The sequence below is a fragment of the Natrix helvetica genome (assembly GCF_964273705.1).
Source record: "Natrix helvetica genome assembly, chromosome: 1".
Lineage (NCBI taxonomy): Eukaryota > Metazoa > Chordata > Lepidosauria > Squamata > Natricidae > Natrix > Natrix helvetica.
Window position 1 is genome coordinate 98017609 of NC_138548.1, and position 71641 is coordinate 98089249.

General features: G+C 44.8%; 1 protein-coding gene across 8 annotated transcripts; it reads right to left on the minus strand.

Annotated features, from left to right (window-relative positions):
• Positions 1-4644: 4644 nt before the first annotated feature.
• Positions 4645-48536, minus strand: PAX6 (paired box 6). Of its 8 annotated transcripts, none has more exons than XM_081938398.1 (14): positions 48416-48536; positions 37881-38028; positions 33592-33668; positions 33202-33256; positions 27556-27686; positions 26653-26694; positions 26343-26558; positions 25114-25279; positions 14985-15143; positions 14056-14138; positions 13284-13434; positions 12928-13025; positions 7401-7551; positions 4645-5834 (listed from the first exon to the last, which is right to left on the minus strand). In XM_081938398.1, exons 4-14 carry the CDS (start codon positions 33209-33211, stop codon positions 5749-5751), a joined length of 1293 nt encoding a protein of 430 aa, XP_081794524.1. In that variant the 5' UTR covers positions 33212-33256; positions 33592-33668; positions 37881-38028; positions 48416-48536; the 3' UTR covers positions 4645-5748. The 8 variants fall into 8 exon arrangements, 7 of the variants coding, with proteins under 7 accessions (XP_081794524.1, XP_081794521.1, XP_081794522.1 ...); XM_081938395.1 differs by having other exon boundaries at positions 12928-13043; XM_081938396.1 differs by lacking the exon at positions 48416-48536 and adding an exon at positions 38159-38297 and having other exon boundaries at positions 12928-13043.
• Positions 48537-71641: the final 23105 nt, after the last annotated feature.

Consider the following 71641-nt stretch of genomic DNA (forward strand, 5'->3'; position numbering starts at 1 on the left):
AGCATAACATTTCATGAACAGACTCATCTGCAAGAAATGTGGGGAGGTCCGGGAGCAGAGACACTGTTTTTGAGGTCCCTTTTTCACTGCCACACTTAGAGGCACTTCCCCCATTGCTTTTCAGAGCTCTCCTATCCAAGGAAGCCAATCTGGAGGTCATAACAGACTGTGACAGAAGGGAGGTCCAGGGCAAATGATCACTATATCTGTTCCATTGTGTGAAAAAGAGTCCTTCCATTCAGAGACATTTTCTGAATCCAGCCTCTTGAACGTATTGAAATAATAAGGTCATTAGATGGATTTCCCTTCAATTATATTGCAAAAAAAAAAGTTTATGCAAAAATGTACACAAAATTGCCTGGTCAAGAATATGAGTAGGTCAAGGGTCATTGACTTGGAACTAGCCTATGCAAAGCAGAACTGCAACTATGATTTGAATTTGAGAAAAATCAAGCAAATAGTGATGGAAATAGTGAAGAACTTACAACTCTATGCATATAAAAATTAATAAATATTATGGTAAGGCTTGCTGGGATTATCAAGAATTGATCATTCATAATAAAGATTTTTTTGGATGAACAAAAAACTGCTGCTAATGTACCTAAAGCATAATGTATTTGGAATTATTTAGTTTTTTTATCAAAATCATCATTAGGTTAAGAACACATAAACTGGAAATGCACATTGCTATTTTCCAGAACTACAACAGCAAAGCTTTAATTGGATGGGGGAAATGCTTTGCAAATATTTGTTTTAAAATAGTCTTTTAAAGTGTAGCTGCCTGTCATACTCATAATACAACTCTCTTTTTAGCAACCATGTATTAGAATATGAAACTTGGTAAGTAAATCGTACCAGATCCAGCAATGCACTTCATCCCACCTGGATTTTAAGCTACTGGAGCTTGCTCAGTACACATGATGTGCTTTTTTATTTTATAATCTAGCATGACCTTGAAAAAGTAAACAGTAAAATAATTGGAATGGAAATTCACGCTATTTATTATCTTAAATTCTTTCTCTCTACCATTCATCTCAGTTAAAGATCTTTGTCTTGTCTTGTCTAGACAAATTCTTCCAGCACAAAGCTGTGCACAACTGATTCTCTAACGCAGTGTTTCTCAACCTTGGTGACTTTATGATGTGTGGACTTCAATGCTCAGAATTCCCCAGCCAGTTGATGTCCGCACAACATAAAGTCTCTTTTGCTCTTCACCAATCCTAGAGCCAGTCTTTCACATGACAGTTTTGGACTGCTTTTGAAATGAGGCCTCTGGCAAAAGAACCAAGAACTACTCAAAGATCAATGAAACTGTTGTGGCATTTGATTCACCCTGGAACAATAAGTGATTCAGGTGTAGCAGCTGTCTAATCAAACATAAAGAAACTGAAAGACAGAAAAAGACAAGGAGAAGTACAAGCTCTTTAGATATTTTTCATGACCCTTTCAATGAAAAACAATATTGAGTAGACTGCTAAGCACAGTCAAGATGCTGTTCCACAGGAGCTGTCTAAAATTATCTGTAAAATAACTCTGCAGGTACATCCTTAAGATCGCTTAACACATTTTACCCTTTAACACATTGTAATAACCTATAATCAAGATGGTTAAAAACCATTTTTTACATATTCATTGCCTGTTCAGATATAGCATGCTGATTATTATAATTCTGTTTTAGGTGATACAAAAGACAGAAGCAGAGGAGGGCAGTAAAATTAATTAATCCAGAATAAAACTGTGTGATCTTGTGATATGCCCTAGGACAGGATTTTACTCCATATTTATACTACCAAAAAGAAGACAATTATTTCTTCTTCTTCTTCTTCTTCTTCTTCTTCTTCTTCTTCTTCTTCTTCTTCTTCTTCTTCTTCTTCTTCTTCTTCTTCTTCTTCTTCTTCTTCTTCTTCTTCTTCTTCCTCCTCCTCCTCCTCCTCCTCATCTTCATCTTCGTCTTTTGATAATTTGGGGAAAAAACCCTTCTTGATTAGCGAAAATATTCAAGAGGCCCTGTTTGTTTCTATGTACCATAAAATGGTGTTAATGATAGAATATGTCCATTCTCATTCATTGACCCAAGAATATTTCCTTCGGGATGGTTTTTGGACATTTAAAAAAGTTAATATTACTTTCTTGAAGACTAGCAATACATCTATACTCATTCTCACAGAATTAAATCCAACTGAGTTCCAGAAGAGAATTCCCAGATATATACAGTGACGTGCGGTGAGGTTTATGACTGGTGAGGCACTGACACAGTGCTGAGTTTCAAATATTTTTAGACTTGTGGACTTCAACTCCCAGAATTCCACAACCAGGCATGCTCAGTTCCAATTTAAAGTGACAGCATTTGTTTTTCTCCTTTGCTCCTTCTTTCTTTTTCTTTTTCTTTTTCTTCTCCTTCCCCTCCTTCCTCCCCCTCCCTCAAACACACACACACACACACACACACACACAGACAGAAGTTGGATTGGATTATCTCTCCTACCCCTTCCCTCTCTCACTCACTCTCAAACAAACCCCCCCACACACAAAAGTTGGATTGGATATCTTTTCCAGTGGCTTGAAAGCAGCTCCTCTGCCATCCCCCCCCCATTCCCCTGCTGCCTTTCCCAAACACCTCCACCATTGCAAATGCAGCCTGCTGTCTGGGTGGGAAATGCCTGGAACACAATAAAGCCCACCCACCACCTCCTGCTGGCAGGCTGGGGTGAGAGGAGAGGCAGAGAAGCCGGAGGGGAGCCGAGCCGAGCCTTCCAAAAGAAAGAGGCTGGGGGGAAGTGTGTGTACGTCCCATGGCTCTTTGCCTGGCTTCCTGCCTCCTCCTGTGGTCTCCTCGGTGCTCGCTTGTGCTCTCCCTCCCCAAGTGTAGTTTGATTGCAGGTGGAGCCACGTTGCCTTTTCAAACTTGTAATCAGTGAAGCTGGGCTAGATTTTTATATAGTTTTATCCAGCTGTGTGTGTGAGAGAGAGAAATGAATGGGGGCCTGGGGAGGAAGTCACTACACTTGGGGAGGGAGAGCACCAGTGAGGTTAAGCAGAGTCATCCACGGTGAGGCAGCAACTAGCTCAGCTTTTTCCTTTTACTTTTTTTTTCATGATGAGAGTGGTGAGACTGTGCCTCACTTGCCTCACCTGACTGCACGTCACTGGATATATATATATATAAATACACAGAAGCACAGCTTAAGACAGACTTCTCTTCAAATTTGTTGGCATTACTTTGAATTGCTATGTTTTGCTCAGTATTGGCTGACTAATCGCCATCAATATTATTCTGTACATGAAATATCCTCTTGGCATAAATAGCATTAAAATAACTTGTCAGGAAAAAAAGTGTTTTGAGTAGTAATCAGAGTACACCTTTTTTTAACTCTGATCCAATGCTGTGTTTTTCAGAGGTTTTATATATATATATATATATATATATATATATATATATATATATATATATATATATATATATATATATATATATATATATATATATATATATATATATATATATATATATATATATATATATATATATATATATATATATATATATATATATATATATATATATATATATATATATATATATATATATATATATATATATATATATATATATATATATATATATTAAAATAAACCATCCTCATTTCAGTGCATGTGGAGAGAGTGTGCTGTATTTAAACCTGTGCTATATCCTCTTGCATTTACCCTGAAAACAGTTTGTCCCTTTGGATGCTTTCATAGAACCAGTAAACTACAGTAAAATCTGTTTTAAGGTAACTACTTTTTTCTCCCTAAATTATAGAAAAATCACTGAATCAGACATTGTATTATGGAGGAGAAAGAGAGAATGAATCTCCCCTATCTTTTAAAAGGATTGCTTGAGATGTTTCCCTTAAGTTGCAGGCTTCCTGAGCATAATTTTTTACACATCATCAGATCTCTTCTTTCATGCAGTGTTGGATGAACAGCTGGATCACAATGAACTACCTTCATAGATGTAAGAATGTTTATATTCAAACTGCCAAAGACTAAAAGCTTTTCACTTTCACTTACCAGTCACAATCTACATTGTTGTCGTATCCTTATTTCTTTTCTCTGATTGTTCCTTGATAATGCACCTTTTCACCCTTCTGCATACATGTGCAAAGGCCACTAAAATATTAGCCAGATTATAAATTCATGGGGAAATTATGTTAAGAAAGTGAATATTTTGAATATATGTAGAAATTGAATTCCTTACAGTATTTTACTTTTGTAATAAACATACCCATTCAATAATTTAAAAAACAAAAGCCTAAAAAAGTTATCTTACAACCAGATATTCCAGTTTAATTCCATTAGCTTTAAACTAGATTTATGTGAAAATAAGTATTTTCAGTGTTGCAACTTAACTGAAATAACTAGAAAATTTTTGTATTTTCTCTAAATTCAAATTTATCCAACATAATTTAAAATGTAACTCTTATTTAAAAGTTATCTGTTTTCCTTATTAAATATTTCTTTATATAATATTTCATTGCAACTGAAAAAAAATTATTATTATTTTAAAAGCTTTCATAAATAAATCTGATGTTCTAGCAAACTCTTAACTTTTCAACTGAGATTCCAAAATAAGTTATAAAATCTATAAAAATTACTTTTGAATACTCATTTTCAACTGGTAAATGTTATTGACAAGGACTTATTTGTGTGTGTGTGTGTGTGTGTGTGTGTGTTTGTGTGTAAAAAATACTTAAACCCTAACAAGGAACAAAATTTGCCACACCACACTATTAGGTTAAAAATAAAATAGTATAATAAAGGAAATACAAAGGCTTTGGCATGGTTTTTACAATCAACAATGGTTAATTTTGATATGTCGTTGTGAACAACTTCAAAACACTTAAGTTTAAAACTCTTGCAAGCACTTTTAATTGATTAGGAATGAATTCTAGATGCACAAAATGATTGGACTGTGAACAGTAGTACAACTATAGCTAAGAACAATTAACTTTTGCTTACCAAAAAAGAAATGTTTGATGCATGAAAATGTGTGTAAAACATCTATAGAATATTCTTGTTGAATATAAATGAAATTAACTTTATTATAGAAATCATTCTGGGAGATTTCTAGGGAAGACAAATACTTACATTTTGACATAAAACAAATTGGATTATATCAGAGACACAATCTACCCTTTTCCTATCAAACTTTTCTTCTTTGAAGTTAACACTATGTTTGCAAATAAGCATCATCTGTTTATAACCTTTGGAAATTTCAACAGATATTTTCCTTACAGAAATATACTCTGAATTGTTCCCGGTTGAATTATATGCAGTGAAATAATATAGACTTGGAGCATAGTCTGGAATCTATGAACAAATGGTAGAAGTATTCGATACAATTTGATAAAACTCTTAATTCATGGCAAAGGTTGTTGATCATGGCTTCCTTTAAAAAAAAACTTCATGACCAACACAAAAGCAAACATCCATTCAGTCTACATTGTTCTTTCATTATAACATATAAATGCCCATTTACAAATAATACACCAAAATGAATAAAAGTTTGGATACCAAAATGAAGATTTGTTCCAACTGATATAATTCCTTCAGTATACAAAGGTCCATGTTAAAGTCTTTCCTCATGTGTTACATCATAGGATGCAGTTGTAGTACAGAAATATGTGGAAAGCCATTCTTCTTTTAGAAATACAGATCAACCTCCAACTGATGTCCATATAGCCATTTGCAAAATCAGCCCATGGTTTACTGTAACCTTGGCCAGTACTGAGACATATCAGGTTCACTGCCAGGAACTTGAACAGGAACTGACACTCCAGGAGAAATTAAACCTTGAAGAAGGGGAAAAATGTGTTTGGATGCATGTTTACAGATCAATTGCTGGATAACTGATAAGATGGTAGGTAGGTAGGTAGGTAGGTAGGTAGGTAGGTAGGTAGGTAGGTAGATAGATAGATAGATAGATAGATAGATAGATAGATAGATAGATAGATAGATAGATAGATAAATGGATAGATGGATAGATGGATAGATAGATGGATGATAGGTAGATAGATGATAGGTAGATATGAGAGAAATAGGTAGGTAGATAGGTAGAGAGAGAGACAGAGACAGACAGACAGACAGACAGACAGACTTGTCCCTATGACAAAGGGCACTTTGGGAAACCAATGAATAAGAACTGCAACTTAAAGTGTTAAAGCACTGAGCATTCTCATATGCTCAGTGTGATCACTTCAAGAACTTCTATGCATGCACAGATATCTTTGTGAAATAACAAGAGATTTTATTTTGGCATTGAATCCTGGCAGAGGTTCTATCTGTGTATTTATATCAGTGCCCAGATCATATACATTTCTCTCACTTCCCAACCATCTGTTCCAATAGTTTATATAATAATTATTATAATAATATAATTATGTCCATCTAATGTACATAGATGTACTTCTGAATGTATCCAGAAGTACAACAGATATGCAAGGATTGGGAGAAGTAAGATAATGTAACATTGGATTCAGTGCAATTTACTTCTGTAATAGATAAATATCTGCAAATTACATTTTTTCTTTATATTATTCCTTTAAAAAGAGGCTAACAATTGAATAAATAAAAGAGAGAAGCATCATACAAGAAGGAATTTGAATCATCATAATCCACATAATGATATGCTAATATATAACATATAAATTGTTTATTGTTTATTTGGGATACAACACAAGGACAACTTAGGAGCTTAGTATATAATAATTAAGTTATAAGTCTTTGAAACTTTAACTATTTAGATAGTCAAAATGTATTTGATTATTTGTCAGAATAATAAAAGGATTGGTCTACAAAATTCCATTACAATGACCTTTTGGCTAAGATCAAATATACAGTAGCATCTGTTCCTCAACTGAACTGAGCTTTATCTTCCTAAATTTCTTAATATTTATCTTCTCCACTATGGAGACAAAAGGGAATTAAATCTTGCCACATGTTTATCTGAGCAATTTATGATTATTGTACCATTATATTATATGATTGGGTTTGCACCTGTGTGCATCTTTTCATATTGAGATACCTTCCTTTCACCAAATTAGTAGAGAAACACAAAACCTATCAATTATTCTACATGGTTAAAGAAGTGTTGAACTACAGTATTTGCATTAATGTATAAATGATTTACATTAACAGTGAATTTCTAACAAAATAAGACTTTCTTTTTCGTTAGGCTATTTTATTCATAATCTCCAATGATATCTAATTAGACCCTTAAACACATATGTTACTTCCTCTCCTTTTCTTTAAGAGTTGATAACAAGTCGTCAAGTTTTGGCCAAAGGAATCAAAATGCCGATTCATGGGTAAGCACTTATCATAAAATATCTCTGATGAAGATACCAATGGCAGCTTACCTGTTGAAGTGGTTCCAGAGGTGCCCATCGGCTGGCTGTTCATATGTGTCTGCATATGAGGAGGGGTGTATGTATCATAGCTCCTCCCATTTACTGATGGACTTGTGGGCAACATGCAAGAATAAGAGGAAGTCTGGCTGGGTACTGGGGGCTGCAGTGGGGGGAAAAGACCAATATCATCTTCATTACTTCTAACATCATTTTATGTTTCCTTCTTTCTTTTTTTAAACAGATGGCGCAAATGTAATTTCCACAAACTCATGCAATGTTCATATTTACTGATTTGTTCCACTATGTTGGATGAGCTTTATGTTGCAACAGGGAAGATTGGTGCCCAGCTGCATTTTCTAGCATACAGAGGTTGGCTCTGTTTGCCAACACAACTGACTCAACTTCTCCCCAGGGCAATAAACTCTCCCTGATGTGCCAGCAGACACTGACATGCATCAATAAGGCAGCCACGTAAAGGCCATTTTTAAGTCCTCCCACTCACCATAAAGCAGGCTTAGAATTCGTTTTCCCCCCATTAGAAAAAAAAATAATGGGAGGTGGAAACATTGATGGCCTAATTAGGTTCAGTGCCACTGTGGATGGAGTCAGAGGGAGGGCTTTCCCAAGCTGACCCCTTTTTTCCATTCACCGCCAACCCTACCCCATTTGTGATGGTCTCAGAGGGTGAAAAGTAGAAAGGAAACAGTGACACAATGCCTAGAAAAGCTGCATTTCTGCAAGTCCCTTCTGAAGCTTTGTGTCTGTTTCAAAGACAAAGGGTTACTTCTCTGTTAACCCTTTCAAACCATGTTTTCATGGAATTATTGACCGGGAGAGAGGAGATTAGTTCATCCTAAATCTTTCTAGGTTAAGTTTCCAGGTTAGTTGACAAGCTTATGATGATGGCACAGCCCAGCCTCTGCCCAATTAAACACATCATGGAAACAGACCCGTGGCATCCTTTCATTTAAATTGTAGACACTGCTTTCCTACGTACAGATAAAGTCTCCACCACCTCTATTTTCATAAACAGAATGATACAAGTGAAAGCTTTCAGAACATTCTCAAGCTAAGGAACTAACAGTGAAGCATGTCCAATCAGAACTGTCACTGAATTAGAATTTAGGAGAAAATCTGGATTTTTCATGATTGTTCTAAGTGCCCATCCAAAGCATCTACTCTATATTAATAATAGGCCCTCTATATTTCCAGTTTGCAAGTCTTGTATTCCTTCATCCCAAAAGGAAGGAATGTATTTCTCACCCCATTTAGATTACATTCTGGAGCATGTAGAAACCTGGGGAGAAGGTGACAAAAGAAGAGAAATGCCCAAAGAGCTAAGAGGAGTCCATTTGTGTAATTTTCATTTCATTCAAAAGCGCAAAAGATTTTTCATCCAAATCTCGCATGCCTCAGCCTTCCATTTGAAAGATACTATGTAGAATATCAGTCATCTGGATAGGCATGAAAGCTGAATCGGTAACACTGGCATCACTTTTCAATTGGTGCCTTTTCTTCCCTATATGCTACATTTCACTTCCTGTAACTTCTGTCAGCATGAAGCTGGGATTTATGAAAACTGAAACTCTGATATATTTTGCTGCACCTGATTACAAAAAGAACTTTAAGTGCAAAGAATTTCATTTTGTGACATAATTCTATGCATATTGCTCCTAAAGCAAAGTTTAGTATTAAGTACATTTAAATTGATCTGTGAATATGTATGTATACAATATATATTCAGTGTATGTGTGTGTATATGTGTATATAATATTGTGTGAGAGTGTGTGTGTTGGTTATTGGTTATTACAGAGGCATATATAGCATGATAAATTTTCCAAGTATAATCATATATAATTCCAAGTATTATCATATATACTTCCAATAATTTGTCCCACTAACTTTTCCTCATTGATAGAGCTATCTTCAACAGTTGAAGATGGAAGCTGCGTGAAATATTTAAAAGATCTCAAAGTATTTAATCCCTAAATAGGTTTTTTGTATTCACAGACATAGGTTCTAACTTCTGAGGTTTGCAAATGTAGGGATTTTTTAATGCTAAACTTTTTAAGGCATTCTATAAGACGGTTTTAAGGCATTCAAGATCATCCATTGAATATCCATAACTTGCTATCTTCCTAAGAGTGCAACAATGATTCAGGGCCTAGAAATGTGTTCTTTTCTTGAGTAGTAATCTGCATGCTTACAAGCATGAGGGCTAGCAGCAACATTCACTTCATCACAGCTATTTAGAACTGCAGGTGCTGTTCACATCCTCTGCTTCCCCTTGGGTATTTCTAGGGTGCCAATAGCCATGGTGTCTCATCAGCAAGGTGTAAGTCTGCTAGCATGCTAATAAGCTCTTTCTCCACAGCAGCTCTATACTAATGAGTTTTTCTAGTTAGATACATTTTTAAACGGATATCTTTTTCCTTTTACCCAGTTGAAATTTTTTGCCTTTTGTATTCAGAGTCTCTGGATGGTTTAATCAAATCCTTTTGTCCATTTCCCAGGCTACTCTATTTGGGGTAAGAGTTGGGAAACTCTTCTCAGGATCTGCCTACTTCCTTCTATAATATACTGGGTGCACACTTGAGTGGCTGAATGTAATGACAAACTAAAAATTAGAATAGAAGTTGGGCTGGACCAGAAACCAATTTGGAGAAGGAGAATTCTTAAGAAGTAAAATAGTGTTTCAACCCTCTGCTATGTTTAGGACATCCTTAGTTTACTGTTTAAAAAAATCCCCCAAATAAAACAAAAAATTGAGTACGCTTTACACTTCTCTTTCAATGATTGCTGAAATTTTTGTGCTACTTTGATTACTTCTACAATTTTATAATCAGTTTGATATTTTAAAGAAATGTGGTTGAATGGATAGGGTAGGTACCATTCAAGCATTTCCAGGAATCTAAATGCAGTCCCAAATCAATGCTAGCAAAACAACCGTGAGCCTGAATTTACTGTCCTCACTAGAGAAAAATGGGATTACATTGAACTATTACCAAAACTGATCAGGCAATTTGTAGCAAGCCATTGCATTACAACAGGCATTCCATTACACCATACTATATAGGTTCAATGAAAGAATCAAATATTCAGACAACCCATCAGCATCACTCAAACAACCATTCCAAATGTTATCAATTCCAAATGTTCCAATTCCAAATATTATCAAGGTATCTTTAATGGCCGTTGATTTACATTCAGTGGAAATTTCTTTTCTTTGGATCAGTATTACTAATCACAGTTCAATAAAGACAAAACACAGGTATCAGTCTATACTGGACTGCATGTTTTGGACATGAGTCATGTCTACTAATTTTCTAGTAAAAGATTCTTGCCACGGAGGCTTGAGAAAAATTATTATGGATTCTTGAAAGTCAACAAAGCACTCTTTAATTTCATGTTCCTGTTGCTTAAGTGAGGTTGCATGTTTGAGATCAGAGCCTAGAAAATTTATCTTTCAAGGGTCTCCTAGCCTATAGAATTGGGATTATAAGAATATGATTTCAAACTTCATTGATATTAATCTTGATTTTTTTTTCAGATTAAATTAATTTGGATTAATAACTGCCCATGTTGTCTACTGTGCAACACCATCATACAAGCACTAAAATTCTATGTACATATTTAAAAGAAGGAACATTTTAATGCTTGGAAGAAATACATTCCCAAAGTATATATGTAATCTCAGCCAGTGTGGTGTCATGGTTAAAGTGTTGGACTAGGACCTCAAAGACCCAAGTTCAAGTCCATTCTCAATTATGGGAACGCAGTGGGTGACTCTGGGCTTTGCACAATCTCATATCCTAAACTACTTCACAAGTTTCTTCCTGTAGGGAATAACTAAGTAAGCTGCTTCAAGACAAATTGGCAGATAAATCTAATTAATGAATAAATAATCAAGAAGTGTCAACTCTGCTGCCCAAAAAGCAGTACAATAATACTGTGGTTCCCACAGGAACATAAAGCCCATTTCAGGATGATTTGGAATGGTGAACTCACTGCAATCCAGAGAAATTGAAAGCAGCTAGCCATTGGCAACTTGTTCAACTTATTTCACTTAAAGCAAATCTGGAAATCCTATACTGCAGTACAACCTGGCCATAGCTATGGTACAAAAGAGTAGCAAAGGGAGGTGCACTTTTGTTCTTGGTCGTTATTTACAGAGGTGGGTTTCTACTGGTTTGGACTGGTTTGGCTGAGTAGGAATTAACTCAGCCTGCCATGCCACAGAACCGGTTCTATCAGCGGTGGCACCATCTTGATGTTCATTGCAGAAATGTAATTTCCCCCCCCCCTTTTCTAACGTTGTACACATGCACAAACATTTTTGCACAGCAAACCAGAAGTAATGCCGGCAACAACCCACCCCTGGTTATTTACCAGTTCACACTTACACTTTGCTGTTCTTATTTCATTTATTTCCACAAAATACTGAGCAATAAACCTGAACCACATTGTATCAACACTAGTTCGGCCAATGTTTTGTCTCAGATAATGTAGATAAATCAACCAGAAAGAAGTAATTTACATCTTTGCTTGAAAGTTTTAGATGTTTGCCTTCTAGGTTGCAAATCAGAGTCACTGTAGGAACTCTGAGGGCCCGCAGAAGTTGCTGAATTTCACCTTTCCTAGGGAAATTTCTATCATCTTACACACATCTTACAATCATCTTGACTTTAAAATACTTTGCTGAAAGAAAGGCAAGATTCCCGAAACAAGCAACGTATGGCCTGCTGCCGCGGTCCATATGGGACTTATGAGATAGGCCGACTTTGAACATGTGAATGATACAGTGTTTCTATCACCAATGAATCAGATAAAAATAGTAGGAAGGACAGTATCAAAACATTTGATCCATTTGGAATTAAGTAGCAGGCTGCCTTTTTGCTTTTATACTAAAAGAGAATATTCTCTCTTCCTTAAATGAAAGCATGACTCCTTGTTTTCTTCATCTGGGCAAACCAATTTAAGTTCTAGAATCTTTTATCGTTACCATACTTAAACTATAAAATCTACCAGAAGATCCCAATTTACTTTCTGCCCACATGCTTAAGAATATTTTGCCCAGATGAGTGATCCATTAACAATTGGTAGCTTTAGGCATCTGTCATAACCAAGATATTTAACAACACAACAAAAAGATGTTTCAATATATTGGTAGATAAAGTAGAGATTGTGATCAGCATGATGATTGGTAGCATCAAAGCATCAACCCCACTCCTTCTCTCTTTATTGTATGTGTGTGTGTGTGTGTGTGTGTGTGTGTGTGTGTTTCTATTTGTGAGGGGGGGAAACCTAAGTAGTCATCCAGGCTTTCCCATTTTGTTAAATCAGACTGATAATATGCATAAGATCCCACAAATATTGGATAGATTGCACACTTGGTGATAGCAGCATGATATGGAAAATCCTCTTAACCCTGTAGAAATCTCCCTTATAGTTACTAGAATTGTTACTAACTTCAAAGGACAGAGATTCTGCCCAGTGATTACTCAGCTCAGAGAGCATATTAGTGGATTATACTTACTTGCATAGGCAGGTTGTTAGCCATTGTGAAACTAGGCATGGGTGGCAAAGCACTGTATGTGTTTGTTAGCGCGGTGTCTGTTCTGCCCAGCATTGAACCTGATGTGAAAGAGGAAACTATAATAGAATAGATAGATAGAGAGGATGGATGTATTAGTTACACTTTGATCAGATGACTGCATTACTTTTGGCAGCATTCCCCAACTTGGTGGCTCCCAGATGTGACAGACTATCTCTCATAATTCTCAGCCAGAGCATTTGGAAGACTCCATGTTGGGTAAGGTTGCAGGACAGCGTTCCATGGAATTGCCCAGAAAGGGTGAGTAATTGCATGATATACTTCTGAAAGCATATTACCCGGTGTTGTGGGTTGTGGGATCGGTTGGTAGACACTTGTGCTAAAACTACTGCTGATGGGGATGTGACTGGGGGTGTTGCTCGCTTGTCTTCTCTGGTTTCTTAGTTTCTCTTCTCGTCTCCACTTTGCCCTCCTGTTGGAAAACCATACCTGCCAATACAATATATTTAACATTAGTTCAGGGAGGAGAAAAACAAATGCATCATACAAAGAAAAAAGCCCAGTAATGGGTGTAGGACTAAGAGAAAACATTTGTGAAAATAAGACCATCTTCATGAAGTACTCGCTTCCACATTTTTCATCCATTACCACATTCATTGGGGCAAAACAGTTTAGCAAAGGCCATGAAAGATTATCCATGTGTAGTGGACTTTCCAAACAGGAAATGTAGGCACATATTTAGTACATCTAAATTAGAACATCTGTCTAGATGAGTTCTAGATGAAAGTGAGCCTGCACACTATTGCTTTAAGAAGGATGCAGGTAACTTAACTGGAATTTGCATTTATTTTGTTGATTATGTATTATTGATGGATGTACATCTCATTTTCAGATTATTTCAATACTATAGGTGGATTGCAACAAAAGAAAACACAGAGTACCAAACTAAACAACCCTTAATGGAATTAAGATCAGATTTAAAACAATTTATTAAATTATTAACAATGAAAGTCTATGCAACCTGCTTGAACATGAATACACAGAGAAGAAAAAGGGAAAGGATATAGTCAGGTAACAAGAGTTGAAAAAGACTGCATAGTCTTTGAATACCTGTATTCTTGCTTCAGGCAGGTCTATTTTGGCAGCTAGTCTCTCTCTGGCAAACACATCAGGATAATGGGTTCTCTCAAATTCTGATAGAAAAGAAACCCATAGAATTTCCATTAAGATTGTTTGTTTTTCCTTTTAACTTTCTGAATATTCTGAGTGCACTTGGCACTCTAAATCTTTTATGAGGGAAATCACCAGAGGATGAACGCTTTGAACAAGATCATATAATGCAGGTTTGATTTAAAGTATGAGATATTATTGAATGATTCCTTCCCAATCAAGTGATTCATTTTAAAATGATTTATATAATTATAGATTGTTTTTCAGATAGGAACCAATAATAGGTGCATTTTAAGCAGTTAATAGATAACCCCTAGATAACCCCTAGAGCAGAGGTGTCAGACTCTTGGCCCAGATGTGTCAATGGCTGGACACACCCACACCTGGTTTAGCGAAGGGGAAAAAGTTGCAATATGTCACATGATGACCCCATGACAACACGAGTTTGACACCCCTGCCTAGTAACTTTCTCATGCTAACTTTCAAGACAATTTAAAGGATAATTCAGACCTGAAGTCAGTTGAGTTCCAAATCAACTACATTGGGAGCAAGAGAACTGAAGGATGGTGGATTGAGTTTTGTGTATGTTTTATTATCCAAAAAAAGTGGGGTGCGAGATTGCTTCTGAAAGTCTCATGACAAAGACAATGTAGCTTTGGGATATTTTTGAAGTTCCAGTTCCAAATGCTTGACCTGCTGCTTGTATAAGCATCTCTAAGCCATCATAAAAATCACATTCCTAGATTTTATCAATGGATACCTGTTCCCTGCCTGTCCCAGATTGATAATACCATGCCAGGAGATAAAAGGCAGGATGGTACATTATGTGTCCTTTGTTCTGACTTTTAGTCATGAAAAATGAGTCTCACCTTTCTCAAGTGCTTCGATTTGTTCTTGGGTAAAGGACGTCCGATTTCTCTGCAACTTTCTTTTCAACTGGAGTCTCATCTGGGCCTCATCTGAATCTTCTCCATTTGAACTGATGGAATTGGTATTTTCGCCCCCTCCTTCTTGTTGTGGGCAGCCATCTGCAAAAGAAAGAGGAAAGCATTCTAAGAAGGTTTGTACTGAACTCACACCATAGCAAACAAAGCCAATGGACCAATGTCTCAGGACCTCTCTGTTTCATTATCCCAAAGTGACAATTCAGTAAACCAATTGCTCATTCTGGAGAGGTATTACCTATGCTGAATAATAATACTTTTGTGGCTCAATCCATATTTAAACTTTTTTTTCCTTCTCTTTAACTCTATCTGATTCTTGGAAATTGACTGGACAAAGTCCTTGCAATTTTCTTGGCAAACTTTTTCAGAAATAGTTTTCCATTGTCTTCTTCCTAGGACTGAAGGAAAGTGACTGGCCCAAGGTTATCCAGCTGTCTTCACATCCAAAACACCTCTAGAACTTACAGTCTCCTGGTTTCTAGCCTAGTGCCTTAATCACTACATCAAACTGGCTCTCATATTTCACATTTGGATTTAAATTTGTATGTGCACTAAATCTAAAATATATTGTATGCTACTTTTGAAGCCTATGACTTACTGAAAATATGTCTTGCAAATTTGTACATGGTCATTTTGATCCAGTTTGAATGCAGGAGCTGAAAGTATTGTACCCAACACCTGAAAGTTTTCATGAGATTGAACCCTAAACTAAAATGCAGAAAAAGCTTGTAGATGTCAGGACCTTCTCTGCTCATTGTATCATGTATGGTAGTCAGAAGATGGTTAGGACTGGAGAGACTATGGTATCTATTGCAATTATATGTCTACTCTGAAGAATACAGAGAATTCCAGGATGGGAAATTTTATAAGGGAAATTCAGTAACTTCTAGGCAAAAATCAATCTGGGTTAATGGAATAGTGGCAGAAACAAGGTAGAGCTTATTTCTTTCTATAATTCAGTGATGTTCAAAGTAGCTGGCAATAAAACATTAATCAGTATATATAACAATGGAAAACCAAACATGTCCATGATAGAAATATCCAGTTCCAAAATATCTAAACAACACTTTAAAAATATAGCTGAATAAATCTGCCCCATCTCCCAAGAAGTCAAAGAAACTGTTCAAATGAGCAAAGTACACGTTTTCCAACATGCCTTCTTAAAATGTTATTTCTAGTAAATGTATTTACCTATTGGTACAATTAGAAAAAGGATGCTCACTTTTTCAGATTATCTATAATCAGTAATTCCTATCTAATCAATTAGATGCTGATAGGTTTGCAGAAAATGCTATTAAGAAGTCAAACCAAGCTTGTAATCTTAAAAAAAAAAATATTTATCTAGTTTTGATTTTAATTCTGCACAGTCAATTTCATTTTAAAGGTTGTGAATTTAGAAGTGCCTGCATTGTTCTGCAGTTTTATTCAACTATTGTATGAGTGTGCATTGCCTTGACACCTATTACAGAGCACAGCTGTAATTATATCATCACCAAGAACAGGCTATAATTGCTGAAAATGGAATTTTATATTTAGATAAAAGGACTGTCCATTCTTTGTAATGTGTTGCACCAGAGAAAAGTAAGATTTCTTTTAAAATTTTAACATGTAATTTTAACAAGAAATAGTAGCGAGTTCGCTAAGTAGCTAAATATGCTATTCTGCAGCTGAGTGCCTGGCATATCATTTGTGGTACATTTTTAATTAGGGCATTTCCACCACTTTTAATGTAATTTCTATCATTAAACAAGAGAAAGTTTTATTGTTTTCACATAGCTGCTGGAGGTAAAGATATGCTCCTGGTTTAGCTGTCTTTCAAAGTGTCTGCAGACCCTGAGGAAAATGGAGGGAGGGGTGTGCATGGAGAGAAAGGTTTCTTCCTCTCTTTTTCTCGGCTTCATCCTCCCCCCCCCCCTTTTTTTTTTTACAAAAGAAATGGACATTCCTGCAGAAGGGGAGCAGTTGTCAGTAAATTAACTCTCCCTTTCCTTTCAGAGCATAATTTGGAGTGGTTTTGAAGTTGCTAAATGAAAAATAGAACAAGGGTTTCTTTTGATACATGTCCTGAAGAAGGAAAACAAGAGGGAGAAAGTTATGTGAAAAAGAAACGAGCAGCCCTTCTCTCTCTCCCTCTCTCTCTCTCTCTCTCTCTCTCTCTCTCTCCCTCCCTCCCTCCCTCCCTCCCTCTCTCTCTCTCTCTCTCTCTCCTCTAGCCTAGAAAACAGATTTTTGTGGGAAATCAACTTTAGAGCAATATATCGGTTATAATCAGACAACAATGGAGTCTAACCTTCAAAGCCCTAAAGAGAATTGTGACAGGATCTGGTAGAGATCTTTTCAAACACTTTGAAATGTTTTAAAACCCCAACTTTCTCCCCCATTTAAACAGTTGGATTCATCTCCAGTGGTCACCATATGGATGTTTGGAGATCTATTGAGATGACCACCACCACTTGAATAGCGAAGGGGGGCTGCTTTTCACCAGGACACAATGTCAGCAGAGTAAAGGAAACTATTAAACTCTTGGGGCAAGGAGGAGGGTTGGCAAACTTTCGTGGGCAGAATTTTGAGGACACAATCAGGCTGGCCCAACAAAAGGATTCTCTTGAGGCGTGCAGTGGCCCACATTGTATCACAAGGATCCCAGTCAACAGACTTTTCAGTGAAGTATGTTAACCTTTAGGCACTACTATCATTAATCACTGTCCCCTAGGCTGGGCTACTCAATGCTCTTTAGGGTTTTTCCCCCCTTCTATAGGAGCCGGAGAAGAAAGAAAGAACACCCCTAAACTGGTGAATAGACCAGCTCCACACATTCAGCCTGTTTACTCAACAAGGGAGGGGAGGAGGACGGTGGGGGAGGAGAGAGAGAACTACTTAGCTTAGATTAAGTAGGCTTCAACTGGCAGAGAAGGGTCTAAATTAAGAGCCCCTGCTTCTACACATTAACCAAAGGTGATCGCAGCCTTTTAAAGCACTTTAGAGTAAGGACTTCTAGATTGATATTTTTGTGAAAAGAAGCAGACACTTTGTTGCCCTACAGTCTCTTGGCTTAGAGTCTAAACCAAGCTGCTGGGATTCTAGCCTGGCCTTTACCAAATGTTTGCCCCCCCCCTTTAGCTTCCCACACCAGAGAACCTCTGGAGCCTGGATAAAGGGCCCCACTGTGTTTCCGAGGTGCTTGGGGCACAGCGCCATCAAAGGTTATGATGCTGGTAGGTAATGGGAGGCCTCCCTCCTTTCTCCCGCATGAGGCACATGGGTACCCAAGCAACTCAGCAGGTGGGAGGGCTGGGAGGGAACTGGGTGATAGCCTTAGATGAGTCTCCAGGCCTGTCTTAAACCCACCAGCAGTTGCCTTGTGGCAAAGACTCAGTGGGAGAGGTGGCATGTGCCCCACGGTTGAAAAAGCTTCAGGCATAGGAGAGGAGTCTCCAGATGCCCTCCTCGTTTGGAAGGCCTTCAGCTGCTTTCCCAAACAAGGGAGAAACCAAAGATTGGGGTGGGGAAACAGTCTATAGGCTTGTTCTGGATTAAGCTTCCAAAGAGGCCCCAAAGAGAGGTCCTGGGGGCTCTCTGAGCTTGGCTGTTTTCTTGCAGACATTTCACTGTCCAAACTTGGTACCACCATCCATGATACATGGGTGATGATGTGACCTAGTTAGGGTAATGAAACGTCTACAAGAAAACAACCAAGCTCAGAGAGCACCAAGGACCCCTCATCTCAACCCTGAGCTACGAATATTCTCCTTTATTGAGACCTCAAAGAACTCCCAGCTCATCTACAGTATCAGGAGCTTCCATTTGGCCCAAGGAGGGAGAGGTTGGGGCGCTTTGATGGTTCTTTTGTCACCCAACCCAAACAAAGGAAGGCCAAGCGGGGAAAGGGGAATGGAAAGGAACCGAAATTCAGCTGTGGATCCAGCGCCCTGCTGAACCTTCCGAGGCCCTTCAGACCCCATCAGGTCGACCTCCCTATTGCTGGGCTATGCCAGGAAAGGCCAAATCTTCCCTCTGGGGAGTTTTTGGCTAGCTCTGCAATTCTCCCTTTGGCCAGATGGGGATCCAAGCGCCAGGGGTGTCGCAGAGTCTGTTTGTCAGCTGGCCAAAGGGGGACAGGTTAGGCAGCTGGTTTACAGCTGAAGAGTAAGAAGTAAAACACCCTCAAACCTAGGTGTGTGTGAGAGAGGGGGGGAAGGGAGAGGGAGAGAGGGAGGGAAGGACACACACACGGACACACACAAATTGTACGTTTGTGTGTGTTGGGAGTAACAAGAAAAATTGGCGGCTTTTCAGCTCAAAGGTTAGAGAAGCTTGAAAAGAAATCAACTCCAGAAAGAAGGCTGTTTTCGCTCAACCGGCATTAAAGACCGCAAAGGTTAGGATCCAACCCCATTAACATCAATGGAACCTTCTCCATTGACTTCAAAATACGATGTAGATTCGCCCTAAATAAATTTTTTTTCTTCCAGTAACAGTTATGACGAGTTTTTTTCCGTTCGCTTTCATCTCTTTTCTTCCCTCCCGCTCTTCTCCTCCTCAAACCCCCCCCCCCATGCCTAACTCCAGAGTTTTGATCGGATAAGACAGATAGATATGTTTTAAAAAGAGGGGGGGAAAGAAAGAAACGCCAGACAATTAAGATATCTTGCTTTCTTTTTAAAGAGAGACTTTTAAGAGAAAAAGCAGCTTTATAAAGAACTCAATAGTCCCGTTCCACCTTCTCTGGACCTAATCCGTAAGAAAGCGAGTGAATATGTTGCCCCTATTATCTAAAAGCTAGACCATCTGACGCTGGGTTATAAGGATTTGTTTCCAGGAAAAGAAGAAGAAAAAGTGGGGGGGGGGGAGTTTGTGGATAAAAAGACGCTGGGAAATAAAATCATTCCTTGGTTTCTTAGTGTCTTAATCAGTGAGGCGGAAAACTAGCAGAGAGAAGGGAAAAAAACCCCAAGCAAAGCAAGCAAGATAGCAAACCGATCGCGGCACCTTTCAGCTGCGGAGCCGGGATCAAAAACATTGTAGCATCTGTTGAAAGAGAAAGTGTCTAAATCCTATAGAAGAGCTTTAGACTTATAAGGAGGGGAGGGAGGGAGGGAGTTGGGGTGGGGGGACGGGTGGAGGGGGGGGACGATAAGAAACGGTGTCTCGGGGATGCCTAAAACCACTCAATCACTAGAGAATTTCTCCCGGGTAGAGAGAGAGGGAGATGTCTCTTTTTGTTCTGTCAAGCCCTCGTGTATCCATTATTTTATTTGCTGCTGCCTGGCGTTTATCAGATTGAGACCGTATTTGTCCCCCTCTGAGACCTAACCTTGCCTTATGCTTTGGGAGTAATGGGCTCTTAAAATCCAGGCACACAGAGGCAGCCCTGCAAGGGGAAAAAAGAACATCAGAGATTGGCATGACTGTTCCAGGGCAAAAAAAGAAAAGAAAAAAACCACTTGGAATCCTTTTAAAGCTCGGGAAACAAGGCGTTGAAGTCTACTTCTCTGCGCCCTTCCCCCCCCCCCGCCTTCCGAAGCTCCCGCTCCCCCCCTTTCTTTATACCCTCCGCATTTTATGCGGTGAGTCGAGGCCAATAAATAAGCCCCCGTCCAGCTTTTTTTTTAATTTCACCCCCCCCCCCAAACCAAGCTTTGGTTTGAACTGGGACCGATGATTAAGGGCAGCGGGGGTGGAGGTTGGGGGGTGAACGGGGGTGGGAGAGAGAAACATTGGGAAGCCGGGCGTCCCCATCCCAAACAGGCTTGCTTCAAAAGATTTCAGAACGAATTAGGCTCAATTTGTAGACGGTGGGCTTCACCAGCTGTGGGAGGGTGGGGGGGGGGGAATAGAGCCCAGGGCGAGTGTTTTTTTTAAGGTTGGAATTTCAAACATTTTATTCCTAGGCTAGGCAAGGAAGCCCCACACACACACTGTACAAAACAGAGAGCTCCCTGCCTGGGGGCTTCTAGTGAGCGAACAGCTGGTATCCTTTTTGGGGGGTAGAGAAACTGGCATGGGCTGCCTTCCTCCGTGATCATCCTGGGGGATGCCTGACTCCTGCCCCATCTTCTTCCTGAAGCGACTCCCGGCAGTTCAGGTCCGGCTAGAAGCCAGCCCAGTTCTCCACCTCACTCCTGCCTGACAAAGCCCAACGACCCCGCGAGCATCACCAAAAGGCGGGCAGCGCCGGCTTCCCAAGAACCGCCTCGGTTTGCCCCCAGAGGCCTGCGCGCACTTTTCAGACTTTGGAGGGCGAGGTTGCCCTTTCGGGACCGCCTGAGCCCATCCAGCGCCCTGGGAGGGAAAGATGGTCTGCCGAAGCCCCCGCCGTTGCTCTTCTCCCTCGAACTTCTCCAACGAGGAGAAAGGAGGAAACACTAACTCCTCTCCGACTAGCAGAATTGCACCTGCTATTAGGAATCTTGGGTTAAAGGCAATTTAAAAACAAAAACAAAAAAAACCATCGATGAATCCTGTCGAAGCGACCGTCCTCGCAAGGCTACGACTGACTGTAAAGATGAGCATCCTTGAAGGGGGGCAGGCAGAGAGGACCCTATTCATCGCAACTGGGAGGCTGATTGCCATGGACCGAAAGAGAGGCTCGGATCTTCGCCACCCTCATCCACAGCCCCTCCTGGAATCTTTTTCCCACACTTGGGCGAACTATCCCGAGTCTCGCTCCCGTTGAGTCGCCAGAACTAGCCCAGCGCAGCGACTCCGGTCCAATTCTCTTCTCTCTCTCTCTCCCTCCCCCCTCTCTCTCCCTCTCTCTCTCCCTCCCTCCCTCCCTCTCTCTCTCGGAAGACCTTTGCTAAGCCCTCTTGGGGCGCCCCCCAGCTCCCCGCTTCTCTACGCTCTCAGACTCCAACAGTGCAACCGAGGGTGAAGCAGGGGTCTCCGGCCAACCCCTCCCCCCAGAGTTCCCTTGCTCTGACTGAGGATATCCCTTCCCGATCCTCAAAGCCTGGGAAGGAAGGCTACAACCGACGTGCACTTTAGGAGAAGGGAAAGAACCTGCTTAATGCTGGCAATCTTAAAGCGACGTCTGTGAAAAGAGGAAGTCCGCCCAATACAAAGATAATTTTCTTACCTCCAGCTTACTTATTATGCCAACCTGAGCATGGATGAGCAGAGGCCAGCCTCACTAAATCCCACCCCACCTTACTTCCGACTAAGAATGGATAGAATTTAGTCCGAAATTAAATTAGGCCTTTTTCTTGGCATTCCTTGGTTTAGGATCGGGCCCACGATGCATTTAGAATAGGAAGGGGCCAGCTACAGGGTTAAGGGGAAAGAGTTAAACCACAGACGTCGGTAGGATATAACAGCAAAATCTTCCCCTGAGCAGAGAGCGCTGCTTCCGCCGCTCTATTAATTAAAGTCTAAAGTCAGTGGTGCCCGATTCAAATGGGCTCAGACTGCTTGGTCTCACAGTCCAAGAGGCTATGAGGGAGTGTGTGGGATTCGGTCCCAGCAAATCCTTTTCCTCTTCACCTGAGCGACCAGAATGCTTCTGACTTTCAGGGTTGAGTTGAACTGGCTGAACTCGGATTTGAAAAAACTCTGAAAATCTCCCATCTAGAGCCTCCCTGGCATCTTCCTGGCATTCTCCAGCTGGCGTCGTCCTGATGAACTAAAGGACAACCCATCAGCCAGAACTGGTTAGGGTACAGCTAAACCCTAAGGAAGGGTTTGCCAACACAGCTGGCGTTAGGTATGATGAAGAGGGTCCTTCTTGTTTTTATATTCACCCAACTCCCCCTGGTCCACACATTGCTCCCTCCTCTTCCCATCTGAATGCCCTGCTGGTGGCAATTCCAAGTTTTGACCACACCTTCCCCGACTTTCCCACCTTTAAACCGACAGACAGGTAGCAACTCCAGAGTCCAGAGGGTCTTGCAAATAATAAACCCCGTAGGCTCCTTTGACGGGCCAACACCCCACCCCCCATCCTTCCTCTGGGATTTGGTTTGGCTGTCCCAGGCTGCCTGATTGCAGCCCTGAGAGAACAGCAGTGCCCAATGCCTCGAAGCTTTAATGCCGATGCTTTGCAAGACATCGCAAGACAGTGGAAGCCTTGGGAAAAGCGATGGAAAACCTGGAGCTGGTCGTTCTTTCAAGGCAGGTTTATTGCAGCGAGACATTTTACAGGAATGAGCTTGCTCTGGCTCATGAAAGAAGGGAAGTGGGAATAGCTGTAGATCTGTATTGAAAGAGCCCCCTAGCTTGAAGGTGTGACAAGAGCCCGTCTTGCTTTTGCTGCAGCACTTATTTCATTTCCTGGATCCAACCTGTTCCCACCATCCCTGCCACAACGTCTACACACAATGCATCCAGCTGATAGATAGATATTTTGCTTCCTCCCAAAGGGAATTCAAAGTGTTGAGGTCCAAGGGAGTAGTGGGATGGAGGGGGAAACCTCCCCCCCCCAAAAAAATCGGTATTGGACTCAGTCCTCCACTAGTTTCAGCCACCAATGCAAACACGCCCCCCTCCGAGATGAGGCTTGGGGCCTGGTCTTCCGAGGGTCCCTCCTAGAAAGCTCCCTTCTCTTAAAACTGACATGTCTAATTGGCAAACGGTGCCATATCGTGTCCAGAGGTCTCCTGTGGAACATTTCTACAGCTGTCTCCTTCAACTAGACGCTTATTCATGTCGCCTTAATGAGAAACAAAACGATCTCTAATGAGCAATTACATAGCGACAGAATTGTTCCCATAACAAATTCTTGTGTGTGACAGAAACATCCTTTGTACCAGATATTCTGCATATTGTTACTGATTTTCTTTCTTTCTTTCCTCCTCCTCCTCCTCTCTCTCTAGCGCGCTCGCTCGCTTTCTCGGTCTCTCTTCTGGCTTTCTCTCTTCATTCTCCTTTCCCAGACAGCACAAAGTAGGGTGTTGGCTACTGGACGCTGGAAAAGCTGACCAGAGCCACCCCAAGAGAGGACACACAAAACAAGCAAAGAAGCCCCGATCCTCAAGGGAGTGAACTCAAGCCAAGGGGATATGAAAACATGCCTCTTCCCCAACCACAAGCAAGCTGGGAATGCCCAGGCATAGCTGGCACCAGAACCTGCCAGCAGAGATCAACCCTGAATTTGGAGTCCCTGAAAAAAAAATCCAAATATACTCCAGCCTGGGTTTCAAAATGCCAAAGCCTTATCTTCTAAAAGGAACAAGTACAAGCAACCCATAACAGCAGGAGTTCTGCTGCTGGGGTTGCCTCTTTGTTCTCTTCCCTTCGATACTTATTTTCAATACTCCAATTCTCATTTTTCTGGCAAAGAAAGGCAAGATTCTACAAGAGGCATGGATGGCAATTCTTCTGTCGACTAATCATATCCTGAAAGACGGAAGAACTGCGGGTTTTTTTTTTAGCCTGTCCACCATTGGGGATACTTCTTCCCACTCTGGGCTCCATCATTTGTTAATTACGCTTCCAAAGCGAGCGGATACAGTGAGGATTTGCTCATAGTCTATCAGCGAGTTAGCATGGGATGCCTTTTAATTGGGAGAAAGGGACGGCGGTTGTTTAGGGACTTGATTTAAAAACAACCCGAAACTCTGCTTCTGGCGGCTTGCGCAGTTTTCTTAGTAAATGTAGGTCATCAGTGGTGCTCTCTCTTCCATTTTGTCCTTACAACAACCCTGAGGAGGAGATTGGACTGAGAGAAATGCCTGGCTCAAAGTCACCCAGGGCGTTTCTGTGGCTGGAGATCAATTCGGGTCCGGTCCCTCCATTGTTAAACCCTTCATCCACTGGTTCTCCTTCTCCATGGTTTTTTTTTTTTAAAAAAAACCTACCTAGTCTATCCTTTATCCTAGATAAAGGGTGGGATTCAGGCAAGTGGATTGAAAAATCGCCGCTTTTATCAAACGTCAAGTGGGCATTCCCAGGGAGGCAGAGTTGACAGTGAGAAGGAAGTTGGAAATAGAGTCAGGTAGACCTCTGTCGAGTTGCCCCTTTAGGCTCTGGATCGTTTGAGAAATCAGATTGATCTGGGAGGGGAAGGGACGGGAGGAGAAGGGAAGGAGCAGTTGACTGAGCTCTCTTCCCGGCCTACCTTGCGTTGGTTGTCCTGGGACAGACGTCCCCGGGTACCACCCAGGCCTGGTGCCCCACGTCCCTGTCTGCCCATTCAGCATTCTTAGCTTGTCATACATTCCATCTGCTCCCATCTGTTGCTTTTCACTAGCCAGGTTGCGTAGGACTCGGTTGATCGAAGAGACCTGGAAGGGAAATTGCATTCCACCAAATGGCAGCCACAGTGGTACAGAACCTCACCCCCTCCCCTCCCCTTCCCATCCCCCTCTCCTTTTCCATCCCAGCAACAGATCGACTCTGTCCACCCAGAGAAGAAAGCCAGAAGTGAAGCAAAACTCACTCGGCTTCCCGGGATCGTGCCCACCATTCATTTCACCGGGTTCCTTGGCAAGCGGCCCCTTAAGATCTTCCCTGGCCCTCTTGCTCCGTTCATTGCAAGTTCCCGGCTTTCAGTAGGGCCACTCTGATCAATGGGGCCCCCCAAAGGATGCAGCGCTAGGCTGCCATTACAGGACTGTGGGGTGGGGGGGAATGGGAGATGCATTCAGGAGGCAAGGCATATGGTACGGGAGCCTGAGCAAAAAGCTGGTGAAAAGCAAGTGGCACGAGAGACCTCTGGGTTCAGCTGTGCCTTCAAATACATTTGGCACCAAGGCAGCCAAATTTAGATCCCTTTTGGCAGGGCCCCGGGCGGGTTAGCTGGAGTACTTTCCTTTCACAGGACAATCACTTCTTTTGGGCAGTGAATAGCCTGGGGCAAAAATGCCTCATCCTCTTCAAATTAGAAAGAAATGCCCAGATGAAACAGTTCAACTTGTACCTATCCCCCTGTGCCGGTGCCATTCCTAATTCACACAAAAAGATTTTCCCCACTCCCCCCACCCTTATTTATACATACATACATACATACATACATACATACACACACACACACACGTATGTATGTATGTATGTATGTACACAGACACAGACACAGACACAGACACACACAGACACACACAGACACACAGACACACACACACACACGGGATATTCAAAAGCAGCATATTTCTATTCTTTAAATCCCCAAGAACTTAAAAGCCAAGAGTGAGTCCCGAGTTATCCCCCCCCCCCTTTGCAGGTTTTGCCCCTATGGAAGGAACAGTGGGGCAGAGAAGGGAGGAGTACGGAGCTAAAAGAGAGGGTGGGAATGGTTATCTAAAGCTTTGTTCTAGGTCAGACAGAAAGGAGATTTCTCGAGGAACTTACGCTGGGTATATTATCGTTGGTACAGACCCCCTCCGATAGTAATCTGTCTCGGATCTCCCAAGCAAAGATCGAGGGGCACTCCCGCTTATACTGCGCTATTTTGCTTACAACTTCTGGAGTCGCTACTCTCGGCTTGCTACCTCCGATTGCCCGCGGTCGAATGGAGCCAGTTTCGTAATACCTGCCCAGAATTTTACTCACACAGCCATTCGACACCTGCATCAGGGAAGTGGACAGAAAATCACATTATTAATAATTTCAAGACAAAAATAAAATTGTTTAAGTATGCATTAAACAATGACAAGCTTACGTTTTGATTGTCCAGCACTTGGACTTTTGCATCTGCATGGGTCTATAACACAAAAATATACCTTCAATGGTATGAGAACTTACTTAGAGAGGTTTCTTTTTTTCTTTTCTTTTCTTTTCTTTCTTTTTTTTTAAAAAAAGATTACATTCCGGGCCCTACACGCTACAAAGGTGAAATGTTGGTTTCTAAAAAAAAAACCTTCTGACACAGGGGAAGGGAGAGAAAAACTGAAGAAAGGTGGCAAATGTGGACAAGACGTTTAGTAGATAAGCTACGACAATGGCATCTTCAGACCAGTTTTCAAAATAGATACATTCCTGGGGGAAGGGATTTTGGGGCTATAGAACTGACCTATCAGAGACGAATTCGACTGCATTCCTAAAGCCAAATACTGGCCAAAACTTCTCGGAGGGGGGGGGGGGTCAGGATTGCCGAAGCAAAGGCGATTCTTTGAGTATTGCTGGTTGTTCAGCCTTTGCGTAATACATGCATGCAGAAAACAGAAGCTACTACATCCGAGCGGAGAGAACACCTTAGCTTCCCCCCCCCCCCGCTCCGTCCCCAATGCAATGGGGAAATTTCCCAGAAGGGCATTGGGGATATATGGCTATCTCTTATCCTCGCCCAGTTCGTTCCCAGAGCCAACTAAGGCACCGCTCGAAACCCTAGGTGACCACATACAAATAAGGCATAGACAGACTGGTCAAGCAATATATATATATATATATTATATTTCCATGATTTGGAGACACCGCTGGACTGAGCAGAATTCATTATTCTTTCCCCCCAGAAAGCTGGACGGGGGAAGTTTGCGGCCGTGGCAAGCCCTCCTCCTCCCTGGTTTTTCAGAAGGCAAGAAGCCCCAGGCTTGACTCCAACTGGGGAGGCGACTGGCGTTTTCACCTGCAGGATTCGGGAGATGTCGCACGGCCGAGCCCCGCTGTGGGCCAGTTCCACGATTTTTTGCCGGGTTGAATCTGGCAGCGGCCGCCCGTTGACAAACACACCGCCCAGCTGATTCACGCCGCTGTGACCTGCGAAGTGGGCGAAGGAAAAGAAGGACAATGGAAGTCTCGGTCACCTGAGGAGCCCTGAAAGAGCTGGCAGCTCCCTCCTGGGTCATGAAAAAGACAAGGGCGGCGGCGGGGGTGGTGGTGGTAGAGGGACACGGGGAAGGGACAGGAGGTGTGGGGGGGGGGAGCCTATCGAACGCAAGCAGCTCTGTCCCACGAGGTGGGCCTGGAAGAAGCGGGGGGGGGGGGATACTTCAAGGAAATAAGCGTTTCAAGAAAGCCTCCAGTCTTGCAGCCGCCACAGTCGCAGCCGTCTAGGTTATAGGCACAGAAAGGGGATTCGTCTTCTCTCGGTTCAAAATCGACACAAAGGTCTCTAAATCGACACCACCATTTCCTTGAGAAAAGCCCAGCTCCACAACCCTGTTAGGGGTAGAGGGACGGGACGGACAGGAGGGTCACTCCGCTATCGGCTCTCCTGTCCCACCGCCCCGGCTTGCTTCTCCCACCCCCCGCCCCCAATTCTAGGCGACATGCCGAGGGTCTGTCCAGAAGAGCAACATTTGGTCACACCTTTCCACTCAGCCGTCATCCTTTCGGCAGATTGGGCAACGGCCGAGCAAAAAGCAGTGACGGTGGGGGGAGGGGGGGTGGCAGCAAAAAAAAGAAAAGAAAAGCCCCCGTCTCTCGGATTGAGCGTGGGGTGGAAGCCGGGCGCTTGGTTTCGGGAGCACCGGGTAGCTCCGACCCGGCAAGGGTGCCCTGCCCTCCCTCCCTCCCTCTTCTCCCCCCACCCATACAATGCCCCGCAAAGCAGGAGAAGCAGCCCAGGCTGCCTGGTTCTCCCCATCGCCCAAATTGTGCCACCCCCCCAGAAAGTCGCCTCTCCCCCCACGCGTTGGCGGTAAAAGAGGGGGCAGGAGAAGGGACACTGGGGTTAGGAAGGAAAAGCCACCGGTCTGCATCCCCTCCGCACAGCTCTTCCACCCACCCGCACCCGGCCAAAGGCAAGACTCCCAAAAGGGGTTGGAAAAGGATCCCCAACCTGCAGCTTTAAGCTTTGGAGGAAAAAGGTTCCCTGGAGAAGATCTGGCCTCTCTCTCTTTCTCTCTCTCTCTTTCTCTTTCTCTCTCTGCTTCTGTTCTGCTCGCCTTCTCTCTTTGGAGCCTTCTGCTAAATTGACTCCAGGAGCCTCGGCTTCTTAGCAATAAATAAGCTCCAAATATAGAAGAGCAGGAAAATATGATGAGTCTCTCTGACATTTGTCTTTAAAATAAAACTAGCTGCACGTCAAGTTTGAGCTTAATTTCTGGAAATAGGCGGAAGTCGCCCCGGATCATGCATGGAAGGCTAATTGAAAAGATCAGTTGGAGCACTTGTAGCAGACCTGTCACTTTGTGACAGTGCTCCGCTCTTGGATATTGCATCTCCACGACAAACGGGAGCAGGATAAAAACGACCCTTTCTGTCCGGATTTGGGTATCACTCCGACGAGAGTGAACTCGCCTAGCTATCCCTTCGAGGAGAAGCGACTTTTTAAGGTAGCCACAGGGTCAATCCGGACACCACCGAAGGGGCGCGCTGCCTCCGCGATAAATCCGAAGTGACAAGAGTTGGAGAGAGCAGTGGGGAGAGGAGAGGAGGAGGGGGGGCGCGGGCTGGGAGGAGGGGAAAGGGAGGCTTGGCGTAAAGGCCACTGGAGAACTGCCCAGCCATGGCTGCAGAAACCTCTAAAGGGGGAACAGCGGCCCTCTTGGCTTCTATAGATGGAGTAGCTGACCGGGAAGGAGCTCAAGAAAGCTTGGGGAGGGGGCGGGATCCGAGGCCCACTTTTCTCCCCCTCTCGTCTTCCCTCCACCAAGTGCTTGTTTCCTGGAGAGCCTTTATGCTCAACGCTGGCACCCAGATCCTCCCTTTCTCCTATCCTCTCCTTCCCCCCCACCCCCACACATTGGCCTGGACTGCAGAGAAATCTTGGTCGTCACCCCCTTCCTGCCTGAGGCCATAAGTCCGTAGCTGAGTCCCGAGCAGCAGCAGGTGCCCCCTTCTGCTCCCCATAAAGCGGCGAGGGGGTGGTGGTTTTCCACCGCTACTGTGTGCTCGGAGATCTAGGGCCTGCGAGGTGCACCGAGGAGCGCTATACTTCCTAAGCCTCCACATCCCCCTCCTCCACCCCAGGAGCCGATGGAGGCCATTCGCTCCCCTACCGGAGAGGCGGGGACGCCTTTCCTCCGCCGCGCCTCAAGGAAGGCAGCCCAACTCCCAAATCCCGCGCAAAAAAGGTTAAGCCTTAATCAATGCCTTAATTTCCCAGGAGAACGCAGGCAGTTGGAGCCCAGGGGCAATGATTATGCGCCTCGGCTTCTCGGCGAGCCATCTAAGAGGAAAACATATGGTCCCAATTTGGACGTGCAGACACGCAGGAGTTCTCCACACAAAGCCGGGAAAACTGGCCGCGACCTCCACCCAAATCACCCCGCGGGCTTCTTTCCCCTCCCCTGGGGGTAGGATGGAGGAATTGGGGGTGGGGGTGGAGGGGCAGGAGGGAATCGAGTGCAAAGGCATTTGCCATTCCCAGGAAAGACGCTCGTGTGGTGTAGGGGAGGCCTGGCCACATAAGGGACGCCGCTCTCTCAAGGCGTCCTTATCAGAAATATCTCCAGGGACGAGTCAAAACCTCGAGCAGGACCTCTTCACCAACGCTACCCCAACCCAGCCACGGAAGCACTTCTGAAAGTAGCTCGCAGATAAAACTCAAGCGCCCAGGACCTCGGCAACTCAGCTCCCCAAACAGGCCTCCGGGTGCATTGGCACAGAAAGAGACCCCGCGGTTGCGGGGGGGGGGGAGGTGCTTACCCCCCAGTCGGGGAAACTACACATCCAAGCGAGTCTTGGGCTCAGACAAAAGGGTGCAAAATCCCCGGGATCCAGGGAAGCAGAGGCCGCGAGCCGAAACGCGGATTTTATCAGGAGGGGGGCCGGATTGGAGCCGCTTAAGGGCCGGCGTGGCCTGGCCGGGGCCTCTGCTGGGCTCCTTAGAGAAGAAAGCCCCGCTGTGCTCAATGGGGCTGACTTCCAAGCCCTCTTCCGAAAGCCAAGGGGATGGAAAGAGACCCGGGGGTTACGTGCAAGAGCAAGCGAATCCAGAGAAGAAGAGGGAAGCAAAACCTATTGAAGAGCCGATTCCGCGACCGGAGTCTCGCCTGCCCTTCTCTCCAAGGAAATCCAGACGGAGTTTGCATACTAACGAGGAATCTTTAGGATTTAAAAAGCTCAACCGAAGAACAACCACCGGCCAGGGAGGGGGGGCTGGGTCGGTGCTTTACAGTAGGCTTAAAAGAAATCCCCATGCTTCAACATGGGAATCGCTTGCAAAGACCTCCGCGTTGTTTTCACCGGCAGAACTTTTGGGGAAATTTAGGGCACCGTCCAATCTCAACGGATCAAGCCTACCTCGATCTCAGGAGGAACCCGCGAGCTTAACTCGCCTTCCCTGCACGCTGCACAACGGGAGCAATTTTTTGTCCAAGTCCATGGACAATCCGGAAAAGCAACTTTCCCACTAAGAGAATAAGGCTGGAGGACTCTCCAAGCTCTCCGCTCCGGCCATGTCTACCTCCAAATAAAGAAGTCGCGTTAGGCTTCTTAGCACGACTTGCTGCCCCCAAGGCCGACTTTCTTATTGAAGGCGAAGCGAGTTTATCGGCAAATGAACAGCGCGGTCGATCGTAAAGAGCGTCCAACCATCTGGGGCTTAGTCCTCTCGCCAAGGTGCGGAGCTGCGCGCGAAACCACGGCCCTGCGGAAACCCGGAGCGGGTTTTTAGAAATAGCGGGGAGGGGGGGGGGTTGGTTGTTTATTCATTCTTCTGCTGAAAGCACCTATGCTCCACCCAATTCCCCAGGAAACGAGGCGGCTGGGAGTAAATTGTGGCCAGATTTGGCAGAAGCAAATATCCTGGCACCTCTTTCCCATAATTCGGCTCCCCCCTTCCTGTCAATGTCACTCGGGATTCCCTCCAGCCTGCGGAAAGGCCTGGCGGGGGTAGAGGCAGAGACGATGCTCTTCCTCTTGGAAGGGCATCCCGCTCAGATCAAAGAGGGGCCCTTCTTTTCCGAGCTCCGGAAGGAAGGCACTAAGTAAGCCCTTTCAGCCGGCCACTGGGAACGGCCCTCTCGAGATCGGGGACGCCGCCGCCTCCTCCGTCCCACCGCACTTGGAAGGTTATCTCCAGGCTTCCAACCCCGTGCCTAAAATACACTGAACAAATCAAGCATTCCAAACCAGTATCACGTCTTGCGGTGGAAATCGCCCACCCTGCCCAGCTCTTCAGTCTGGCAGCGTCCTAAGGTCCCCTTGCTATTTGTATTACGCCTCTCTGCCTCGGCGCCAAAGAGGATAGCTGACGTTTTTGTTTTAAATGCATGATTAGGGAATGCCTAATGCCAGGGAGAACTCGCTGGGATTTCGAAATAAAACTCATTGCTAAGGCATTAGTAAAGAACAGTTTTCTGGATTCTAGTGGAGGGATTCTAGTTTACCTTACTTTTTGGAGAGTGCTGGGGCCTTACTATGACAATATCCCAAAAACGGAGAGGTTACGGAGGGTCTCTTCCAACCTTTTGCTTTTACTCTCCAGACTGATCAAACGATCGGCCTGGATCTAGCAACTCCCATCGCCCTAGCACCACGCCTTCTTGAACAAATACCTTGCATGCTAAGGGAATTTCCTTCCAGGTTAATAAAAGTTGCAACAACAGATTGAGGATTTCAACTAGCTCACCTTTTTTTTTACCCACACCACAACAAACAGCGAACCATGCCATAATGCAATGAATCGGCCTCCCTCCCTCCCTCCCTCCCTCCCTAGTTTTAAGATGTGCAAAAGTTACACAGGCCTCCGTGCTCCACTATTTCTTGCACAAGCTGCTGTCATGCCCATCACTGGAGAATGCTGGGGGGAAAGGGATGGTGTGAAGTGGACAGGAATCCATAACATGGAGAGCCAAGGAAAAGAACCAGACTTCTAGAAACCTGCTTGTGTGGAGATATTGTCTCCCACTCCTCATGTAGAGCATTATTCTCACAATGCCCCTCCACAACAGTCAGAAAGAACCTGCATATTTGAAGGAAGGAATCCAGGAGCTGACGAATTTTACTGTGGGTCTCTCTACAACCGGTGGCTCGTCAGTCCACAAAAAATATATTCTTTCGCCCATCTCCATTAGGTGCAACTACAAGGAAAAGGCTTCTTCTGAGATGAGTGGATTTCCATCCCTCCAAAATGTTCTTAAGGACAAAGAATGGAATTTTCCACACACTGCCCCCCCCCCAAGTTCAAAAGCCTTATCTCTTGGTTGAAGAGTCCAAAGAACTTCATTCATCCAAGCTCTTTCAGCTTTCTCTTCCACTAGGGAGGACATTTTCAAAATGAGTAATATTCTCTCTTCCCAGCCACCTGACCCCCCAAGCCAAACTGCTTTTTCAACTAGACATGCTCAAGCTGACATCCCAAAAGACAGGAAGAGCCACTTACTGTTCTGCATTGTGGACCGTTGAAGCAAGATCCCACGTGGCTCGGGAAGAGGGCACTGTTAGTGATAAAATCAATATTAACCAAGGTAATGAAGCAGGTTGGCAGTTCCAGTATTACGATGGCTAAGAAAGGCCCCCAATTTTTTTTAATTTATTATTTGTTTGTTCTCTCCCAACCCTGATCATCTTTAATAACAAATCACTGAATCTTTCATGCAACCATGCAAGATAAATCACATTCTGAGGAACTCTTCAGCTCTCTCTGCACATCAGCTACCATGTGAGAAGAGAGGCTGGTCAGTCACTTTTAACCCCTAATATGGACTCATTCACATTATTGTACTATAGGGGAACACAGGAGGAGGAGGAGGGGGAGGGGCTTGAAACTTGCCTGATTTATGAGTGGACTCTCCTCTCCTGCAACTTAAGGAATCACACATCTGTGTAGTGCTGATTAAAGTTTTCCCACTAGGATAAAGAAGAAAAGTGCATGAAAAAATAAAATTAAGGACTGTTTAGTTTACATCCTTCCCTCCCTCCACCTGCCCCACCCCCATTCAAGAATGGGGCTATTCTTGAGAGTTTAGAAGTGAAGAAAATGTGGACATGCCAGTCTTCTGAACTGTTTTTCTTCCTGAGCACGGATTGGGTTAAGAAAGAAAACAGTTCAAAAGACTCATGTGTCCAGCTTTTCTTCACTTTGAAACTCTTGGGAATACCCCCATTCCCTAATAATATTGGAGTGCTTCTTGCAAGAATGCAAAATTTTGTCCCGTGGTATGTCTGCCGTTTTAAAACAAACAAACAAACCCTCCAACAACTTGACTTTGAGTTGATTTTTATGGAAGCGAGTATAACACATTCTTTCTCTGGTCTGACAGAACTTTATAGGTCAAAGAAGGCTTGCTACCACATATCATTATAAGAACAACCACAATAATACTAAAGCAGGAGAAGAAAGATATTTCTCGGTTTTGCGCAAATATCTCACCTGAGGCATTTTAAATTAGTTGGATATTACTTTTGGTGAGAAAACCAAAAGTATCCCTCCCCCCCCAAGAGGCACTAACAATCCCTAACAATTTTTCAAGAGCCACTAACAATCCCACCCCCACCCCTTTTTCCTCCCCGAGAGGGAAGAGAGCAGTGAGAAGGGAAGGGAACGAAGAGAGAAATCCACTCGTTCTGGTTAACTTCTTTCTGGTCTTTAGATCTTCCCCCCTTTCACTGCACTGTGACACACGCTGTCTACCTCGCCTCACTGCTTTAAAAAGTAAGATCAGGAGGGGGTGAGAACTGCGAGCACAAAGCTCATGGGAGGCAGACAATGGCTTCCATTTTATTCCCCTCCCCAAACTACAGCGCTAGAGCCATCTAGCCTTCTCCTGCTCGGGCAAGGCAGCTTCCAGCTTAAGGTACCAACAGCCCTTCCATGTATAAAGGACAAGGAAATGTCCTTTCCTCCCAGCCTTAGGCCCAGGACCTGGGCAGCCCCAATGTCTGACTTAGGTGGGTGTTCCTTCCTACAGCCCTTCCTTCCTTCCTTCCTTCCTTCCTTCCTTCCTTCCTTCCTTCCTTCCTTCCTTCCTTCCTTCCTTCCTTCCTTCCTTCCTTCCTTCCTTCCTTCCTTCAACAAAAACATTTTTTTTAAAAAAAAGTTCTGTAGTTCCTGACGTGTCTGCATTTTATCCCAGCTCTTTCTTTTAGGTTCCCAGCCTCGCAGTAGGAAAATAGAGAAGTAATTTCTCGTTATAAATATCTGGAGGTAATTATGTTACTGGTGCGAGTTGTTAAGGGTTGTAAAAAGATACAACAGCGCAGCGGGGTGCTCAATTGGGGTGAGACAATTACAATAAAGAAGCTATTCAAGAGGGGTTTTCTTTTTTAAAAAAAGCGGAGGGGTGAGGGGGGGGAGAGAAAACCGAGAGAGGTAAAGGAGATAAAATAATGAAACGGTGCTCGCTTTCAATTCCTTCGTCTCCTCCCACGTTCTCTTTACTTATTTATTTAGAAAGCTTTTCCCATCCCTGATTTTGTTTTAAAGAAAGCCTTTCTCTCCCCCCCCCCGCCCCAATTCCTGGTTTGTTCACAGAGACCCATTGTACTCTTTCTCCGGGGAAGAAAAAGAGGCCAAGGCGGACGGACGGAGTCCAAACTGGGCCCGGCTTGGACGGCTCTCCCGAAACCATTAAAAAACAAGAAAGACAACCGGCGATGCCTTTCCCGCAGCATGAAGGACCTTCCAGGGGTAACATATTGACTCCGCTGCCGAGGGGCACCTGATTAGCGGCCTGGCCCGGCTAGAGACGAAGCTGGAGCTGAAGCCCCGTCCTCTGCACCTCAGGCTTCCCCAACCACTCGGGCCGGACACCCTGCTAAGCCCGCTGTCGACCGCGGTTGTGGTGGAAGAGGGGGGGGCGACAAGCTTTGCTAGTTTGGTAGCCGCCGCCTTTCTCCACGCGGAAACTTTGGCTTCTCGGAGCTCTAGCGAAGCCGGCCTTGGCTCTTCGGCCGCCCTCCTCAGGACCGGGAAAAATGAGGCGGCGTCCATGAGAAAAAACATCACACACACACACACACACACACACACACACACACACACACACCATCGGGCAGCAGTTCCCACTTTGCCACGAAGCAGCCAATTTCTCACGTTGCGTTTTGTGGTGAGACACCGCGGCGGCCGGTGTGCCACCCATCCCTCAACCGGTCCAGGTGTCCTGCTCTCGCTTTCCATTTTTTTTCCAATTTTATGCTTAGATTTGGTTTCTCTTCCAGCCGGTGAAGGCCTAATTTGGACCGCCTTTCTTGAAAACCGCCCCCAAATCTGGACCTCATCGGTTCGCTTTAGGATGCCGGGGTCTCCCTTCCGTGGCGAGCACAGTCCGCTCTGGAGATGATCAACGTTTACAATCCCGTGACAAATCGGAAAAAAAGATAAAAACGCTAATCCAATGGCGCGGAGACGGTTGCAAAGGTCGCCGGCTATGAAAAGAAAAAATACGGCCAAAGAGTCCAATTAGGATTTTTTTTAAAGGCCTACAATGGCCCACGGCCCGCAGCCGCCACTTTAAAAAGCTTCGCTGTTTTTCAAGGTCTCGAACCAGCCGGAAAACTTTGTCCGCTTCTGCTCTCGGGGGGGTAGTTGTTGCTGGTTGGTCCCTTGTTGCTGTTGCCGTGGTTGTTGTTTGGAAGCCGCGGGTCTGACTCTGAAGGAGTTTTAGCAAAGGTCAGTGGATTTTTCGTTCCCTTGAGAGACCTTAAAGAAATCGCAGAGAGAAATTGCTTCTTCCTTCACTCTTGTTTAAGCGACTCGGTAGGCAGCATTTCCGCGTGTGCAGGTTGGCTCAACAGTGAGCGCCATTTACTTCAATGGGATGTGGTGTGGGCATGAAGCTATAGCCTTAAAGTACTGCGGAGGGAAGTGGCAGAAAACTTTTCTAGGATCCTATCAATTTTCACTGGGGCTGGGAGAACAATTTAAAAAAAAAAAGGGGGGGGAGGCATCCAGGCATACAAGGAGGAAATATTCATTTGAGGGGGGAAATCCAATGCACGAAATGGAAGCAGGACCTCTGTTTCATTTCGAAACTTAATCGTAAAGTTCTGTGGAGCGCAAAATTTATATTTCCGATTTCACACAACCGGTAGTGAAAGGGGTGCAGAAAGGGGGACTCGATTCTTTCCTGCTTTTTGGGGGGTGGGTGGGTGTCCAGAGTCCTTTTTCTTCCCCTTTGTTTTTGTTTAAACAGTTGGAACTTCTAGCCGGGCGATGGTCAAGTTAGAAAGTTCGTTTGGTTCCTTTTCTTCTGCGGGCGGATAAGTTTGGGGAGATCTCGGGGCTGCTTGATTGAGAGTGACAGTCCTTTAGGCTCGCTCAGACCATCCCGGACACAGCAACTACTCAGAGCTGACTCGGCCTAGAACGTGACGCTACAACCACCAACACCCCCCCCTCTCTTTTTTTTCTCTATTTGCTTATCACCAGGCACATGAATAAAAGATCCATAAATAAAGCCCCCAGGATTCCCCCAAACGGGACTCCTTCCTCACCCAAATAACACACAGGCGCCTGCCTCTTTGGAATACAAAGCAAGAAAAGTAAGGGTGGGGGCCCCGAGATACATCCACACTCGGATCGATCCAGTCACCTCACAGAAAGCAATCTATGAATGAGCGCCAGGCGGGCGCAGTAGAACAACAGCAAAAAACCTGGTGGCACCCAGTCACATCCACCACGCGCGTTCTGGGAGTCCCTGCAAGCCTCGAGCGAGCTTGTCGCCCTTAGTCAGAAGAGACCAGTCTTTGGGAGGAGGGTTCTGTCCAGCCAAAGGCAGCCAGTGAGTCTGGCGGCCCTGCTGCAGCCATTGCTTCGTCAGGCAAGATTGTTTTCGGGGTGGGGGAGGGTGCATGAAAGAAGAGGAGGAAGTAAGCTAGCTTTGAGACTGGTGCCTCTGCCAGGATCATCTCCGGAATATAAAAGTGGAGATAAGAAAGGGGGGAATGTGTGTGTGTGTGTGTGTGTGTGAGTGAGTGAGTGAGAGAGAGAGAGAGAGAGAGAGAGAGAGAGAGAGAGAGAGAGAGAGAGAGAGAGAGAGAGAGAGAATGGGCGAAAGAGAAAGGACAGATAGGAGGTGGGAGGCAGCGTGCAGCCTAAGGAAAAGAAGCAAGTAGACTCACCTTTTTGAGGCATCCTGTCTTGTTGTCAAAGCTCTTGTCAACAGTTTTTTAAAAAGCGCCCGTGATTTGAAACGATGGTGTCTTTAAAAGGGTTGCCAGTAAAAGAGTTTTTCTCCAGTGATGCTGCTGGTTGTGTGATCTTGAGTTCCTGGGAAGGCGACAGAGATTGACAATAAAATGGGCTGACACTGACTGGAGAGGGAAGAAGAAAGAGGATGTGAGAGGAGGGAGGGGGGCGGAGAGAGTGGGGGGGGAAGAGGGAGAGAGCCAGAGCACACCTAGGCTGATTGGTGATGGTTCAAGGGTATGGATGTGCGTGTGCGCCTAGTCTCTGCCTCGCCTCCATCGGCCCATTAGCAAAAGCTGACCTCTGTCACCATCTTCCAGCAAAACACTTCCTCCCCGCGCCTTAACCAGAGCGGGAAATGAGGCTGAGCCAGGGTTCGCTTTTCAAACCCACTAATCACTCCACGCATGCAAATGCTCGGCTCGCTCCCACACAAAATATTGCTTTATGCAAAGCAACGCCATTGCCTCCCAGCTGCCGATTGGATGTTCACTCACACTGCCTAGTTCAATTGGCCCATTTGTTTGAATATGAATGCAGCGGCTTCTCTCTCTCTCTCTCTCTCTCTCTCTCTCTCTCTCTCTCTCTCTCTCTCTCTCTCTCTCTCTCTCTCTCTCTCTCTCTCTCTCTCTCTCTCTCTCTCTCTCTCTCTCCCCCTCCCCCTCCCCCTCCCCCTCCCCCTCTCCCTCTCCCTCTCCCCCTCCCCTCCCCTCCCCCTCCCCTCCCCCTCCCCTCCCCTTCCCGCTCCTCCTCACTTGGATTCCCCTCCCCAACATTTTCCATGGGTTCCTCTTCTATCTTTTCCTAGCTCAAATCCGAAACTTTGGGGGGACAAGAAGAATGAGTGGGCGGGCAATTGTCAAGCTTCGCCGTTTTGGCTTTGGAGAGGTGTTTTTTTGGTTTGTTCTCAAGTTATCCAAAATAATGCCACCGGGGCCTTCCTGAAGTTTCTCTCCCTCTCTTTCCCCCCTCCCTTTTCCCTTGCTTCCTTTCCTCCTCTTTCCTTGCCCCCCACCCCCGCTTTCATTTACCAGAGCCAAAGTGCCTCTTTGCCTGCAACTAAAATATCAACTCTGCTCACACCCGCCCCCTCGCCTCTGAGATAGGGCCCGGAGTAAATAAATAATGTCGCTTGAAAAACGAGTGCCCTTTTCTTTCCAAAGCGACCGCGGTTGGTGCGGGCGGGGGACGGGGAGAGGGAGGGAGAGACGACCCATTTGCATTTAAACAGTTAGCTTCCACCAGACAATGGAGATAAGGGGGAAAAAAATAACATTCAGATGGTAACGACATAAATATTTGGGAGACAGGCGCTTTGTCAAGAGGGAATTGCCTGGAGGTAGCCAAGTCTACAGTTGGGTACGTGGGTATTCATTCCCCCGTTTTCTCCAAATGTGATGGAGAAAGGAATTTCTCTCCTCTCTCTCTCCCTCCCTTCTGCCTGGAAAGTGCAGTGCAAATACACAATTTACTTTGTGTATTGAGGGCTCTCGTGAAAAGGGCCTGAAGAGTCCTTGCTTAAACTTCTTCCACGTGCCGTTTGTTGACTAAGAGCTGTAAGGTTCCCTCGACCTGCCCCCCCCCTCCGCCGCAGACATTACAAAAAAAAAAAAAAAAAAAGACAAGGCGAATTGAGGAGGGGGAGTAATAACCCCCCCCCCCAATGGGTGAATATGTGTGTGATGTCTTTTGCTTCCACCAGCTTTGGCCCAATCTTGCATCTCATCTCCGGCCCGTTTCTTCTGTCTGCACCCAGGCAGAAAAACCGAGGGCCGAAGGCAGGCAAACTTCTGGCCACACACTACCACAAGTTCATTTGTTGAATGGCGGAGTATTAGGACACACCTCAGTACACTCCAAAGCAACCCCTCCGCGCCTGCATTTAAGGTGACACTGGCAGCACCAGTTCGAGCTCAGGGTGTTCCGATCGTTGATGGCGAGCGGTCGGGGGTGAGGGCGCGGTGGGGGGGGGGGGGGAAGCACTTCCTCTTGCATAAAGGGAGAGGGAGGGGCGGGGGAGCGCAGGGAGGAAGAGAGAGAGGAGGAAGGCGCGTCCTCCCCCCCCCCTTTTCAAAATTCCAGGAGGTTGAAAAGGCTCGGGGTGAGGGGGTGGGGGTGGGGGGCACACGAACGCGCCAAGCATAAAATGAAGTCGTAGCCCCGCATACACTTGACTTCTCTTGACATGTGAAAAGTGCTAAAAGTCAGAGCTCATCAATAAAGTAGCTGGCGATTGAATGAGGGCCCTGACAAGCATCGCATTCTTCCAGAAAGTACAATGAGGAGACAAACGACTCTGCCAAGGAGTTAGCATGGGAGTGAAAAGACGCCTCAATGGGAGCTGGATAATGGGCTGCCAGGCCGTCATGCACTGACTGTCATCTGCAGCCCGGCCGAGAAACTGCGGCGGCCCCTAAGAGCACAAAACTGGCTGGAAAGACCAACGGGCAATTTCTTCCGAGGGTGGGCCCCCGCCTACGGCCGGCCGGCCGGTCAGCCAGCCAGCCAGCCAACCGGCCAACCGGCCCTCCCCTCCTTCTCCTTTTCTCCTTCCAGCCTCCTTCCTTTCCTCCTGCCTATGTGCCTTGAAGCGGAGGGCCACTAAACTGTGGGGCTCTGGTTCTCTTGGGGCTGTTTCCCCCTCTCCCATCGCCTGGGTGGTGGGGAAGAGATTGAACAGAAAGAAGGGAAAGGGAGAAATTGAAGAGGCTGGAATTGAAATTCAGGATTTTCTCTCCGTGACAAACTTTTGGTGCTGGCTGGTTTTTGCCGGCTGGGGCTGCCTGTCCTTGTGCAACTAAGGTGGGTGGAATGAGGTGGGGGAAACCTGGAAACCTTTAAAAAAGGGTTGAGGAATAGGAATCTGGCTCTTTTCCTTTCCTTTTATTTGCAGATCTTGATTCCCCCCCCTTTAAGCTCCCCCTCCAGTTTTTTTTTTTTTTTTGCATGTGTGGGGGTGCTCAATCAGCTCTTCCTGGGTGTCACCCGTCCCTTCAGTTGCTGAAGAAAAGAGAGGACCGGGCAGGCTGGAGCAATGGTTGTCCTTTAAGCCATCGTAGTTAGGCCTAAGGCAATCTGTATTTTCCCCATTGAACTGGAAAGTGAGGACTAAGTTTGCAATCGGAACCGAATATAATGGTGGAAAGGGGTGGGGGAGGAACCGGGGAAGGGTCGAACAGGACTTCCGTAAACGTAAGTAGGAACTTGAGAATTTCCTGGGCTGAGTTGCTGGCGTGTGCTGAAAGAAGGCTGTTCGGGTTGCTAATTTAGTTCTATTTAAAAATGAACCTGTCCACCCCCCCCTCTTCCCCGTTGGTACTCCCCACTCTTATTATTGAGTCAGCCCCAGTAAATTTGAATTCTTTTAATGTGAGGGTGATAACCCCCTCCAGTCAATTTAATATTCCTTGTTAAATTATTCATCTTTTTTGTTTCAATCCAGCTTCAGGAAAACTTTAGAATGAGCTTCTCAACAAGGATCTTGGTAGAAAGGTGGAAAAGGGGGGAAAAAAACCTAGATTAAGAAAACCTGTACTTTTTTTTCTTTCCAAAACTTAACTTATTAAGTCAGCAAATGGTTTGAAAGGACATCAGTCCTTCTAGATAGTGTTGTAATAAAATAATACAATATAAAGTGGGAGTTACCATGCCGAGTTTATCGAGTGTGCGATTTGTTTAGCCTATTCTAATGTTATGAAAAAGAATTAAACTTCCGTTATTTTTCTTTTTTAAGTTTAAAAACATTGTTAACTCTTTTGATAAATATTATAACAACCACAGCAATAACAAAGGAGGGAGGGTTAAAAAAATGAAAGTGAGAGGGGGAGAAGCCACAAGCTCCCTACCCAGATCTTCAGGCAAATATCATTTTTACAACCATTCAATTAGCCATTCTTTGGATTAGCACCTACTTATATGCTTCATCTCCAAAAGAAAGAAGCAGTAATCTTGTTGCTATTTTCCCCTAGGGCACAGTAGGCCTTGTGTGCCTCCCTTTCTTAGTTCCTGATTTTTTTAAAAAAAAACCCACTAGAACAAAAAAATAATGAGAGGAAAATAGTGAATAATCTGACGTCATTGCAGAAAAGAGACTAGAAGAACTGAGGAAGCAAGTCTGAGTAAAAAAGAAAAAAAGAAAGAGAGAGAGAGAAGGGCCACAAAAGATCGATAAAAAGAGTGGGCGCCTGGGATGGCTGCAGATTTATCAGGACTTGGAGGACAAGAGGCCGAGGAAAGGCGGAGGAGCCTCTGAAACTAAGAAAGCAAAAGTTGAAAGAGAAGGATGGGGGGGGGGGGAGGAGAAGGAGGAGGAGAGGAAAGAACAAGAGCGAAGAAGGGCCTGTATTAAAATGTGCATGTGTGGAAAGAGAATGGGAAAGGAAGAGCACCGGGCGTGTAGAATGTGGGCGTGAGAAAGCAAAGCAGGATTTATGTGAAAAGAAGGGAGCGAGGCGAGAAAAAGAGGACAGACAGAGCAGCCTAGGGTCTGTGGGCCCGGATGCCTTACAAGAAGGGCTCAAGAAAGGAGAGACCAGTTCATGGTTGGGGGGGGGGGGAGAATGGGCGTGAGAAGAGAACTTGGTTGATGGGGCTGTGGCTATAGGCTGCCCTCCCAGATGCTCCCTTTCTCCTAAGGAACTTTCCCCCGGAACTCGGCGGGGCTGCCTTCGGAATAGACGCGCGTCGACGTCCTCGGGAGCGAGCTTAAGCCCCAAACCCGGCAATTTGGTTGATCGGAGGGCGAGGAGTCTCTGGGATCCGTGATTGCGCGTGAGTGAAGGGGGCCAAGGGAGGCCGTGGGAGGCCGCGGGGACTGAGGGCTGGAGGTGGGGGCAGGTGGGATCTGGGGCGGTTCTCTACTAGGCCTGGGCTGGAAGGGCTGCCCCATCGGGGAGAGGGGGGAACGAGCAACTCCCCAGGCCGGCGGCTGGGCTGCCAGGGGCAACCCAGGAAGGTGGGAGACGCTACCTGCCACCGGAGGCAAAGGAGAGGGAGGCCGTGACCGGGGACGCCATTTTAAGTCAGGGTTACTCCGATTTCTGGGGGGGTGGCATTAAAAAAAAAACAACCAAAAGAAGAAAAAAAAGGGGGGAAATCAGGACAGGGCACAAGTGGGGGGAGGGGGTACCAAAAGCGAGAGCCCCGCTTGACTCAGTCAGGCCGAGTGGATCTGGGCAGGTGAGCGCCTGGGCTGAGCCGGAACACGAGGCTCGTCGAAATGGCAGCCTTCCTCCGGGCGCTCCTTCCCAGGCGGCCCTCCTGCCAGGGACAAATAGGAACCGACGGAGCGAGGAGCGGGTAGGCGGACGGGCTTCGAAGGGAGGGGAGGGGGATTGATTGATTATTACCGACCGGTTCGTCTCGGAAACGAAGAAGAGCAAAGACGCGCTTCTTCAGAGACCCCGTTGGATCAATAAGTGGGGAGGAAAGGCTTTTAACGGCGAAGACCGCTTGGATAGCAACTGCATGCCCGATCCACCAGGCGGGCAGTCCGATCCCCGGGATGTGGTAGGCTCTGCCTCCGAGGAACAAGCTCTCCAAAGACGGCGGGTTTCTCCCTAGAGTCGCTCGGACGTTGGAAGCAGAGACGGTGCCAGGAATCCAGAAGGGTTTCTTGTTCCCAGAAAGAAAGAAGAAGCCCGCCTAGGATCGCAGCTTGGCCCTTGCCTATCTCACCCGGCTAACTAACAATCGGGTCCTGCAGGGAGGCGTTGCTTATTGGAGCCTGGAGCGGCAGAGCCTCCGAGGCTGCCCGGTTTCCTGGAAGTTCAGCTTCTCAGTGGGCCAGGCTCGGCTTTCGACGGGGAGCATTCGGGGCAATGGGTGGGTGGGGGTTGAGGCCAAGGCTCTTTGCGCCCGAGAAAGACAGCTGAGACGCCTCCGAAGCCCGCGAGTGGCTGTCTGCTTGTTCAGCAAAATAATAACGATGCAAAAAATAATAATAATGAATGGTAGGTTTGCTGTCAACGATAGCCGCGTCTGGATGTGACGGTCAGTGCCAGGTGAATCCCAAGCTGGTCGGTCAGAAAGGGCTGCAGGTTTGGGACATTACAGGTGTGGGAGCTCATCCGAGGAATCTGCGAGTCGGGGATAGAGGAAGATCCCCGGCCTTATCGAGGGAAGCAGCAAGTGGTAGGTGGATCGATCGTTTTGACCTTTTGCAGCGCCACGTCTGTTACGCGAAGGGGACCAAATGCGCTCAGTTACCATATTTTGTGTTTTTGTTTCCCTCCTTTTTAAAGCTCGCCCACACAAAGCAAGCAGGGGGAACGGGAGAATTGCTGCTAAACATGCGAATCGCTCAGAGCAGTTTTGGCAACTCTCTGAAGAGGGGAGACCAGCATCTTTGTTTATCTCCCGAATGCTAAATAAAGACAGAAGTGTGAATAACTGATGCAGATTGTTTCCGTACTGTCATTTGATGCCAGGAAGTGCAATCTATTTATGAAAGGAATATAAGGGGGCGCCCCCTAAGAAGGAATCACTGAATTAACTGCTCTTGGATCGTCTCCTTGCATTAAGATCTGCCTTGTGAAGCACTATTTTATAAATACCCCGAAAAGGGCTTAAAGTCCTCTTGTCCACTTCAGTCTCAGACTGAAGAGATTCACCCACACTGACGGGTCCGTTCCACAACGCCTCAGCCTTCAGGACACCGGCTGCCGACTTCGATTGAGGGGGGGAAGCCCTTGAAACCTCTTAATGCGCCGGACACCGAGTTAAACGGAGCTTTGGCGAGTTTAGCAACAATCTGCAAAAAAAAAAAAAGTTTGGAATCGATTTAACCTCTTTTTTTTTTTTTGCATTAGGCGTTTTGCAGGAAGGCACTTTTGTGTGCAAGGATTAGAGAAAAATGGAGGGCGGGGGTGGTGGTGGATGGAGAAAGGACTCGGGAAAAGAGGCGGCAGCCACTGCCCTGTTTGTGTGTTTTTTTCCTTCCCACCATAAGAAAGTTTAATATTTTATACTGCAGGGAAGAAAAGTCTACCCATAGCCACCCCGGAAAATTCTTCCAAAAAGTGAAAACGGAGCGAGAGAGAGGCGCGAGAAATCACATCAGCAAAGCGCATCCTGACGGGCTTTCTAAACGCCATTGATTGGAACAAGCTGTTCAGCGCCCCCCCTCCCCGAAGCACTTAATCTGCCTGTTAATCAAGGCACTAAGGAGCTCAATGCGACTTTTATTAGCGACTGGAGAACACAGCGGCAGAAAGGATCAAAAGACTCGCCCCCTTGATATTTGTCAAGCCAGCCTCCCCACAAAAAAAATATTTTCAATTACAGAGCAATTCTTAGCTTATCATCGCCGCGTAACAAGAAACACGCAGATGGTTTCCCCAAACGCTGCCAGGAGAGAGAAGAGCCGGCTCAAAAAAAGGCGGAGGGAGACTTCGCCAAGAGCTGCAGCCACTGCCGATTCTCAGGCTTTCCTCCAAAGCGGAGCGCTGCAGGAGGAAAAAAAAGGAACATTCCGCCGGAGCAAAGATAGATATTCTCGTCCTCCTCCTCCTCTTCTTCTCTTCCACCTCCTTTCTAGGAATCGTTTGGGTGGTTCGGAGAAAAGCATCAGAGGGACAGCCCTACATTTATCAATCCTAAAGACCGTCTGAGTGTTTTTGCCCCTTTCTCTGCGTGGATTTGGAAACGGACAGCTTCCCGTGGGTTGGCATTTGCATCCTATGGAGTAGATTGGGGAGCACTAGAAGTTCTGACTATATTCCACCCACAAACTATTTTTTTAAAAAAATAAAACATTCACCGAGGTATCCCAGTGGATGTAGGCGCGAGCAGGGGTGGATAGGTGGGATTTTTTTTGGTGCGGGTGAGTGGGAACTGAGTCGGGCCGTTCCTCCAGTTAGTTTCAATTAAGGTAAAGGTGGAGAAAACTTTCCATCTGTGAAGATCAACATTTTGATCTTGTCGTTTTTAATGCGATCGGATGGCGCTGGATGTCAACGAGATATGCATATAAAAGACTATGTGGTCAGAGGTAATTATGTCACAGCTTTTTCTCGTCGTGACAGCTGGATAAACACAATCTCCAATAAACATCTCTAATTAGGGAGGAGGACCTGCGAGGCTGGGTGTTTGATTTATTACCCATCCAGAATGTCCATTTACTGGAGAAGATTAAAGTGGACTTCCCCCCTCCTTTTTAATTTTTTTGTTTGTTCCAAAGCACCTTAAGAGATGGTAAGAACTGAAAAGCTGCAGACTTCACCCAAGAGGAGTGAATGAAAGAAAAATGGGGGAAGGGGGAGGAGGAGGGGGAAAAAGCCATTATCCCACTAATCCTTTTTCCCCTAATTAAGTACCCCCACCCAATCATCTAGATTTCGAAACACAGCTCACCTGCCTTGGGCTGCAATCCTAAACAAACGAGTTGAAGCCTTGCTGGGATTTAGTCTCAGGGATGGGCAGCTGTGCTCGGCTTAAACCAAACCCCGTTCAGAAGGTAGCCCTCCTGTACTAATCAAACTGCTTTTCAGATAAGTGGTCTTAAGGTAGCAACTCAGCAGAGTTTCCCAAGAAACGGTTCCCCCTTTTCCTCATATACTTCTTTGGTTCCCACTCTTATTCTTTCCCTTTGCAGCTGCCGCCTCCAGCAAAACAGAAAAGCAAAATCAAAACCAAACACGCCCTTCCGCTCATCTCTGGCCTACCTGTGTACATTTTCCATTGTACATTTTCCAGTGCTCTCAGTCTACCTGACTTCAGTCTACTTTTTGGGAACAAATTCCTCCGCCGGCTTTTTTTTTTAACTACCCGTTCACTTCGGGGATTCCACGGGCCTATTCATCGGACCCGAGCAAGCTTAATCCGGATGGCAACAGTTGAAAAGTGAAATCAGAGCCGCTATCTAGGCTGCCCCCTTTTCTCCAACCAGAACGCACCACCTGCGTTTTCTGCAAGCCGGGATAATTAAGTCGGGGGTGAGGCGACATCACAGGAAACAAGGCAGAGCGGTAGAATTTGCAATACAAGATTGGAAGGTCTTTCAGGGTGAGGCCTGAAGGAATTCTCCCGGAGAAAGTTCTACAGGTCAACGCTATGCGTTCCCCTCTGCCGGTTATAACTTCGTCAGAAAGCAGGTGGCCTTCGAGGTGTGGATTTTGGCGAAATTAACTTGTAGACCAGGGTCTAAAGAAGCTTTACCCCTGACGCCTGGCATTTTACTCTTCCCCTCCTTCCTCAGTCTTTTAATATAGCTGGTAGTGGAAAGCAGCAGTAGCGGAAGGCTTGCAAAACACGGCGGGAAGCTTGCACCTAGGACTTTACCTTGCTTGAAACTTTCGGGCTCCCCGAATGAATTGGTTGGCTTGCTCTGGAGCAGCAACGGAACCAAACGGAACCAAACAGAATGAAGAGAAAATGTACCGTCACCTCAAACCAAAGGGAGAGCGGACACGTGGGTGAACTGAGGCGGGTGGCTTGGCGAACGGCCGGAAGAAAAAGAACGAACGAGGCTCCAGTTGGGATTGATTCCAAACAAGCAACCCAAAAACTTCCCCGCCAGGCGAGGTTCCTCTTGGCGGCCCCGAAATGAGCGGCAAACTCCTCCAGCGGCCCCGACGGCAGAGCCCTTTAAGCCGCCCGAAGCCCAAGGCGAGCAGGGAGTGGAGCCGGAGTCCCTGTGTAACCCGAAGCGCTTTTTCTTTCTACCTCAGTGAGAATCGTTAATTATTAGGTTTTCCCAAGGAAAGCTCAAATCACTCGGACTGAGGATAGAAAATGCTACCCAACAATGCGCGCTGCATTCTTTCGTGCCTGCCTGAACTTCAGAGCTCGGAGGCGAGGACTCTCGCTCAAATCTCCAACCTTCCGTTTCCCTCTTTACAAAGCAACGCTACTTTCCCCCTGCTTGCCACCCCTCCCCAACAACACCCGGGGTGCTTCGGCGGGCGAAAGAGTCCCACTTTGGCCTCGGTTCTCCACCTCAAAGGAAGGTCCAGGCCATTTCCCTGGCTCTTCCTAGCCGCTTCCCACTAATTGCACTGCTCGGGCTACACCTGTCCAGTCAACGATACGGTGCTTCACAGAGGGGGAAAACTGACACTCTGCTTCACTAGCCATTGGCAAGCATGCAGCTCTCCTGCTCCAGAAGCTGAATAGCCGACGACGCCCAGCTCAGCCCAGACGTCAAACAAGGGTCGCAGCAACGGCACCCCCCCTTCCCGCCATAAAGATTTAACAGAGCTTTTGAGATCAGCAACCGGGCAGAAGAGGAGAGGCAAATAAATCTTCGTGCAAACACTCGCGCACGTGAATACGTGTGCGTGTGAGAAAGAGAGAGAGAGAAAGGGAGAAAGCTTTCAGACGCCAAAGAAAAAGTAAACATCCACGACGGGCAGAAAATTCGGGGAGGGAAAAAACCCCCCACCAAACACCAATTGCGGGCGTCTATCACTTTAGAAGCCTCTCTGCACATTCTCGAAAGCGACGGAATAAAGGAGCAACAAATGTTTACCTGTTAGCGGGAGGGCTGGCGGAGGCGCATGTTCCGCGGATTCCCAATTCCGCCTCTGCGAGTCGGTCACTGGCAAGTCAGATCGCCAATTTTCTACATAAGAATCTGCCACACAGTTTAAATGTCAATGACAATATATAAAAAAGAGAGAAGAAGAAGCAGCCAGGGCGCTTAGCTTTGCACTAACTTTCCCTTAATATCAGCGCCAGCGCTTCCCTCATTGGCTGGGCTGCCCCCGTGACGTCACGGCGGAGAGCAGTTAGAGCGGCTCAGCTAATAAGCCATTTCAGCCCCCCCCTTCCCTCCCCCGAGAAGGCAGGAGCTCCCAGCGCCGGGCTCGCTCACCTTCCCGCGGCCATTGCTGAAACTTCGAGGCCAGGCGAGGCGCACGTGGAGGCGTTCGGGTCTGAGTCTCCAGCCTCTTTGGGCTCGATCCGTCTTGCACGAACGGCTCTTTGCTCCGCTTCGCCGCGGACAAGTTTGTCAGAGATCGGGGCGGGGTGGTGGTTGAGGAGTGCCCCCCTCTTCCTCTTCAAAAGTACCCCGAATCTTCTTTTGAGCCTGACTTTTCTTTTGGGGTTCCTTTTTTTCCCGGTCACTCCTTTGCCCTTCCCGTTTCCGCCCCTCAGTTTTTACTCCGCTCTCTTCTTCTGGTTTTCTTTTCTTCTGTGTTACTGGACAGGAAAGTCAGCTGTGTTCCCACGGTTTAGTACCTTCGGCCAAGGAGTGTCGAAAAAGTGCCCTGGACAGGTTAACCTAGGCTGCAGATCAACTGCAGCCAAGGAGTCTGGAAGAGACGTGGCTTTTCTTCCCGGAGTCTCTAAGGCGCAAAAGACACAGACACACAAAGTCTATACACCTCTCTCCGCCCACGACTCAGCCGTCAGGGGCGGGAAAGGCCCTTGGTTCCTAGGTTTCTGCTTCTGGAACAGTCCAGCTCTAACTTCTGGAACAGTTCAAATCTAACTCGGGCTTATGGTTGGCGACCTCGGTTACAGCAAGTGGGGAGGAGGGGAGAGGAGGGCTGACAACGATTGACCGCGTTTCGCTTGCAGTGATGTCAGTGGGGATGAACGGTGTGTGTTATGTATAAAATTGGCCGGCTAAAAAAAAAAACTGGTACGCGCAGGGAGAGAGCAATTTCGAATAGAGATAACTGGACAAATTCTCATATTTCTTCGACTTTGCCCCCCCCCCCCCCCTTCCCCAGGTCTCAAAATAATTTAAAAGAGAACAAATAAGACCGATAATAATCTCTTTTAAACATCAGGAGGCTGATCCTGGGAAAGTAACACGCTGTTTCAGGGATACACCTCCCCCCCCAACCCACTTTTCTTGATATTTCAAACATCCCTAGGGTGGGCTCATGCCTTTTCACTGCAGTGTCCTCCTGGTGTAAGTTTTTCTGAGGGACATTTCCTGGGAGAGAAGATAGGTGGAAGGAAGAGAACTGGAGCTACAGAATTATTTGTAACAGTTTGATTGCTCACCATTTTTTTTAAAAAAGCAAGAACTTTATTGCTTTCTTTTAGTGATATTGGTGAGACAGTCCATTTGGAGAAGCCAGACGTGGAGCGTTGTACAAAAGGGCCGTGTATCCTGGGTAATTAATAATAATCAGGCAAATTTCCTGAAATCACCAGCTTCTATTCAAAACGCACGTCTTTTGCACGGAATCTGGTTAGTGACTGGGTTTTTTTTGTGTGTGTTGGTGGTGGAGAGATAAATTTAAATACATTGTATTGGATCCCGCTAGCTTAAAAACATGCTTGTTCTTTTATTTTTTGAACTAGAAGGGATTTTTTATTTTCGGGGAAACAATGATAATCATTTTCCTATTAAGTCATTATTCAGAGATAAAGCCTCCTGTACATTGTCCACTAATGTCAGTGAGAATCGCCAGCTATTATTTTATTGGGAACCTCTGGTTCCATTTTATTGGTGGTTTCCCTTCTTCATACATTGACAATATTACGTTCTTTGGTCAGGAAACCGGGCCATATTGGAAAGTTTCAGATGTGATTTAACTGTACATCACTATTTCAGGAAGATTTCTGGGGGAAATGTCTGGCAATGGAAAACTGCTGGAAGAAAAACCTCTCAGAAGGGTAGATTGCTTTCTTCTTTAAACAATATTCTCCCCTTGTCTACCCCCTCACCTTCCTTTCTTGACTCATCCCTTTGACACACTTGCAGTACAAGCTAATGCTTCACTACTTAGAAGCAGGCCCCAGGCGGGCAATTGATTTTGAGGGCTGCAACCAGGTTGCAAAATATTGGAGCTACTTCAAATTCAAGGCACGGGTATTCCCTTTAGTCATTTCTCAGGTGTCGTCCCCCCTTATATTGAGTAACATAAATAAACATATTAAATTAAGATGCTCTCTGAGTTGTTCTTCAAAGAATGTGGTCAGCATAACTGTTTGTTCTGCCAAGTGCTTTCTTGGGCGGTTCCCTCATTTGTCCAAACACATTTTCAGAACTACAAGAAAACTACCTTTGATCTACCAAAGACCTCGAACCTAGGTGGAATGTTTTCCCACAGGCCTCTCTATTGTGGAGAGACTCCAAACTGGCAAGAATGAGAGCCCAGTCTATTGTTGCCTCATTTCCCCCCACACATTCTCTTTAGGATAGATTCCTAAAATTCTCAGGATCTTAACTTTGCAGAATATTTGGCTGAGGAATCTTCACACATCCTTTTTGTAGAGACCCTGACTGCATGAACATTCACAGGTCCCAACATCCTGAAGCCCCAGGTCGAGGATGTCTTGGAGATCTACCTTAATCCCAGCTGAAAGCAATAGTTTTTTGAGCGCTTGTAAATTTGAGCTCTTGTATGTTTGGGGTTAAGGGTGTGAGCACACACAGAGAAATTAAAATGCTGAAAGAACCAGAAAGATAACTTGGTCCATCTCTTGGGCCTCTAGCTGAGAGGAACTACAAAACTTTGGAACTTACCTTTCCAGTACTTGCTTAAGTGTTCAACCTTAAGGTCCCTGAATACTAGTCTTCTGTGGAATGAAAAGAATCCCCCCAATTTTTTAAATTTTTTGTTCTCTATATACAATTATAGGTATACATTCACATAGTTGTTATTCTTTTTTACATTCGTCCTTCTTACACATTTGTCATTCCATTTACAGGGTCACACCATACCATTTGGTTTACTTTGTTTACTATCCCTTGTCTGTTTTGACACCATCTTCTTTTCCTTTTCTTTTCTCCCTCCCTCCCTTCTCTACCTTCTTCCTTCCTCTCTCCTTTCCCTTCCTTCTTCCCTTACCTCTCCCCTACTCTTCTCTTCCTCTTCCCCTTCCTACCCTCTCTCCTTCTCTTCCATCTTCCTCTCCTCACCTCTATCTTCCTTCCCTCCTCTTCCTTTCCTCTCCTCCTCTCTTTCTTGAATGAAAAGAATTTCTGAAGGAGACCCTGCTGGATGAGGTGGGAGTGGGGTGGGGGTGGGAGGTCCTCCCACAGACAGGGCTCCAGGTGAAGTACAGGATGAGACGGAATGGTTCTTTTCACCCTACTCCAAATATTAATTCGCTAAGTGGGTTCTCTCCCACGAACACATTTACTGAGCCCTCGACATCAGGGACGAGAGAGAAACCTGGGGGAAAGAAATTCTACGAGAAATAAAAAAAGGCCAGAGAAAGGGAAATAGGTAATATCAAAGGGCTCAGGTTGTCCCTCTCAGCAGAACTACGAAAGGCCCCCAGGGAGGAAGTCAATCCGTGGTCTTCTCTGGCTCTCGCCGGATGCCCAGCCTTCCTCTTGCCTGTTTGTCGACGGCGCTTTCTAGGCCACCAGCGCTTTGCAAAGGGGGCGAAGAGGGTTACGCTGCCCCCGGAAGGCTTCCTCCCTACAGAGGGCCGGGCTCGCTGATCCACGACTTATCAGGCAGCGTGTTTGCCCCGGTTGTTTGAAGTTGCTGCCATTAAGACTCGGGCTCCCTGCAACCCAGCAGGGTTCTCCAAGGAAGCGCTGGAAACGCCACGCTCCCGCCTGCTTATCTGGCTGTCAATAAAGGAGATGGCTCCGAAAAGCAGGACCAGGTGCTGCCTTGCCTTTGCGCCAACCGGCGCGGCTCTTCAGAAACCGATCAGGCGTGAAGCCAAGGCTGCTTGGCCGGGCCTCCGCAGCGAGCAAACAGTTCCCCGGCCAACGCCTGAGTGCCGCTCGCTCCGGCTCGCCTCGGGGGTTGCTCCCGGGAGCGCACCTAGCTGTCTTAGAATTAAACGCCAACCAAAGAAACGCCAGGCCGGACCGGACCCTGGGTGCGGAGACGGAAAGTGGGGGGAGGGGGTGTGATGGACCAACAACCCTTCGCTTTGGCCTTGCCTGATCCTGATCCGATCTGCATTTAACAACAAATGAAACGACAGGCCCGATCTTGTTCGACATGTCCCTAAAAAGGGGGCGGGACGGGGCGGAGGGCGATAAAGAGGGCCGCCCTCCTGATCTTTCGAACTGTTTCAGTCACCTCCATTGGATCAGATAGCAATTTAATTACCCGTTGCTTTACTCTCCCTCCCTCCCGCCCCCTGCCCCCCCCCCCCCCGCAACACATTTCAGGCGATTTTCACTCTGAGTCTCCCTAGTGCGGAGTGACAGGCAATAGGAACTGAAAACCCCTTTCTCTCTGCGCGCGAAAGCGCTCACACTCCCAATCCCCTTAAGGCTCCCGTTGGAAAACCTCTGTGGCCTCCTCTAATCTAAAGCCAACCAAGACGGGCCCGGGATTAGATTTGAAATGCTCTCCACTCTTTTCCTAGACGCTTAGGTGCGAGGGGGAAGAACTCTCCAAAGTTTCCTCAATCAGTAACAGAGGAATCACCTTAAATAGAATTTGTGAGCTTGGCAGAAGAGGTCTGCGGTTTCCCATTCTCCCTCCTTCCCCTCTCTCCCTCCCTCCCTCCCTCTCCCCCCTTCCCCCCCCGCTCTGCCCCCCTCCTGTTTTCAGGTTGATTCTTGTTCTTTTTCCTCTTTTCAGCTGACTTTATTGCACAGCATTTATAGCTCTCCAAAGCTGGCGCCATGAAAGCTTCCCCTTTCCAGGGTGACATTAGCGGGGAAATTAACAGGCCGTCTAGGTAGATAAAGCGCTAATGAGGGCACTGAGCCCGGAAAAGGGGGGGGGGGAGCGGGGAGAGAAAAGCAAGCGCTGCTTTCAATGGAGGCGTTTTGCTGCTCTGGATTTCTGATGGACAGAAGACTTGAAAGCTGTGAAGCCTCTTTGAATGGTACGCAAGCAAGGAGCAACAGTGATGTGTTACAAATTTATAAGCACTCTACATATTTGATTTACACTGCGATAGTCCCCCCCTTCCTCTTTCTTTCTGCAACATCCTTCCCCCCCCCTCGTGTGTTCACTTAGACAGAGCAATTCTCAGCGCGCACACGCACGCACACACGCGCACACACAAGCTGTAATAATGAGGTTTAATTCTCTATCCAAGCAGAACTTGAGCAATAATAATAAGCCCATCAGAACAATTTGTTTACTGGCATCGAACAGACGGCAAAATAAGGTCCGAGAAAGACTGGCTGCATGAAACAGTTTAAAGGGGGAAAATGACTTCAAGCGAGTCAGAGAGAGGGGGAAAATCTGAGGAGACACAAGGCTTGAATACTGTAGAAGGCACAAAGGTGATGTTCCATAAAAGGACTCTGATGGCTTTGTCCAAGGTATGTGTTTTTTAAATTATTTTTTCCATAGGAGTAAGACTAACTTCAAAGCAGAAATACTCCCAACTGTCACCGCACCTTTATATTTTGACACTTAGAGGTCTCTATCTGTTTTGTATACTTAATTGTCTAAGTACATTGCCAATTTACCTTGCAGATTAATTTTTAGGATGACATTACAAGACTTAAAGTAGAGTCAAGTAACAAGGAAAGAAACTGCTGTTTTCCTAGACATAAAACATATGGGGTTAATATATAATCCAACTTGGATTAAAATCAATGACAAAACTTTCATCAGCTGTAATTGGTCAGGATAGCTGTATTAATAGTTTTAGTCCAACCCTCCATTTATAAAACTGAAAGAGACTTCGATCCGTAGCTCTATTCCCTTTGCATGTTGTTAGTCAATAACTCCCTCCCCAATGTTACCACTGCCAGGTATAATTTTATAATACTGGCAAATCTTGGCATTGGTCTCATTCCTCTCCTAAACACACTTTGAGAAAAATGGCTCTTTCTGAATGAGTGATCTGATCATAGGTGTTCAGCATCCCGATGAGTGTAAAGGCTGTGAGTTTAAAGTTTTGGGGCCTAGGAGCCCTTGTTAGAATAACGGGTCCTATTGAATTGGCTGGGATTTCTGGAGAAATATATCTGGCTCCCTTTGTAAATCAAGCAAGACTTTTGGAAGTGAAAAATGGGATTCCTTTCTAATTGTGTCTTTTTGGTTGTTGTTATTGGGGATATGTTCTGCTGGTTATTAAAGAAAATTGGTGCAAGGAAGAAGAATATTCAGGGCAACCTAGATATGAGCAGACAATGAGAAACTCGTGGTTATGCAGAAAGTGTAGGTAGGAACACCAGTCTGCTAAAAGCCGTTTGAAATTCTGGGATCCCCACTTTTTGGTTTGTCAGCTATTCAGAAAAGAAGGAAAGATGAAAGGGTGGAAAACGAGAGATACTTAAAAAAAGGAAAATTAGAGTAATTTTTATGAAGTTTTAAGAGTCAGCAAATACAGAGGGTTACATCCCTAGTTTAAAGTTTATTTTGGGGGGAAGGGGGAATCCAGCTAAGGGAAGAAGTCAGATTCCCCACTCTGAGCTTTGCTCCTGCCTTCTTCAGGATTCTTAATTTAGCTCTGAAGAGATGTAGGCATATCTGGCATTCTCTTCTTCCAACACCCCCCCCCCCGAAAACCCCTCCCACAATTTCTTAATAAACATGATGCTGGCAAATGTTGCTTGATTTGTTTTTCTGCCCCACGTCCCCGAGCATTTCTGCCCCCACCGTTTTTTTTCCTCCTCCCCGGACTGAGACATTAGCTGAATTCCCTGGGGGTGATTGGATGCAATTCGCTGAAAGTCGACAGGCACGTCCTGGATGTTAGAAATTCACTTTTCCTCGACGTGACAAGACTGAGTTCGATCTACAATTGCATTTGAAAGGGCAGCGAGCGGAAAGATCTCCCTATTATTAATGCTTCTCCTCTCCTTTAGCAAAATAACAAGATACTTCATTTGCACACGCGCGCGCGCACACACACCTTTAAAAAGAACGGTGAGTCTAACAATTAGAATCTCTTGCCGCATTCTAACAATTAGAATCTCTTGCCGCAGGAGGGAAATAAAGTAAATTTAAAAATAATAATAAAGGGAAGAGGTGCAGGAGTCTATTTTCTCCGAAAGTATCGGAGCTTTCCCAAAGCGACTATGTGACCCAGTTGACTTAAAAAACAAAAACCTTTAAATCTTGAATAAGATGTGAGTTGCAACAAGGGGATTTGCGCTTACTCCTTGACCCTTGTAATTGGATTAAATATAGACTGAGACGTGCAAACCAGACCAAGATTGACATCTGCCAACTGGGCTTCCTTATGATTGATTGTGATGCTTCGTGCTGGCAACAATAATGAAATAAATTGTATGGATAAAGCAGCGCGTTTGTCATTTCCGTGCCATAAGATAAAGGGAGGTAAGCGGGCCTGGCAAGCTGTTCGCTGACAGTCCCGAGACCGAGTGGGCGCGTTTAAAAGAACTACAACCAAGGAGGCCCAGTCGCTGACAGGACAAATGATAACTTGTCACAACCTTCTTAAATCTTCAAGTTTGTCAATTAACATGTAGATTGCTCTGCCGAGAGAAGAAAAAAGAAAAAAAAAGCCACGCGCAAACCCAGAACTCTCGAGACCCCGTAGAGGCGCCAAAATGGCGCCTTGCCTCCTGGCTTTCCCGGGCAGCGAAGACGTCCTCGAGCCAGGAGCAGCCCCGCCCCCAACGTCCATCTCGGAGGGACCATTGAAAGGGCGCCTAGAGAGGACCTGCAGGAAGGCCCTCGGGTGGCAACGGCGCAGCCACTTTAAGGGGACAAATAATAAATGGCTGTTGAGCTCGAGGGAGGGAGGCCCGCCCGGGGAGGGAGGCGCTCGAGCCCCCAGAAAGGCTTGGCTCTGCGTGCCCTAAGGAAGAGGCGAAGTTCGCGCAGGCCTCAAAAGCCTGGGCCTGATCCGCCACGAGGCTTTGGGAGTTCAAATTCAAAGACGTCATTTGACCTTGGCGAATAATAATAAATATATAACAACAACAATAATAATAATGAATAATAAGTAGAGAAGGGCGTGGACAAGAAGAATGCAGCGCTGGTTCCACTCTATCAGGGGGTGTGTGTGAGTCCGATACCTCCGCCTCAGCCAGGGCACGTGGGAGAAAAAGCCCAATCTCCCCGGCCCCGTTTTCAGCCAAACTGGAAGACTCCAAAGGCCGGGGCGCCGCCCCTCAGGCCACGCCCTCCCGAACTTGGAAGCCCTCGCTGCAGTCAGCGGGGTTTTCCCCTAGCTGCCTTTCCCCAAAGAGCCTCCAGGGCAGCTGATCCCGCCATTTGTTTGACGGAGGAGAAAGCAGCCTCGTTAAGGCGAGCTCTGCCTCGGTTATTTTCCTTTCGCCTGTCAGCATTTTCTCCTTCGAGCCTCCTTTCCGCTATGCCTCGCTGAAGCCGAGGGAATCCTGTCGACCTTTCAAATTGCGAGTTAGGGGCAAGGGGTTCCCCTTGTCCATAAAGAGGAGCTGCCTCGGGCTCCATGGTGCCGGGGAGTCCCATGTGCCCAGAAAAAGTAGCTTCTCGCTCACTCCAATGGCCCTAAATTAGCCATCTCCTTTTGCAGCCAGCCGCAGGTGTGCATATAAGAAAAAGGTGGCCAAGCTTTTAATCGCTTGTTTGAGAAGTTACCTGAATATTCCTGATGCATTTTCCGACCTTCTGCTTCTATAACAGGCAAGAGATCAGCTGGCCGTCTCTCCTCTGTCCTGACTCTGCTCAGACTTCTACCTTGCAAAGTAGTTTGGGTGAAAAAGGGAAACCTCAGGCCGCTCTTGGGAATGAAAGGCCGCATTCATCGCAGGCCTTTTGCTGAAGCCGCTCAATTGCAAAATAAGGACTTACCTGACTCAGTCTGCTTCCCCCAGAGGAAAAGATGCGTTTAAGGAGCCTGTGGTCCACTGCCTTTGGTCCCTGTGCCATGATCTATCTACTTAATGCTCTAAGGGCAGAGCTCCTGCACGGCAGTCCACAAACCAGTTAAGCAGAAATTCTTAACGACCAGAATTATTTTGCTTCTTTTTTTCAGGGGCAAAGCAGGCGTGTAGTTAATTCAAAATTGAAAGTAAATTCCATTGACCTACTTCTGAACAGGGATGCAAAAGATTTCACGGGGGATGCAGCAGAGCCCATCCCCTAGCTTGGACACACACTGCCTGTTGGAATTACTTCTGGCTAAGCATACAAAAACTTATTTTGCCAACCTCCCTGATTTTCCTGTACTTTGCATTATTGGACTCCAGTTTCTCCAGCTCAGTTTCCTTGTGAGCTTTGAGTCTTCGTTGAATAATTCTTCACATTTTTGTGACTTTAACACATACACATACTTCTTTACAAGTGCTGCAATAATAGTAACAATAACAATATTCCCACAGGGAAGGCTGGATGACTCTGGAAAGTGCTGGGGATCACTAGTGAGGAAATGACCAGAGAGATAAGAGAAAGGGAGCAATTAATGGTGGAATGAAAAAGCAAGGTCCATAACATTTGGCCTTTATCCAATACCCAGCTTGAGGGAGGGGGAGACTTTCTCCATCCTCAATAAAATGGAATTAAAAAAATCAATGGAAGCCATGTTTTTTCAATGCAGTGGCTGCTCTATTCTCCAGTCTAATGGACTATTCTGAAAGAAAAAGATCCTAACAGGTTTCAGAGGAGCAGCTGTATATGTAGGTCTATTGTAGTGAAACTATCAAAGAATCTCGAGACACAATAAAGGCAAACTCATTTACAATGATGGAAGCTTTCTGTGGAGTACAGTCTGTTTTGTCAGAGATCCAGAGCATGAGCTTTCATCAGTATGGAGTAGGAATTTATATACCCCCCTCCCATTTTTGGCAGCCAGGAGACAGTAAAGAGGGCAGAGGGAAGGGCAGTGTAAAAGTGCAACAGAATAACCTATGCAATAGTTCAATAAAGAGGGTATTACCTACCCCAAACTAAATCATGCAGCAAGAAGGACAAGAGGCATTGCAAAAGAGGTGAGTTATACTCCTATTTGATAAGTAGGACAAAGAATGTTCTTGTGGCTGTAAGGACAATCCAAGGAACAAAAGTATCCTATCTGTACTCAGCAATCAGAGAGGGAGAAGACACGTTGCAGGCAGATCATGGACCGTGAGCATTTGGCAAACTCTTAGCTTGGGCTGGAGCTCTGTTTTAGAGGAAAGCCCACTGACACAAACAGCTGAGAAAGGCAGGCCCTTAAACTGGGCCAATATATAATAACTTAGCCATCCACTAGCACTTACCACTGTGTGCCCAATGCAATGCTACGCCTTAACTCCTCCTAATCTGGTGACCTCCAACATGTATGGGTTACAGTTCACCAAATGTCTGATCAGTATGGTTGTTGGTTGCATTAATGGGAATTTTGAGAGTTGTAGGTGTGGGAAAAACATATGGGGCTTATTTCAAACAGGTGTCTTTTTAGCTGGGCTCTTTCTGATTAGAGTTGGGTTAGGATCTGCCTTTAGTGTTATGTATCTGGTGGCCCAATCACTGAGATGGAGTCATTTGAGTTCTCTTGGTGATAAAAAAGTGTGGGGGGGAAGAGAAATCCAGGAGAACAATAATCAAAATCTTAGCATATGGCGATAGCAGCTCTATTAGAACTATTATTAATTTAAAATAGAAAAACTGTAAAACTGGTTCACCGGTTTTCTGGATATTTCATTCTTATAATCAAGACTAAAAGTGTAAATCACAACAGAGTTTATTTGAGGGCAAGTATGGAAAGTAATCACGCTGCATTCTAGCAAAAGGTTTGTGGATTTTCAATTCTCAACAGGAAAGAACAAAAATTACATTTGAAAATCATCATAAATAGGTCAGTTCCAGCCCATGGTCCCTCACATTTCTGTCACGATATGAACCACATCTCAGAATGATGTACACTATATTCTCCCCTCCTTTTCATTTTCAAAATAATTGCCTTGTTTCCTAATTTAGCCAAACTTCATTTTATAGGGAACATTAAAAAAAAAAGCTGTATATCTCATTTCTAAAATTTAAATACTGAAAGTGATTTGAATTAGGATAAATAAGGAGGAACAGGAGGAAAATATGAAGGGGAAAGGGACAAAACAGAAGTTCCATCAAATTAGTTTAGCTTGCCTGCTTTCCCCAGCGACTGCCTCTATTAGCATTATAATCTCAAACACCATTTTTTATGTAACACTATTGTTAGTAAATCAACTCCTCAGGTCCACAGAGACGTTGACCCCTGACAATTCAGTGAAAGTGTAATTATCTCCCCGAATCTTGGACAGATTTAAGAGATTACATTGCAACTAAATCTATATCAATGCTAATTTTTTTCCCCTAGACTCCAGGTGCCAGGCACTAGGAAATGGTGTGCTTGCCCAGCAGAACGGTTTACAAAGAGGAAAGAGCTTGCTGTGGAGAAGGCCAAAAGAAATGGAACCCCCCATAAATTATACCTATTTGGTGGTTTTTTTTGGTTTTGTTTTTGTTTTGCTGCAAAACCTGGTTCTTATAAGGCAAAGTTAAACAAAGCAGCTATGCTAAATTAGCGTTAAATAAAGGGGAGTTTAATGCTCGGCTACAGTCAACTGGTGTATATCTGATGGCTAATTGTCTATCAAAATTAAAGAGAAAAGAATAAATGATTCGTTATAAGAAGGTGTTAAAAGCTCCAACAAAGGGAGACATTTCACAAACATAATATATTTAGATGGTAAATTTGAGCCTTTTGGAAATGGAAGCAAGAGTTTTATGTAGGAGGATGCATTTAACATGTCAGGAGCTGGTTTTTTGATCGAAAGAGAAAATCAGCGCAAGAAAAGGGCCTGCCGAGATATCTCACGTTCATAATCTTTATTCGTAAATCATTACCACTGTCATAGAAAAGCGAAGAATGCTAAAGCGACGGAGAAAAGGCTGCTTCGGAAGTTTATAGGCTCTTCAGACAGAAGGCGCGAGTTCTCTTAACGTGAAGGGGAACAACGCGAGTAGCAACACCACGGAGCAACCCCGTTTCATTGCAAAGCGCCTTGAACAGAGTTGCTGAGTGCTGGACCGCTGTGGGAGCGACTGGCATCGGAAAAGATGCTTGGGATAAGAATCCAGACACAGGAAGTTTCAAAATGTGCATTGCAGGGGTGGGTGAGAAGCAATTTTGGAGGATAAATATCATTTTTTAAAAAAATGTTATTTTCTTCATAGGTTCTTATTTCAATCCTCCCTCCCCCCCTCAATGAAATAAAAGAAAAAGAAAAACCAATAAACACAAACTTCTATATCCATATCTGAAACGCTTTGGAAGGCAATAGAACTTTTTATCTAATCCAGCTTTATATATGAAATCCAGCCCAATTTAAGCACTCTGAATGCTACTGAATTCTTTTAGTTTCTTCTAATTGAACCAAAGGGGTTACTAGTGCTAAACTTTGGCTGAAGAAAATCCACAATAATTAGACATTTAGAAAATTAAATCTTTCAATTTTATTAGGGAAGAAAGCCCTTCGAAAACGCAACTATGGGGAGGGGTGTGTGTGTGTTCCTCCAGGTGTCAACTCAATGGCCGTTGGTGAAATTTGACGCTGCCCCCGCCCCCATCTACATTTTTTTTTTTAAAAAAAGAGTCTGGCTGAACGCTTTCGTTGAAGTAAATGTTAACGAATCCATGTATGAAAAAAGCCCCAAACTAAATCATGCAGCAAGAAGGACAAACCGTCTGGAAAATGGACTTACGGAGCAGTAAGAATATACTGCCCCCCAGTAAACGTCTTTGACAATCTGCGTCCTTGCAGAAACTATCTTGAAGATAATCAAAATTATTACAATTCATTTCTGCATTACTTTGAATACGGACGTTCAAATAATAAAATTTCAGCAACACAGCCCAAATTTAATTTATATCAGGGCATTGTTCTAGCTCGTCTTTTATGTCTAGCTTTCCCTAGAAATTTTGCGCTAATATCCACTTGTGTAAGTCATTGCATTATTCATATGGGGCGGTGGAGTGGGGGAAGAGGAGAGGCATATTTTCTCGTGTTTTTCTTTCCCAGTAAATGGCATTCTCTGAAACTTCGAAACGTGGGTGGAAATGAACAACGAGTAAAAGAGCAGTTTCTGAGATGTGGGGATGGGGGCGCACAAATGTTTAACCTCCTCCCTGCGTCTTCTTGCCTGCCTCTCTAAAGCGAAGCTCTTTTAAGGCGGAGAGACGTCGTTTCAAAACCAGCTTCGCTTTGATCTCGCTTAAAGAAGAACCCCCTTCGAAGAAAGGATACATATCCTATTTTTCAACAGGGGAAATGAAAAAATGAAAAAAAAGACACCGTTCTCGGCGATTAGCCGTCGAATAACTGACTTGAAAAAGTGGGGGAGAAGAGTTATTATTTCTGATATTCAGGACACTTCCACAGTCCAAAGCGGCTGCCAGAACCTTAACAACAACGCTAAATGCCTGGAGGGCGAGCAAAATAATCATTCCGTATTGTTCTTCATAGGTTTTCCAAATCATTTGTATAATAAATGTGGATAGAACCAAGAAATTAATACTTTTTACTACCTCCAGGACACGGCTTTTATTCTGTATCACCTGTGCACAGGATGACAGTTCGGAAACGAAGGTATATAGTTTTAAGGCATAAGGAAGTGTAAGCAGTATGAACGAATCAGATGGGAAGGAAGGAAAAAAAGAAAGAGACAAAAAGAAAGAAAACATGAATAGTGTATAACAGTATATACAAGGAGGGAGGGAGGGAGGGAGGGAGAGGGAGAGGGAGAGGGAGAGGGAGGGAGGGAGGGAGGGAGAGAGAGAGAGAGAGAGAGAGAGAGAGAGAGAGAGAGAGAGAGGGAGAGAGAGAGAGAGAGGGAGAGAGAGATTGCCAGGGGTCTCACCTGCTTTGTTATGACTGCGCGCTGTTTTGGTCAGACTTCGCGGATGTTTACTTGAGCACAGAGTTGAAGAGGTCGTGAACTCTGCGCCCACATTACTTATTAGAAATTTAAGAAGTTTAAGAAATGAAACAATCGCGATCCTTCTCCGGCTGTTTTACTTAATTCCACTATTAAATGGATAATTTAAATTAGTTATGAAGAAAATCTAAGCGTTGGGAAGATTAGACTTGGCCACAATCTTGGCCCCTTCCTTTACCCTCCTCAAAATATTACAGCTCCCCCTCCCCTTGAGAGGACCGTAAGCACGTACATACTCTTTTTCCCTGTCACACTTGCAAACTAGGTCTGGGGCAACGTGTCCAAATTAAAGATGGACCACTATACATCCTTGAACAGCCAAAAAAAGAAGAGAGAGAGAGGGAGGGAGGGAGGGAGGGAGGACCATCTGGTAATTGTCTTTCTTTAGATCTTCCCTTAATTATGCTTTTAATTAAAGATGGTTCAAGGCATTGGACCACATGAAGGGCAGTAATTACAAATTACATTACAAATTCAACAGATGTAGATGTATCTGCTGGGAGAGTGTGTTTGGGTCCGTATTGGGGTTGGTTGGGGGGGGGGAAGAGGAAAGTACAGGGATATAACATGGACTAAACTTGGAGGGGGGGAAGTAATCCGGTGCCCTGAGAACAGAAGCACATTTTAAACATTATTTTTATTATGCAGACTCTCGCCAGGATTTAAGTTCTCTGTCATGATTGTTTTCATATTTCTTTGACATCTATTGATTCAGAGGCAGCTGCGAGGCTTTGTCACAAGAGAGAAGAGCCGTCACAATATATTAGCTTGACAGCAAAACTCAAAAGACGGAGAAGGACCAGAGGAAGCACGACGGCGGCCACGTGACTTAGAGTTGTGGGCTTCTTCTAACACACAAGCGCGCGCGCGCACACACACACACACACACACACGGACACATATTGTGTGTGTGCGTGCGCGTGTGTGTGTATCTCCAGATCTTGGGGAGAAAATGACCAAGGCGACAGGAGCAACACAATGTTTTAATGAACCAACACTACACTACAATATAAGCTTCTTCCGCCCTCCCCCTGTCCAACAATTTTTCTTACGGCTTAATTTTTTATTGCGGAATTAAGCGTTCTTATCTTAGATGGGGGGGGGGGGACTATCACAGAGTTTGTCTCTCCCCCCCCCCTCCGCCATCTTTCTCCCCCTCCACTAATCTCTTCGGAAAAGGACGCCCCTGAGAGAAAAATGTTCAACTCGTGACGTTGTTTTAGTGAAATCCAACGAGAATTGGTTTTTGCATTGCCAAGAATTACTGTGATCTTAAAGATGTAACCCAGGAGTGTTTAGAATTCGGAGACATCGCTTTCCCTGGATCGAGTTTCTGGATTTGAACGCCAGACCGTCTTTTATACATGAATTCGAATCCCAGTTTGAGAGTTTGTAGGGATCCCGGTTAAGGTATCTTAACTTATAGCATGTAAACTCTGTAAAGGTTTAAGCATTAAGAAAAAGAATTCTTTAAATGGATTCAATAACCTTTAGTCGTGCTAAAATAAAGGGAGGCGGGGGGCGGGGACGGGACACAAATCACTTGACACATGCGAGCAATTTACAGAGAAGACCCTTTTTCATTTCCACGAGGCGGACAGGTCCACGTTGAGGATTTAAGCCTTTGATTTCATTGGTTTTCATCTAAACTTGGGCTGCTCTGTTTACCTGCCTGACTTTCCACCTGACCGGAGAAAACCCGGGATTCGAGAAAGTATGAATACACAGCCTTATGCAGTCTACTTCTGGGTCAATGGGCAGGCCCGCTGAACAGCACCCCAGGATTTCTCCATCTGTTTTCTCACCCCCCCTCCCCAGCCTATCTTCACTTCAAAGCGTCTCCCCCGCTTTCTACTGCAGCCCTAAACACACGACCTCGCATGTAGATTTCGAGCAGGTTTGGGCAAGGGGGAATCAGGCTTATCACAAGCGAGAGGGACTTGTGGGGAAAAGCGCGCCTTGTGCTCAATCGCGGAGGGGACGGGAAAGGAAGGGAGGGACAAACCCCTCCCTTCCTTTCCCCCAATCCAATCTCTGCACCCGGGTTTCTGCTCGGATGGATCATCCCGGCCGTTCCCTCTCCGCCTCGCCCCTGGAGCGCCAGCGCTTGGCATGGGCGGCGGGGCATTGCTGTCCAACTTGATTAAGCCCAAGCGAGGCGCTGCGTCTCCAGATCAAGCTGAGAGGCGTTTACCTTTCGCTAAGCGGCTGTTTGCCGCTGCTCGCTTCGGGCAACGCGGCTGCTGCTGCTGCGGCGAACGGCGGCCTGACCTTGTTTGCACACACACATCCCGCTCCCCACAGGTGCAGGGGCGCCCGGGTAGAGGCGGCGAGAACCTTCGACTCAGAACTCGCCACGCCTCCTGACTCCCAGATCCCCCTCGCCCCCCGTCCCCCGTCCCCGAAGTGATCAGAACTATAAGCCAGCGGAGTCCAGAGGGTTCAAATGAGCCCAGGAGTCAAATGGAGAAGAAGGTATGGCTCACCTGGTCTATTAGAAAGTCGGCTCTGGTGTATCCAGAAGCTGGCTTTAGTTTGGTCCTTCGTGCTCATTGGGATCTTGCACTGAAAAAGAACTCTTGGATACTCTTGATTTCAGATCTGGAACAGATTCTGGCTAGGACACACACATCTGGATCTTTGCTGTTCCTTATAAAATGATTTATAATCTTCATTGTATCTTGCCTTGGCTGCAACATATTGCTACTTACTTAGAGGAAGAAGTAAGAAATGAATAATGAAATGTGATAATCTCAAAGGGTATCAAGTGAGCCTAAAGGTAGCAATTGGGTTTATCCCAATTCCATTGTTACATCCAGATCCAAACCAAACCAAACCAAACCTTCAGAATACATCAGTATAAATTCCATTCTCCTTTGCAATTTCGTTGTATTTAAATACAATGACAATAAAGATTATGCTTATCTTGGAAAACTTTTATCTCAATATGAACGGAGTGAAAATGCTTTGATTCTACATTACCTCTGCTCCTCAGGTGAAGGCATTTTAGCTGAATTTGCTTTGTAATTTTTTTTTACATAACAGATGTCACAATAGCCAATTGGCTAGAATAACTACGACAGGCTATTGACTCTATTAAAATGTGCCAGGAGGATAACAACATTTTGTATACTCATAATAGTTTTAGCCTTCTCTTGAGTTTAAAGTCACTTAGAAGTAGGGACCAACAGAATTTATTGACAAATACGTAGCTATAGAAGTGCAACCGTTATTTTCATGTCAACCATTCCAATAATACTACTGGATATTATCTGAGAAAGGGAAAAAGTATGGATGAATTGTATTGCTTAATTTCTATAGACAATCCCCTCCCCCCAACTCTGCTAGGTGAGAAATATAGTTTCAGATCTGGAAACATTGTAGCATAGTCCAAGATATCAGTTAATCAGGACAGGTGAAATTTCCTCTGCCCATATTCAGACATATAGACTCACTATAACTGCTACTGTTTGTCCTTGCACTGATTCTTCTGTTAACAATAGTTAACAAGTCAGGCCAAGGCTATCAAACATAACAAACATCTGCCAGGCTATCCCACCTCCTAGATGATCTGAAACTATATGGAAAAACAGTATCTGAAATAGAATTGATGCTCAACGCTGTTTGTATACAGCCAAGATAATGCAATTGAGTTTGGACTGAATAAATGTGCCATCTTCACCATGAACAGTAGAAAATAATGAAAACTGAAGTAATCAAGATGTCCTACAGAAATAACATGAAGAGTTACTATAAATAACATGATGGTTACTACAAATACCTGGGCATCCTTTAAAGTGACAATATCAAGCACACTGAAGTCAAGAAGAAGATTAGAAGTGAATACTTCAAGAATACCTAAAGTCCAAATTCGGTGGAGGAGATACCATCAAGGCAGTTAACACTTGTACCAGTCATTAGATACACATCTGGAATGGTTGTCTGGATTGAAGCAGAACTAAAAGCCCTTGGTAGGAAGGCCAGAAAAATAATGACAATGAATCATGCCCTTCATCTATGTGGCCATGTTGACAGATTTTACTTACCAAGGAAAATGGTCATGGAATATTGCAAGTACACCAAACAGTTGAAGAAGCAAAAAATGGAATTGGAAGAATATCTAAAAGGAAGTGAAGAAGATGCACTGAAGCTAGTATACCATGAAAGCTTACTGAGTATTGGAGAATAAACTGGCTTACAAGAAAGACCACATGGAGAATAAATAGAGACGAAACATGACAAGGCAAAGTATTATACAGCCAATACATAAAAAAGGAGCAGGCAAAGCAGATTACAAGATCTGGCGGTGGCTAAGAGCATGAAAATTGAGGAAAGTGACGGAGGGACCAATTCTGGCTGCACAAGGCCAAGTCTTAAGAACAAATATGTACAAATCCCAAATCGAGAAGACAGCAAGAGACAGAAAATGCTGCCGCTGTAAAAAAAGATGAAGAAATAGTGGATCATCTGCAAGAATATTGCACAAACTGATTAAAAGCAACAGCATGAGAAAGTAGTAACAATGGTGCATTGGAAGAAATACTATTTGTTTGCGAGCAAGAACCGTAAAACAGAGAAAGGAACAGAAAATGAAGAAGCTAAAGTATGATGGAATGGGAGTTTAGAATTCAAACAGAGAAATACCTACCACATACTGTAATCCCCAAAACTTAACAGTTGTCCATAAGAAAGGCAAAAAAAAGTCTGGATAGTGGATATGGAAGAATCTGGAAACAGCAAAAAGGAAGAGGGGGAAAAAACTGGATGAAATAACAAAATACAAAAACTTGCAGAAAGAAGTAGAATGATAGTGGCAAAATAAAGCAAAATAGTAATAGGCATCTTGGGTGTAATCCCAAAACATCTGGGGCACAACTTGAACTTGGCATTAACAAAATCACTACCAGTCAATTGCAGAAGGCAGTTTTACTTGAAATAACTTACGTCCTATGCTGATACCTCTTACACAATGAAATAACATCTGCTTATCCCAGGTTCTCGGGAAAACTCAATAGGTGGATAAAAATGCCAAATCCAGTCTAAACATCTGGCTGGCTGTAACCAACCAACCACCACCACCACCACCACCACCACCACCGTAAGTAAATTTAGAAAGAAATTCCTACTACTCACCTTCTGCATATCTCAGACTATGCAGCAGTTCTTATCAGTCACTTTCAACCCAAGTCACTGCAAAGGGCTGTTGTGGGGAAAATAGGAGGAAGGAGTATTAAGTACGGTATGTTCACTCCTTTAAATTATTTATAAAATAATAAGGATGGAATAAAAGCAATTTAAATCTAATCTAATCTGTTTTTCAAAGCTTAGTTGCTGTGAATAGGGATCTCCTTCTTGCAGATTCCCTCCTCTTTCCTTTATAAGATGTTACAGTATTCTTAGGCTGGGAATAACAAATCTATTTGTTGCAAATTAATCACCTTTGGTTCCTCTTACCATGTTGACAGAGTAATTCAAGAATGGATTCCCAATGTGTGGTTAAGTTTGAAATATAAATACCAGCTCTCATCAAGTGACTGATAATGTAAAGCCATCAACATTATCTTTCAAATTAATTGATGAAGATGAAGTGAAAATGAAGTGAAAGAACGTGTTCTTCTGAATGTGCTATGTATAGATTTGGATAATTTATGGTACCAAGTGCATTCCTTATTTGTTTATCATGTACATATTGGTGTTTCTATGCGGAATCAAAATCTTCTGTTTTAAAACCTGCCACAAGCAAGATTAGCTTTATTTCTCAATCTTCAGTTGCTAGAAGGTCTGTCTGTCTGTTCACCCACACAGTGTTTTATCTTCTTTTGCTTAATCAGTCATACATACTAAAAACAAAGTACAAAAGTTATACTTAGGTGCAGATAAATGACAAAACAATCAAAGGGAATTCGTGGTCATTTGGCCATGCTCAGTTTCTCTGGCAAACAATGATTCACATTGCTGAAGATGACCAATTTGTCTTTAAATGAGAGACTGATAAAGCAACCAGCTGTTCTATGTAGAAATTTTGGTCTAGTGGGGTGCATGCAACTTGGATAATTTCCTTCTCCTATTTCCTCCTTTCAAGTAACCCTCATGTAGCTTCAGTTAAAAGAAAGTAACTGCCCCCAAATCACCCTTTAAAATTCAGTGGTTGAGGAGGCCACTGGATGTTCCTGGTTATAACCCAGCACCTTTACTACTTGTACTGAACTAAGACAATACAGATCTTGAGGCAAGGTCCATGGTTATAAACATGGTTTATCCAATTTTGTCTTGAAGGGAAACAGATAGAAAAGGCTGATTAATTACCCGTGTTCTTTTCTGAGTACTAGAATATTACAACAAAGGACCTGTTGATTTGACTAGAGAGGGCATAATTGTCAATTCTATAAGGTAGACCAGACTAAGAAACCAGTGCTACATAGGATAACATAGTTATTGCATAGTTATTATATATTATAGGATAATATAGTTATTGTAATAGCTATAGTAATAAAGTTTATGTATAGTAATAAAATATTGCAACTCTTCTTTTAGTGTGAACTAAGGAGAGGCCCATCTGAGGTTTATTTAGCCTAGTTCCTCAAAATGGGCTCAAGTCTTTTTGATTGTTGCCTTGGTAGCAGCTCTTCTTCCTATCCTTTAAGTCCATTCATTAAGCCTTCCATAATAAAGAGGTAGGTAGGTGTTGTTCACTCTCCATCCATGCTTTAAGGAGTCAAGAATGGGAAGGATGGTTATGCAGTTGGAAGGGATGAAGACAGCCTTCATTATCCTACTGAAGTCAAAATCCAAAGGACAACCTATCTCATATTGGCTCATACAATCTCATAAAATAGACTAGGAACTACCATTAAGTGAATTGGGAGGTGTTACATGCACACCTGACTTTTCCTACCAGTCCAGAATGGGAAGGATGTCCAGGTTTCAGTCTGCCTATCAGAAAGGTAGAAGAGATGTGGTCTTGAATTTGATGGTGTCTTTCACTTCCATTTCTAGGTTAGAGATAACAAATAGTGGGTGGAAACAAATGAAGTCTCCCTAGGCAAATAAGCGGTTGATGGAAACCTTAAAGAGGTGATACCTACTATTTCCATTCAATTAACTACATTTTTTTTAGTATCCTGGTTCAGAATAATTTATGGGTGGTTTTCAGATGGAGCTTAACTTCAGCAATATGGTTCAGATCCATTAAATATTAAATATATTAGTACAATGTAGGGCTTCAAACCATTCTGAAAAAAATTGAAGGATATATTAACTGGAGATTTACAAGAAAATGAGACTGGTTGAAAGAAAATCATTTCCGAGATGTCATTGAGAAAATATACAACAGGCAGAAAGAAAACTTAGTCCTGTTTTGACTTCTGTTTTCTAGCCAAAACAGAAAATAGAGAATGTAAATATATGGTGATATAAATAATTAATATTATTATAAGTGTTAGTACTACTGTTGTTATATTATAGGACAAGGTAAAAACAATAGGAAGGCAATGCAGAATGGAGAACTATAAAGGCTAAACATGAAAGCCGACGCAGAAGGCTGTATAATTACTTTATATTGTTATGTACGTTTTGTGTTTTGTTTTTTCTTATTGTGTTTTTCTTTCTGTTTTTAAAGATTAAAACGTTCAATAAAAACTATTAAAAAAAAGAAAGAAAACTTAGTCCCAGCCATCTATCTTTTTGTCCAATCACGCAAAGTTATGAATGCCCTCCATCCGCTTTGCTAAGTTATGTACAGAGAAACCTTGTGTATATTCTTCCTTCCTCTGTTCCCTTTTCTTAACTTAATTCAAACTTCTCTAGAAAAGAAGATGGAATGTGAAAAATGAAAAGTCATAATATAATAATTTCAGATTCTCAGACTCCCCACACCCACATTTGCTGGTTCAAGTGAACCATAATGTTAGGTTCCAAGTGAGCCGTAATTCTACTTCCTTGTGTTATTTAAGTCTCTTGTGGTTCCTTCCTTATTTTCAAAGAAATGAGTCTCCCACAAAGGAGTGGGACATGGTCCCTTTGACTGCCTCAGGATATCGTGCTGCAAATCTACTCTAAGCAAAGCAGCATATTTGATCTAAGTTCTTTCGACTCAGGCCGACATAGGTGTCTTTCTCACTACAGGTAGTTCTCGACATGAGAATTATTCATTTAGTGATTGTTTGAACTTATGATGGTGCTCAAAAAAGTGATTTATGACTCTGCATGGATTTAGGCACTTGGCAACTAGCATGTCTTCATTGCTATTTGTCACCTTCCCAGTCAGCTTCAGACAAGCAAAGTCAATGGAGAAAACTGGGTTAGTTTAATTACAATATTTGCTTAGTAGTTTCAGAAAAAAAGATTGTACAATTGGAGCAGTGGTGGGTTATGACCGGTACGCCCCGGTACAGGTGTACCGGTGCCTGCCGGGAGCACCAGGTACCATTCCGGTATGGTGCTCCAGAGGGCCCGCCCACCTGCGCTCCTTACCGGTATTTGAAGTTTTCGGGGCTTCCGCGCGTGTGCACGGAGCGTATGCCATCTGCGTGATGCTCCACCGAGCAGCTGGAGCATCATAGAGGCGTCACGGAGTGTCACGGACGGTAAGTACACATGCACGCACTTCTCACATGTGCATGCATGCTGCACTCGTTCATGTGGGGGACGCCTGGTCCCGTTGCACCGTACCGGTTGCACCAGGATCCGGAACCCACCACTGAATTGGAGCCAGTTCACTTAACAACCATTTCACCTAGCAGTGGAAGTTCTGGTCCCATAAATCAAGAATCATCTGTAGTGACAAATATTATTTTCCCTCTAGCAACTTACCACATATCCTAGTATAACCAAGGTATTGTTCAGATACTATACATCCGGTTGTTAATACTGTTTTATTGGCAAAGGTATAGTTTGATGCCGGAATTCTTTGAAATCGATGCATTTGTGTTTGTACTGAAACAATGCATTTAATACTTCAAAAAGTTTTAAAGGCTTAAATTGAAGGACTTGCTTAA

Coding starts and splice junctions, on each gene's coding strand:
- PAX6 (XM_081938395.1), bottom strand. Junction 14,139..14,984: donor AATCGAAGCACTTGAGAAAG/GTGAGACTCATT, acceptor CTTTTCTATCAG/AATTTGAGAGAACCCATTAT. Junction 13,435..14,055: donor TGCCTGAAGCAAGAATACAG/GTATTCAAAGAC, acceptor TTGTATTGGCAG/GTATGGTTTTCCAACAGGAG.